Source organism: Tachyglossus aculeatus, chromosome 22 (genome assembly GCF_015852505.1).
Source record: "Tachyglossus aculeatus isolate mTacAcu1 chromosome 22, mTacAcu1.pri, whole genome shotgun sequence".
Taxonomy (NCBI): domain Eukaryota; kingdom Metazoa; phylum Chordata; class Mammalia; order Monotremata; family Tachyglossidae; genus Tachyglossus; species Tachyglossus aculeatus.
Window position 1 is genome coordinate 27201387 of NC_052087.1, and position 72089 is coordinate 27273475.

Consider the following 72089-nt stretch of genomic DNA (forward strand, 5'->3'; position numbering starts at 1 on the left):
AAAAATGTTTCCAAAGAGTTTTGCAAAGGGGGGAATACATTTCTGTCACATGGACTGATGATATTTGATTTGGTAGAAAAAAAAAGAAGACTCAAACAATCTCTTCCTCCCACTTCATCCCGTAGGAAAGGTGCAACACCGTTGGCGTTCCCGTGGCAACAGTGATGTCAAAGCAATGATTGGTGACCTCACTCCCTGGAGCCATCAGCAGACCAGACTAAATATTTCCTCTGCAGCCCAAGGCTTGTCACTGGCCTTAAAACCCAGGGGACCAGAGCAAATTGCCATCAAAGGAAATTGCCTTATCTAAAAATAGATTTTTTTTGCCTATTTGTTCTCTGATGGTAATCTGAAGGAAATATCATAGTATACTTCACTGATGTGGAGGCAGAAGAGCCAAGGGCAGCACATTGGAAAGGAAGGTATAGATGAAGTGAAGGGATCATCCTTGGTGCATTTTAAAGCATTCATTGTGGTCATTTTAGAATAGCAAGAGGAGCTAAAGAAGACAGGACAGGGGAATAAACCTTCTCCCATCCTCCTCTGGCCTCAGTCACTGGCTGTAACATATCACTCTCTCCTCTCTAGGCCTCACTGTCCCCATTTTGCAGCTAGGACCATTGACACAGAGCTCCCATGCATATATTGTTCAGCTCTGGGAGATGCCAGGTGCTAGATAGGGTTGAGCAGCAACCTGATTTTCCATGCTTGAGATGGTGCCTTCTACAGGGTTCCTCTCATCTTCAGAGGAAGCCAGAACTAAAAGCCCCATGGGCTTGCCCATCCCGCTGATTCCCATAATGATGTGGAAAACTGCATGAAAAATGGGCCTTTGAGGAGAGCGATTTTTCGGTGTGGCCAAAGAGAAAGCCAAGGTCCAGTCTTGGGGACGGATCCAGACCTGGAAGCTTTTCTCTAACCCACTACCTTTCCTTTCCCTTCTAGGAGGCATAACCAGGAATATCCACTATGTTTATGAGCACCCACATGATCTCCTCCTTTTGACACTCCAGGCCCTAAGGTGTCCACCAAAAAAGGTTTGAGGTCCACTACTGGTAGAGAATGGGTTTTCCATGGCCCAGTGGAAAGAGCATGGTCCTGGGAGTCGGAAGGACCTGGGTTCCAATCATAGCTCTGCCACTTCTTTGCTGTGTGACCTGGGCAAGTCACTTAACTTCTCTGGGCCTCAATCACCTCATCTGTAGAATGAGGATTAAGACTGTGAGCCCCTTGTGGGACATGAGCTGTGTCCAACCTGATTACCTACCCCAGCACTTAGAACAGTGCCTGGCACATATTAAGAGCTTAACGAGTACCATGAAAACGGGTGATGACTGACTGCTCTCCATCTCACCTTCCAGAGATGGGAACAGGAACAAATGGACCACACTTGTGGAAGGAGCAATTAGATATTGAGAACTGACTGACAGAGGCTGGCTGAAACCTGCAATGGACAATTGAAAAAGGCTGAGCATTCATTCTCCTCAGGAGATCCCAGTGAGAAGATTCAGGTGAGATCTCATCCTTGGAGTCAAGCTCTTCTGGGTGAGAGAGGGAGGGAGGGGAAGGAGTGAAAAGAGAAGCATTGTGGCTTAGTGGAAAGTGTACGGGCCTGAGATTCAGAAGGACCAGGTTTCTAACTCCTGCTCTGGCACTTGTCTGCTGCATGACCTTGGGCAAGTCACTTATCTTCTCTGAACCTCATCTGTAAAATGGGGATTAAGACTGTGAGCCCCATGTGGGGCATAAACTGGGTTTAATCTGATCAGCTTGAATTTACCCAGCACTTAGTACGGCGTCTGGCACATTCATTCATTCTTTCAATCATATTTATTGAGCACTTACTGTGTGCAGAGCACTGTACTAAGTGCTTGGGAAGTACAAGTTGGCAACATATAGAGACAGTCCCTACACAACAGCGGGCTCACAGTTTAGAAGGGGGGGGAGCACATGTTAAAGCACATAACAAGTACCATTTTTAAAAAAACGAGAGGGAGAGGAATGATGGGGAGAAGGAGGGAAGGAGGTAAAGGCAAAAGGGAGGGATGGAAACCAAAGTGCAGCGACCCATCATTTCCAATCCAGTGGCCAGCAGCCCTGAGAGCCAGAGGTCTGAGAGTGCAATCGTGATGACGCCTTTGAGCTACACCCAGCTTCTTCACAGCCGAGCGGCTCCGCTTTTTGAAGTCCATCAGAAATGCCAACATCTTGAGGAAACACAAAGCAAGAGCAATGTGAGAGCCCCAAGCCACCAGCCTCCCAGTGGGAGCTACGTTAAAATTTCCTTGATGGGGAATGAGCGTGTGGCTTTGTCTGGCTATTAAAAAATGAAACTGGAGCTCTTAGGGCTGCTTCTGCAGTCCTGGCCTTTCATCTTCAAAGGGGAAAAGCTACCCGGCCAAAAGACCTAGACAATGGTGGCTTGCTTAGAGGTGGGCCTCCTGTGGCCACCGTCTGCAGTCTGGGGCAGACGAAGAATGGCACATAGTTAATCCGGTCGGCTCCCAGCCTTCCCTCCTTGCAGCCTGGCACCAGACTCTGGACACGGGCTCACTCTGGCCCACTACATTCCACTGCCTGACAGTTAGAAAGAGCACATAAGCCGTGGAGAAGAGCTAAAGGCCACTGGGGGAAATGTGACATGGCTCAACAGAAGAAAGGGAGAGGAGGGGAGGAGGCAGAATCTTGTTATTTCTCTCCAGGGAGTGAAATGGCCCCTGAAATGGGCTTGGCAGGGTGAGTCAGGATTCCCAATTGCAGCATTTACTGAGGGCTGAATGTGTGCAGAACACTGTACTAAGAGCTTGGGAGAGTAACAATACAACAATAAAGAGACACATTCCCTGCCCACAGAGGGCTGTTCCTCTCTGGACCCAGTGAGATTAAAGTTCTCTGAGGGCAGGATTCATGTCTACCAACTCTAATTGTGGTACTTGTTAAGCTTTTACTATGTTCTAAGTACTGTACTAAGTGCTGGGATACATACAAGATAATCAGGTCTCACATGGGGCTCATAGTCTAAGTAGGAGGGAGAACTGGTATTGAATCCCCATTATGCATGTGATGGAACTGAGGCACAGAGACCTTAAGTGACATGCCCGAGGTTATACTGCAGGTAAGTGGTGGAGCCAAGATTAAAACACAGGTCCTCTGACTCCGAGGCCTGTGCTCTTTCTACTAGGCTACACTACTTATAATAATAATAACAATTGCAATGTTTGTTCAGTGCTTACTATGTACAAGGCATTGTTCTAAGTGCTGGGGTAGATACAAGGTAATCAGGTTCGACACAGTCCGTGTCCCACATGGGGCTCGCAATCTTAAACCCCATTTTACAGATGAGGTAACTAAGGCCCAGAGAAGTGAAGTTACTTGCCCAAGGTCACACAGACTTGTGGCAGAGCTGGGATTAGAACCCACATCCTCTGACTCCCAGGCTCATGCTCTTTTCACTAGGCCATGCTGCTTCCCTATTGTATTGTACTTTCCCAAGCACTTAGTACACTGCTCTGCACATGGTAAGTGCTCACTGGATACTATGGATTGATTTATTGATCTGTTGATTCAGAGCTCACTTCTGGACCCAGCTGGGCCAGGCCAGCTCCACCCTTCTTGGAACTGTATGGTCATTCCCACTTCTCCCAGCTCAGTCTCATGGTTTATGGGATAGAGAGATATCCCTGAGAGTCCCGGAGAAATCGATACAGCTGAATGGAAAGATCACAGGCCTGGAAGTCCAGAGACCTAGATTTTAATCCATTTATTTTGTTTGTTTATTAAGCAGTATTTGTTAAGCTCTTACTGTGTGCCAGGCACTGTACTAAGGGCTGGGCTACATATAACATCATCAGGTTGGACATAGTCCATGTCTTACATGGAGCTCACAGTCAGAATCCCCATTTTACAGATGAGGTAAATGAGGCCCAGAGAAGTTAAGTGACTTACCCAAGGTCACACAGCAGGCAAATTGCAGATCTGGAATTAGAACCCAGGCCCTTCTGACTCCCTAGCCCATGCTCTATTCAATAGGCCATGTTACTTCTCTCTTCTACCATTTGCGGGCTGTGAGACCTTGGGCAAGTCACTTAACTTCTCTGGGCCTCAGTTACCTCATCTATAAAATGGGGATTAAATACCTGTTCTCTCACCCTCTTAGACTGTAAGCCCCCTTTGGAACAGGGACTCTGTCTGCTCTAACTTCTTCCTATCTACTCCAATGTTTAGTACAGGGCTTGGCTTGTAGCAAGCATTCAGCAAGTACATTTATTATTATTACTGCCCAAATTTTGTCTAAGCTGATAGCAGCTGCTCTGAGTATAGCAACATTCACTCTGGGACTGAGAAGAAATGATGTTAGAAGAAGAAGGTAGGAATCTTTCTTGACAGATTGCCACCCTCCATTTCCCCAGGTAATCAGAGGAAATTACATTAGTAACTTCCTTCATTACTCAGCAGTAGTTGCGGAGTACCTTCTCCTACCTAGTAGGAGTAGCACTTATTTTAATAAAAATAATATTTGTAATATTTATTAAGCACTAGCTCCGTACTAAACTGTAGACAAAGATGATTCAGTAGGACGTAACCCCTTGTCCCACTTGGGGCTCCCAGTCTAAATGGGAGGGAGGACAGGTATTTAATCTACAATTTGCAGATGAGGAAACAGATGCACAGAGACGTTAAGTGAGTTGCCCAAGGTCATGCAGTAGGTGAGTGGTGGAGCCGGGGTTAGAACCCAGATCTCCGACTCCTAGGCCCGTGCTCTTTCCACTAGGCCACTTTCCACTATGAGAAGCAGCGTGGCTCAGTGGAAAGAGCATGGGCTTTGGAGTCAGAGGTCGTGGGTTCGAATCCCCGCTCTGCCACATGTCTGCTGTGTGAGCTTGGGCTAGTCACTTAACTTCTCTGAGCCTCAGTTACCTCATCTGTAAAATGGGGATTAAGACTGTGAGCCCCACGTGGGACAACCTGATCACCTTGTATCCCCCCCAGCGCTTAAAACAGTGCTTTACACGTAGTAAATGCTTAACAAATGCCAGCATTATTATTATTATCATTATTTGGCCACACTGTTTCTGCTTTGCATGAGCACCCCCTCAAACTGCTGAGCCTTGCTTATCAAGGGATCTAGTCACTTTACACCCCTGGCAGTATCCTTCCAGGCAGCCAATACTCCTCACCACTCCCCTCCCTTCTCTTCCTTCGTCCCCCCAGCGGGCCATCTGCTGTCCCCTTACACGCCTGGATGCCACCCACACTCCTACGCTCTTCTCACTGTGCCGCTGCTGCTGCCTACAGCCTTCCCCTGAATCCCCGCCAGCAACACTGTTTGGGGGGTGGTGGGGTGTAACATATTTTAAGGTGTTTTTAAAGACTGATTTCTTTTGGAGCAAGCCCGCTCTTTTGAGCGGGATTTGTATTTGTAATATGCACATTTGGAGGATGGATTCTGAGGCATTCTTACCTCTCTGTGATCATTAGCATCGATCAGAATAAGGACTCCATCTATCCACAGAACATGGTGTTTGTTCACCCCACTTTTCCAATATATCCTTCTCTCCTCCTCCTGTTTTGTATTTATAAAAAAATGTCTCCTCACAAGGCCTTACTGACCCAGAGATAGGAGCATTCTTCTTAATTTGCCCATTGGAGAAAAGAGGACTCCTGGGTTCATCTCTACCCAACTTCCTGAATCATCTCAAAAAAGTTCCCTCCCCATTTTCATGTCTGTCTCCCCCACTAAGCTCCTTGATGGCTGGCATCTTGTCAACTAACTGTATTGAATTCTACTTCCCCAAGCAGCATGGCATAGTGGATAGAGCACAGGCGTGGGAGTCAGAAGGTCAGGAGTTATAATTCCGGCTCTGCCACTTGTCTGCGGTGTGACCTTGGGCAAGTCATTTTTACTTCTCTGTGCCTCAGTGACCTCATCTGTAAAATGGGGATTATAACTATGAGTCCCATGTGGGACAAGGACTATGTCCAACCCGATTTCCTTGTATCCACCCCAGCACTTAGTACTGTCTAAATTTATTATATTATTAATATTAATATTATTCTGCCCACAGTAAGGGCCAATAAATATCATTGATTATTGACTCCTAGCCAGAGCTGCCTCTGTCCATGGGGAAAGTGGCAGAGCAAGCTACCCAGCCTGGTGGTCACTTTGACCTTGCCAGTTCACTGAACAAAGCATGGAGAGGTGAAACATTAGGAAATCAGGGGAATGAAAGCTTACACACTGAATCTGCTCTGGAACAAAGCTGTTCACTGTGCCTCCTCCCCCAAATTCATTGTTTCTTTCCACTCACCTTCTATTCTTCCTCTCCACATGGCTATCCTTCAAATACCCCCCCTCCCACTCTCCTCCCCTCTTCTTCTCATCACCCTCCAAATCCCTCCTCCCCATCTCATGGCACATTCCCATTCACTTTTCCTCATCTCCCATTCCCACCTGTGTTGCTCTGACTTACTCCCTTTGCTCTCTGCCACCTCCCAGTCCCACAGTACTGATGTTTATATCTGTAATTTTATTTATTTGTATTGATGTGTGTCTCCCCTTTTTGAGTCTGTGAGCTCATTGTGGGCAGGGAATGTGACTGTTTATTGTTGTATTGTACTTTCCCAAGTGCTTAGTACAGTGCTCTGCACATAGTAAGCACTTAATAAATGTGAATGAATGAATGAATGAATGAATATCTGTCAAAGTAGCAAAATACTGCATCAGTATTTTATTGGAAATGGAAGATTCTGTCTCACCAACACATGCAAAAACGCACAATGCAGGGAGCAGTAAGGGAAGCTAATTCTTGTTTGTTTAATGGTATTTGTTAAACGCTTACTATGTGCCAAGCTCTATACCACAGTACAGAGACACTGGGATAAAAAGAGGTAATCAGGTTGGACACTGTCCATGTCCCACATGGGGCTCACAGTCGTAATCCCCATTGTACAAATGAGGTAACTGAAATACAGAGAAGTTATGTGACTTGCCCAAGGTCATATAGAGAAGCAGTGTTGCTCAGTGGAAAGAACACGGGCTTTGGAGTCAGAGGTCATGGGTTCAAATTCCGACTCCACCACTTGTCAGCAGTGTGACCTTGGGCAAGTCACTTAACTTCTCTGGGCCTCAGTTACCTCATCTGTAAACTGGGGATTAAGACTGGGAGCCCCCCGTGGGACAACCTGATCACCTTGTAACCTCCCCAGCGCTTAAAACAGTGCTTTGCACATAGTAAGTGCTTAATAAATGCCATTATCATTATTATTATTATTATTAAGAGGCAGAACTGGATTATACCTCAGGTCCTTCTAGGCTAAACAAAAGGTGACTTCAAGTGCTGTAGAACATTCAGGTTAGGGCTTATGCCCTGACCTCTAGCCACAACTCACAATGCACCGGAAAGGGACATAATGGAGGCTTGTCCATCATTTTTTCCATGAGACTCCATCACTGTGTTTTTCTTTCACATAGCATTAGTAGAAATAGTAGTTATACTAGCAGAAATAGTAGTAGTAGTAATAATGATAATAAGGATGGTATTTGTTAAGCGCTTACTATGTGCAGAGCACTGTTCTAAGTGCTGGGGAGGTTACAAGGTGATCAGGTTGTCCCATGTGGGGTTCATAGTTTTAATCCCCATTTTACAGATGAGGTAACAGGCATGGAGAAGTTAAGTGACTTGCCCAAAGTCACACAGCTGACAGTTGGCGGAGCCAGGATTTGAACCCATGACCTCTGACTCCAAAGCCCCTGCTCTTTACACTGAGCCACGCTGCTTCTCTACTACTACTAGTAGTAGTTGTAGTAGTAATTGTAGTAATAGGGAGAACCAGCATGGCCTAGTAGAAAGAGCACAGGCCTGGGACTCAGAGGACCTAGGTTCTAATTCCAACTCCTAGGTTCTAATTCCATCTCTGCCACTTGTCTGCTGTGTGACCTTGGGTAAGACACTTAATTTATCTGTGCCTCAGTTTCCTCATCTATAAAATGGGAATTAAATCCTACTTAGACTGTGAGCCCCATGTGGACAGGGACTGCTTAGTATAGTGCTCTGCACACAGGAAGCACTCAATAAATACGTTTGAGTGAATGACTGTGTCCAGCCTAATTACCTTGTATCTGCCCCAGTGCTTGTACAGTGCTTGGCACACAATAAGCACTTAACAAATGCTACGATTATCATTATTTCAGTAGCAGTAATAGTAGTAGTAGTAATATTAGTAGTGTCAGCAGTAGTAATAGTAGTAATAGCAATAGTAGTGGTAATAGTAGTAGTAGTAGTAATAATAGTAGTAGTTGTAAAGGTATTTATTGAGTGCCCATTGCATTGCATTGCACTTCATTAAGCCCTTGGGAAAATCCAACAGAATCACGAGACCCAGTCCCTGTCCACAAGGAACTTGTATTCTAACATTGTGATGGACAGACATACAAAGGTTTACACAAGGTGTAATAAGAATAGATAATTGATTGTACAATTGAATATACGTTTACCCCCAAGTCCTGGGGAAGGGTATAAATAAACATGCAAATGCTCGAGGTAGCTGTTGGACTGAATCAGCTCAGGGTGCTGGGAATTGGTAGGAGAAGGCTTGTGGGAGGAGGTAGGAGTCCCAAGGACTCTTCTTAATGAACCCAGTTCTACCTACCAGTGAGAAGCCCTGAAACAAACATTCCCCCCATCTACTGGAAACAGTCACTCCATTAAAGGTATTTATTGTCCGCTTACTGTGTGCAAAGCACTGTACTGAGAGCTTGAGAGCGGACAATGCAACAGTGCTGATAGACATATTCCCTGCCCAAAATGAGCTAATGGTTTAGAAGAATAACTTCAAGTCTAGAGGGAACAGATGAGGATTTCGGGCTTCACTTCGTGCTTGGCACCTTCGATGATTCTATTCCTTATCACAGTTTGTGCTCACAAAGCCAGAAATCATAAATGAGTTTCATTGTCATTCTTTGAGGGAGGATTATGCCTTTCATACGCAAGCCGGGTTTGAGAGAAGCAGAGTTGGACAAACTCTGGAATAGCTTAAAACCAGGAAAACAGTAATAAATACATCTGTTTTCCCAGCTTTTACAGTTTGCCATGTTTTCTAATGGAAAACATGGACACTTCTAATAAACCAGATAATAAACAGCCTTTTTTTACCTAATAAGAGAACTGTGGGAATGTGACTAAAATACACTCTTAGACTTCAAAGATACCCTCACATCTTAAAAGCCAAAAGCAAAATAAATCTGGGATTTTAGGAGTCCTTGGCCCAAGATCACTCCACTTGGAGGAATGATTGAATGTGAGGATTCCACTTGGGGTCAGACCAACTCAACCTAGAAGGCTGGGAGAATTGGAGAGTGCTCTGTCCTCTCTCTCTGCACAGGCCACTTGGAAGATGCAGGAATCCCCTTAACTTCAGCTTTTTGAAGCCACGCATTCAAGGGGTGGCAGAGAGAAGGCAGCAGGGGAAGAACTAACATAGAGAAGCAACGTGGCCTAGTAGATGCAGCACAGGCCTAACCATCAGAAAGACCTGGGTTCAAACTCCAGTTCCACCACTTGTCTGCTGTGTAACCTTGGGCAAGTCACTTAACTTCGCTATGCCTCATGTACCTCATCTGTAAAATGTAGATTGAGACTACAGGCCCCATTTAGGACAGAGACTGTGTCCAACCTGATAACTTTGTTATCTACTCCAGTGCTTAGAGCAGTGCCTGTCACATAGTAAGTGCTTAACAAATACCATTAAAAAAGAAGTGAATCGAGACACCCGAACCATTGTCTTCCCCTTCCAAGAAAGTCTGGCAAAAATGCTACAAACTTTCCCTACCTCCGCTGGGATGTGACTAGGAAAGCCATACCCATAAATAACCCACAAAGGAAGAAAAATATCTCCCACCAGAGTTTGTTCTTGATGCTGCTGATGATCTGCAGTGAGATGTGAATGTATTTCAGATTACTCTGTAGGGTGCTGAACACCTGTAACCAGTACCACATCAGGCACATTTATAGCAATTTTCCTTTTGATGTAACGAGCTGGACAAGTAACAGAGATAGGGAACATAGATGTCCTTGGCAGTAAGTTCTTGATTTGCCCATAAAATCCAAGCTTGTTCTTTTCCAAGAACACTGCTTAGAAATTTCATGACTCTACAATTATTTGATTGTACGTAAACCATTTCCTGGTTCTATATCCCTGAAATTGGTCTTTAGAGTCTTTGGAAGAGTAATGTATCCAAAAACTTTGATCAACCGTCCCTAGGCAAGTTTGAATTCACAGTGTCCTAATCTTGTATCTGGTACCAAAAGAAAGGCATTTTGTGGTGGTGCATTTTGTGAAGTGAGGGAGAGTTTTAGGCAAAAAGGAGGGTGTGAACAAGAGGCCAGCATTGAGAGTGATGAGAACAAGGCACAGTGAGTAGGTGGGGTTGTGCGAAATGAAGTATGTGAGCTGGGATGTAGTAGGATTGGAGCTAAAATAAGCCGGGGTTAGAGAGCTGATCGAGAGCCTTAAATCTGTCTCCCCCGACTCAGCCCCATAGCACTCTTGTACATATCCATAGTTTATTTTAATGTCTGTCTACTACTCTAGACTGTAAGTTCCTTGTAGGCAGGGAAATGAGTCTACCAACTCTATTATATTGTACTTTCCCAAGTACGTAGTACAGTGCTCTGCATATAGTAAGTGCTCAATAAATACAATTGATTGATTGACTGAAGGAAGGGAATGTATTTACTAATTCTAGTGTACTCTTTCTCAAGTGCTTGTCTGCACATAGCAGGCTTAACAAGTGCTATTCACTGATTGTTTGAAATCTCAACACTAGTCTCAACTCTCTTACTAATTTTAGCCTTGACTTTAATCTTAAGAATGTTGGTCTACAATTGAAAGTATTGGGAGGTTGATTTCAATCTTTAATAAAGTTAGTGCCTGGATTTGGCCAACTGCTGAACTTATGTAGTTCAAAACCAAATTTCTGGTTATTCTCCAAGGCTCATTCCTCTAAGGCCTCGGCTGTTTTTTATTTTAATAGCATTTAGTAAGCACTTACTACATTCATTCATTCAATCATATTTATTGAGCACTTACTGTGTGCAGAGCACTGTACTAAGCGTTTGGGAAGTACAAGTTGGTAACATATAGAGATGGTCCCTACCCAATAGTGGGCTCACAGTCTAGAAGGGGGAGACAGACAACAAAACAACACATATTAACAAAATAAAATAAATAGAATAGTAAATATGTACAAGTAAAATAGAGTAATAAATCTCTACAGACATATATACAAGTGCTGTGGGGAGGGGAAGGAGGTAGGGCAGGGGAGATGGGGAGGGGGAGGAGGGGGAGAGGAAGGGGCTCAGTCTGGAAAGGCCTCCTGGAGGAGGTGAGCTCTCAGTAGGGCTTTGAAGGGAGGAAGAGAGCTAGCTTGGCAGATGTGCGGAGGGAGGGCATTCCAGGCCAGGGGGAGGATGTGGGCCGGGGGTCGACAGTGGGACAGGCGAGAACGAGGCACAGTGAGGAGGTTAGCGGCAGAGGAGCGGAGGGTGCGGGCTGGGCTGTAGAAGGAGAGAAGGGAGGTGAGGTAGGAGGGGGCGAGGTGATGGAGAGCCTTGAAGCCGAGAGTGAAGAGTTTTTGCCTGATGCGTAGGTTGATTGGTAGCCACTGGAGATTTTTGAGGAGGGGCGTAACATGCCCAGAGCGTTTCTGCACAAAGATGATCTGGGCAGCGGCGTGAAGTATGGATTGAAGTGGGGAGAGACAGGAGGATGGGAGATCAGAGAGGAGGCTGATGCAGTAATCCAGTCGGATAGGATGAGAGATTGAACCAGCAGGGTAGCGGTACTATATGTCAAGCAGTGTTGTAAGCACTGGGATAGATATAAGTTGATCAGGTTGGGCACAGTCTCTGTATCACATGGGGTTCACAGTCTAAGTAGAAGGAGGAACAGGTCTTGAATCCCCACTTTGTAGGTGAGGAAACTAAGGCACAGAGAAGTTAAATGGCTTGCCCGAGGTTGCACAGCAGACGAGGTGGAGCTGGATTTAGGACCCAGTTCTCTGACTCCTATGCCCATGGTTTATCTCCTAGACCTTTAAACTGTGAGCTCTTTTGGGCAGGGAATGTGTCTGTTTATTGTTATATCACACTCTTCCAAGCACTTAGTACAGTGCTTTGCACACAGTAGGTACGATTGAATAAACAAATAGGCCTTGTTGCTCCTTCTTTGTGCCTGATGTGACTGAAGTCTGTTCCACAGGTGCTAATCAAGAACTTCTCTCCTTTCTTGGTAGGGTGTGTGTCTTCTCTTTGACTCAGTGAGAGGAATATCAGTAGGAAAGGATTATAGGCTATTTAAAGAAGGTTCCTTAAGGAAACCAAGTGTTTATCAATGGCCATATTGTTTCTCCAATGACAGAGTCTTTAATAGTATGTGCTAAATCATCACCCTATAAAATGACTCTAAAAATGTGACATGAGTGTCTTCTGATCCACTCAGAATTCCTACTGCTACCTGATTTCTGGGATGAGTGCTACAACCTTGCCAGAACAATGTTTTCTTTAAACATGATACCAATCCATGGAATGGTCCTTTCATGTCTGAGGCTTCAGCAGTTGAGCATCCTATACTGTTTTCCATAGAAATATGATTTGGAAGCATCTGCAACAGTATGGAACATAATATTTGTAGGACTAAACTTTAAATATCAGACACAGAGATTCAGTGATAATGAGCAGAGTCAACTCGAATTGAAAATTTGCTAGCTTTATTACACCATTTTCTGACAATTGGTAATAGTCAATGGATGATTTCACTGATTAGAAATGTTCTATAAGAATCTCATTTATTACTTCTCCTCTTAGAAGCAACTTTAGAGAGCACTTTCAAGTCTTCTTTATTTGGAATTTTATTCTAACTGGATAGACAGTCTAGTCACAAAGGTGAGATAAACTCCAATAGGTTCTGAAGGCAAGATTACTTGTCTGGAGGTTTGTGCTCCAGGCCACTGACTCTCTTTGAACACAGTTCTATAGTTTCCTTGTATGCGAAGTGAGAATAATATCACCCACTCCTCGCTTTCTTATTTTGACTTTATTATGCTCAGGGAGGTCGCCAGTGTGAAAAGTGCTCTAGAAATCCAAAGTCCTTAATTGTAAGGGATTCAGGATACAGAAAGTAGAGTCATAATCTTTGTGCTCTTCTATTCATAGATAAATGAACATGAAAAGCATTTGGTGTATATGTGTGTGCATGTGTGAAATTTTTCCATTAAAATGAAAATCCTTCATTTCATAGTTGGAAATATTTAAGTACCACAATACTCAGTTAATTCCATAAGGGGAGCTTAAAATCCAGTAGATGTCTGTAAGAATGCTGAACTCAGTAATATTTCCTCCCTTAAGTAGTTCATCTATTTTAGTTATAGTACTGCCTTATTGTTATGCTATTGTCAGTTAAGGATGGCCTCGTACTTGCTGACATATTTTCTGTATTGGATCTTGCATGAAATGTTGATAGTTTCCTACACTTTTAAGCAGCAACTTGGCCATCTCTTCTCATTCCCTTGTAGCCTTGCCATGTTATTTTTTTGGAGCCTTTCTCTGCCTGTCCTAAAAATTCTTTCCTTGAGAAAGGATCATTTTAATAGAAGGAAAAGCACCTCTGTATCTTGAACAAGAAATGAGTTGCCATGTCATGCTCTGACCTACTCTTCCAGAAAACTTCTGGAAAGGTTTTCAATAAATCAATAAATACCATTGTTTGATGAACTGAATAGGCGAAAACTTTTCCAGTGATTATTTTTGTTAATAAGTTTTTTTTTGTATTGTTAAGGCTAATTTTTGTGAAATTATGTGAAGAATGCCACTCAGTAGTTTCCATTGGTGGGGCAGTCTTGGTCAGGTGTCATCTATGTCCACTGCCATTCTCTGACTTTGTGCTGAAGCACCTTTGTGATGTGAATCTTTTCCAGGACTAGGTCCTGGTTTGTATTCATTCTGAAATAATGATCCTATCCTCCTCTGACACACCACATCAACTCCTTAAAAAAAACAGTATTTGTCTTCCATCCAACACTTTCCAGAAGAAGAGGCCAAGATCCTAAGTAAGAAAGAGTTCTACCTATTTGTTTCCATATTGGGATATTTTAAAATATTCAGTTTTTAGCTAAGTCACAGTCCTGAGCACCTCCTGCCTGCTCTCCTTCACTTGTGGCCTCTCCCACCCATCCAGTCTGGACTTAACTGGTGGTCCAGCATCTTGTAGTCTCCATGTCCACAGGCTACCACTTCATGGCCCCTGAACTGTTTTCCTGCTGCTGCCTTTGGGTCCCTTCTCAAATCAAATCCCTGATTCTGCTCTGCTGACCCTTTCCTGGATGCCTGACTTCCTCCAGGATAGGGCCAGGGGTCATGACCCAATGAATGATGTCACCAAAGAGCCTGGCTCGGTATCGAGAACCATCCACACCATAAAGCTCTGTCTGGAAGCAGCTGAATAATATGGCAACGGAGGCCACTGCCCCGTATTGCCATTGGCAGAGCAAGAGCCACCACTCCCTTGACGAGTCCAGTGTGGCGTAGTGGAAAGAGCAGGAGCCTGGGAGTCAAGAGACCTGGGTTCCAATTCCACTCATTGTTAGGTGACCTTGGGTAAATCACTTCTCTGGCCCTAAATTTTTTCATCTGTAAAATGCTCATTACCTGTTCTCCTTCCCCTTTAGATTGTGTGGGAAAGGGATTGTGTCCGACCTGATTATCTTTTATCTACCTGAGCATCTAGTACAGGGTTTGGCACATAATAAGCGCTTAACAAATACCTCTATTATCATTTTTATGGGGAAGGTTCAACCAGCATTCTAGTTCCAGTAGATTGATGAGCAGCTCACCAATTTACCAGAATGAAACAACATTTGAATAAACACACCCCTTTGCCAAAATCTCAAACCAGAAAACGCTAATTCAAAACCAGTGGGCGATGAAAGTTGCCTTTAACAGCTCCTAATATGCAGCTTCCCTTAGAAGGGAATTATGAATGTGGGAACGTTTTAATTCTGACCCACTTCTAGCACAATTGTCTTAGTTCTAGGGACAATGATCCTGAGGCTAGGCACTGCATTAGTGTGTCTGGAACTATCATCTGACTAAGTGTGTCTGTCACAGAGTTGCTCCTTCTGAAGTCTGAAATAGCTCTAAAGTGAATTCCCAACTGGTGATCCGAAACAGATTCCTCCCAAGGAGTAAAACACATGTACGGCTGCTGTCCACACACACCCCTAGACCCCTGGAGTCTCTGTGTAGAGATTCACCCATCTGAAAATAAATCGGCTTCTGTATTCCCCTAGCTCCAAGATACAACGCTCCCTTGGGTGAATCATGGCACTATGTCACTGCTTTCTCTTGCATCTGAGGCTCCTAGGGACAGTCTTTGAAGGCTCAAATAGTTGCTTGCTTTCAGAGTCCAGCAGGAGCCTGTAGCTACACTGTTTTTGCTACTTATGAGTCATTTTAGAGCAAACATGATGAAACTGCTGGAATTAACAATAACTCCTCCGAATCCTGAAACATCACTACTGGTTTCCAAATTATTGCCACTTTTACCTGTACATAGCTTTTCCCTCTATTTCTACCAGGCAGAGAAGGAGCGTGGAATTTATTTATAATGTTTACATAAGGATATGTCTTTGCCTGCCTACCTGACTTCAGTTTTAACTCTAGCTGGGAGGAGGGGAAATAGAGAAGCATTGTTGCCCAGTGAACAGAGCATGGGCCTGAAAGTCAAAAGGACCTGGTTCTAATCACAGCTCCACCACTTGTCTGCTGTGTGACCTTGGGCAAGTCACGTCATTTCTCTGTGTTCCAATTACCCCATTTGTAAAATGGGGATTAAAAATGTGTGACGAACAGGTGGGCCAGAGACTGTGTCCAATTTGACAACCTTTTATCCACCCCCACACTTAGTATAGTGCCTGGTGCATAGTAAGTGCTTAATGAATACCGGTTTTAAAAAAATGCAGCCTGGATTTCCATTTCTTCTCAGGCCCAGAGAGAGGAGAGGGCAATGGCTCATGACCAAAAGATTTCAAATGATAGAAAGTTCTCAAAGGGTAAAACCATTGCTTATTTGGAAATCAACAAAATCCCAACTGCATGTTTCTGACAAACAAGGAAACTGCCTAATTTCTGACTGATCTACATGGAAGCAGCATGGCTCAGTGGAAAGAGCCCGGGCTTTGGAGTCAGAGGTCAGAGGTCAGGGGTTCAAAACCCGGCTCTGCTAATTGTCAGCTGTGTGACTTTGGGCAAGTCACTTAACTTCTCTGGGCCTCAGTTAGCTCATCTGTAAAATGGGGATTAAGACTGTGAGCCCCCCGTGGGTCAACCAGATCATTTTGTAACTTCCCCAGTGCTTAGAACAGTGCTTTGCATATAGTAAGTGCTTAATAAATGCCATAAAAAAGCAGCCTTACATACAAATTCTTTTGTCGTAATTTTTACAGTTCAGTGGTGGTAATTTTTACAGATCAGTGGAGCTCCATCCTTTTGGGGTACTAAAGTCTAGCTTTTGTCTCCTGGAAGATGCATTCATGAGTACTGATTGGCCAGGAAATCTCTGTGATGGGAGGAACTGATGAATGTTTCTGAATAATTCTGATTTCTTATCGTCAAAATGCCCTATTTATTGTTATGTGAACTTTTGTTTTCCCTTATCCCTTGTGAACAACCAGAAAGATTCAAGTTTTACTAAAACTGGAAGGAAAAACATTTTTAAAACTGAAGTCAAGCAATCATAAGATTGTAACCAAACAAATATTTTACACTGGACTCATTTATTTATTTTATTTGTACATATTTATTCTATTCATTTTATTTTGTTAATATGTTTTGTTTTGTTCTCTGTCTTCCCCTTCTAGACTGTGAGCCCACTGTTGAGTAGGGACCGTCTCTATATGTTGCCAACTTGTACTTCCCAAGCACTTAGTACAGTGCTCTGCACACAGTAAGTGCTCAATAAATACAATTGAATGAATGAATGAACAATAACAATGATAATAATACTTGCTAAGTGCTTGCTATGTGCCAAGCACTGCTCTAAGCTTTGAAATAGATATAAGTTAATCAGGTTGGACACAGTCCCTGTCCTCCATGGGACTCACACTGTCAATCCCCATTTTACAGAGGAGGTAACTGAGGCCCAGAGAAGTTAAGTGATTTGCACACAGTGGACATGTGGCAGAGCTGAGATCAGAACCCAGGTCCTTCTGACTTCCAGACTCATGCCGTATCTACTAAGCCATGCTGCTCCTCTTTCATAAGTCATATAATGGGTCTTTTGTTTTCTCAGAGTTTCCCAAGACTGAGGGGTCCCCAGGGGAGCAGATTGCTGGTGGGGGGCTGGGGGTGGGGGTGAGTGAGGGGAGCAGGTAGAAAGCCTGAGAGGTTGTCGGGTAGGGTGATTCCCGTAGATTATACAATCGTTGTGGTCAGGGAACACTTCTGCCAACTCTGTCGTAATGTATTCTCCTAAGAGCTTAGTACAGTGCTCTGCATACAAAAAGTGCTCAATAAATATGATGATGATGGTGATAATGATGATGAAGTGCCTCCAAGGCTTCACTAGCGAAGTACCAAGTTGCTCTTCCCCAGGGGAGTACCCTGTTCAGACTGTAGGTTGTTTTGTCTCATACAGAAGCTAGTCCAAAATGATGATTTCTTCTGGGAAAATTACCTCAGAAAATACACTAGTCCTAGGAAAAGGATTGGCCTCTAGGAAGTTTGTTCAGCTTTAGGCACGGAAACATCAAACTAACAAGATTGTTTAAAGGAAGGAGCCATATAGGATGTAGCTGAATTCACCAATAATTCACATCTAAGCCTCTGAAATCCCTTTCTTTGTCCTTCTGTCTACGCCAACCAGTGTGCCTTTCCAAATGAATGGAAAACAGCGATCTGAGCTGATAGTGTACGTAACCAATTGTGCACCTCCAACCCAGCTATTCCAGAATCTGGCTCCTTTTTAAGGACAGAAAAGAGTCCAGCACCTTGGGGAATAGACAATTTAAGTCAGAATGCTATTTTTACTGAATGTAAATGCACTTCCAAGGCCCTTGTGCTAACCCAGTTATTTGCCTCATCCTCCGAGAGTTATATAAAGGCTGATAGGTGGTGCCCAGACTCTGAACCAACTGAGCACCAGAAAAACATTAGAAGCAGAATGATTGCTTACAGAGAAGTGGGGTCTGCTGGCTATCTTCCTGAAACCACAGGAGGAAGAAAAAACACTGTGCGGGGAGAGTGGACTCCCAGCAGGTCAGTCATGTTGCAGCCAAACCTCTCCAGGACCTGGTCTTCCAAACTGTTATTCCTAATGACCCCTACTGCACTTGCTGTGTTTGCAAATGCTGTGGCAATACTGAGAGCAGCAATACCTCCACCCCACCCTCTAACCTCATCTTATTCTCACAACAGTCCGGAATCAAGACAGAGGGTCAGTCAAGACACCCAGCGTAGACAAGATGGAGTCCACTGAGACCCCAGCAGGGTGCTGCTTCCAGTGGTGAGTTTCAGGGGCATCACGGCCCCCTCCCTGTCTTCACATCCACTGGTGAAACCACATGAGACCTTAACATGGATGACCTTGGGTCCTAACTCCCATTAGCTCATTGTGGGCTAGGAACATGTCTATAAGAGGCCTTCCTTGACTAAGACGTGCTTTCCTCTTCTCCCTCTCCCTTCTGCGTCACCCTGACTTGCTTCCTTTATTCATCCCCACCTCCCAGTCCCACAGCACTTATGTACATATTTCTAACTTATTTATGTTAATGTCTATCTCCCCCTCTAAACTGTAAGCTCATGTGGGCAGAGGATTTTGTCTGTTTACTGTCATATTTTACTCTCCCAAGTGCTTAGTATGGTGCACTGCACATAGTAAGTGCTCAGTAAATGTAACTGACTGGCTGACTGACTCTGTTGTATTGTACTCTCCCAAGTGCTTAGTATGGTGCTCGGCACACAGTGAGCACTCAATAAATACCATTGATGATGATGATCATGACGGGCTGCAGGGGACTGACTCCCTTTGGATTTGGGGGGTCTAAACAAGGATTTCTCAAACTAGCACTAAGGGGAAGAAGAATGGTACTGAGGCCTGCTAAGCCAGAGGTAAGAAAGGCAGATTGGAAGTTCATTCCTTCATTGATCCCATGCAATCAATAATGGCACAGCTGAGCCCAATCAGATTAAGTGTCTTCTATAAAGGACAATGCAGTGCACTTAATCTAGGGAATTGGTTAAGTGGGAATTGTATTCCCTGACCTTTTGGTCTCCGTAGGGAGGAGTGCAGAGGGATGCCAGGGGTCAGGCTACCAACAATGGCACTTGGGTGGAGGATACTGCACCTGTTAAGGGGGTGTTGAAAATATTAATCAATCAATCCATTATATTTTTGAGTATTTACTGGGTACAGACCACTGTACTAAGCACTTGGAGAGTACAGGGTAAAAGAGTTGGTTGTCAGATTTGAGATGCAGCATGGCCTAGTCGATAGAGCATGGGCTTGAGAGTCAGAAGTACTTGGGGTTCTAATCCCAGATCTGCCACCCATCTGATGTGTGGCCTTGGGCAAGTCATTTAACTTCTCTGCACCTCAGCTACCAAATCTGTAAAATGGGGATTATGATTGTGAACCCCATGTGGGACATGGACTATGTCCAACCTGATTAGCTTGTGTCTACCTCAGCGCTTATTACAGTGTCTGGCACATAATCAGTGCTCAACAAATACCATTGAAAAATGTTCCCTACCTACAAGAGTAAGGGCAGAAATTGGTGAAGAAATAGGAGAAGTGAGAATCCTCACCCAACCCTCCCTATTGTAGGCTCCCAGTTTAATGACTGCTTCATAGCTGTGATGATGATGATGGTATTTGTTAAGCGCTTACTATGTGACAAGCACTGTTCAAAGCGCTGGGGTAGATACAAGGTAATCAGATTGTTCCACGTAGGGCTCACAGTTTTAATCCCCATTTTACAGATGAGGTAACTGAGGCACAGAGAAATTAAGTGACTTGACCAAATTCAAAGAGCTGACAAGTGGTGGAGCCGGAATTAGAAATCATGACCTCTGACTCCCAAGCCCGTGCCCTTTCCACTAAGCCATGCTGCTTTTCTAACTCAGCAGCCTGTCAGAGATGGGTGGCTGGACTTCCCCACTAACTCATGGAGGGCATGTTTAGGGGACCGTGGACAAGCTCTACCTTATAGAGAAGCAGCATGGCTCAGTGGAAAGAGCACAAGCTTTGGAGTCAGCAATCATGGGTTCAAATCCCGGCTCTGCCAATTGTCAGCTGTGTGACTTTGGACAAGTCACATAACTTCTCTGTGCCTGTTACCTCATCTGTAAAATGGGGATTAAGACTGTAAGCCCCCCATGGGATAACCTGATCACCTTGTAACCTCCCCAGTGCTTAGAACAGTGCTTTGCACATAGTAAATGCTTACTAAATATTATTATTATTATTATTATAGCCAACAAGGCAGTCCCATAGGACAGCATGGAAGTTGTGGGGAAGAGGGAGGGGGAGGGGCAGCCTGGACTAGTGGAAAGAACATCGCCCTGGGAATCAGGAGATCCAAGTTCTATTCCTAGCTCCTCCACTTACCTGTTTTGTGACCTTGGGCAAGTCATTTAACATCTCTGTGCTTCTGATTCCTCATCTGTAAAATGGTAATAATAAAATACCCATTCTTCATTTTATACTGTGAGCCCCGTGTGGGACAAGAACTGTATCTACTCTGCTTAGCACAATGCCTGGCACATGGTAAGCGCTTAATAAATACCATTATGATGATAATGATGATAGGGAGCTGTTCAGCCAGGGGTACCTCGATTCTCTTTCTGACTTCTGCTTAGAGATCCTTGACTCCTCTCTTTCATTCAACTCACATACTCAATCTGTCACCGAATCCTGTTGGTCCCACTTTCACAACATCGCTAAAATCCACTCTTTCCTCTCCATCCAAACTGCTACCACATTAATACAATCACTCATCCTATCCCGCCTAGATAACTGCATCAGCTTCCTTGCTGACCTCCCAACCTCCTCTCTCTCCCCACTCCAGGCCATACTTCATGCCGCTGCCTGGATTTTCTTTCTACAAAAACATTCAGGACATGTCACCCCCCTCCTCAAAAATCTCCAGGGTTGCCTATCTACCTCCATATCAAACAAAAACTTCTCACCATTGGCTTTAAAGCAGTCCATCACCTCGCCCCCTCCTACCTCACCTTGCTTCTCTCCATCTACATCCCAGCCTGCACACCTCACTCCTCTGGTGATAACCTTCTCATGGTGCATCGATCTCGCCTGTCTCGCCACCAACCCCTAGCCCACATCCTGCCTCTGGCCTGGAACGCTCTCCCTCCTCAAATCTTCTGGATAATTACTCTCCCCCTCTTCAAAACCTTGCTGAAGGCACATCTCTTCTAAGAGGACTTCCCAGACTAAGCCCCACTTTTCTTCACCTCCAGCTCCCTTCAGCATCACCCTGACTTGCTCCTTTTGCTCTTCTCCAGCTCCCACAAGCCTCACAGCACGTATGTATATATCTGTAATTAGATTTATTTGTATTGTTGTCCCCCACCCCTAGACTGTGAGCTTGTTGTAGGCAGGGAATGTGTTTAGTACCAAGTGTTTAGTACAGTGCTCTGCATACAGTAAGTGCTTAATAAATATGATTGAATGAATGAATGAATGAATTGCCTTATGCATCCCTAGCCTTTTTCTGAGGCATCTGGCCCCATGCGCACACAGAGCAAGAGGATGCTGACTTTACCCTCCTCTCTCCTTTCTCTACAGCCTTCTCTCCCCCCTCTTCCCCCCACCAGGATTGTTTATCCTGAACCATCAGAATTGGCAAGATGAGATGGCAGAGCCCGCTGCTCCTTGAGAAAATCTTGTGTGCTAAACCAGGCGTCTAGGAACATTTGGTTTGTTGGGTATATTAATCTCCCCTGCCTGTGTCACTCCTCCCTCCTCCCACCCTCCCTCCTTCTCTCCTTCCCTGTGCCATATGCCTTTGTTTGACTGCTGGGCAGAAGGGACTCTGCTCTACTTTAGTTAGTCTCTTATGCATTTCTCCAGCATATCTGAGGCCTGAGAAGCTTCTTCTGATCTCTGAAAAGCTCATTCTCCTAAAATATTTTTCTGATATAACTCACTTTTAGCCCCTGGTTCACCTTAGCTGGCTGGCTAGCCAATTCCCATCTTGCTGGGTTCCTCTGTGCCTTTTTTTTTCATTCCATTGAAGCCCTTTGGTAATTATATATAATTTAAAATGCATCTTTGCTATTTCCCTTTGAATTTTCTGCTGCAGCTCTTGTTATCCATAAGCCCCATCAAGTTGAATAGGCTAGAAAAGGCCTTTTACAGCATCTTTTATTCTCATGGTTCATATGGGTCTAAGCTTTGAGTGAAAAGGAGAAGGAGAATAACGGCACATCACTTGGGATAAAGAGGCCCTATGAATGCAGAGGCAGCCCCTTTCAGTCACTTAACTTGACCCTGCCGGTGAGTTAGGGATTCACTGCTCCTGTTCGAGATCAGCATAGACTTTTGCGGGACCACTAGAAAAGCCGAAAACATAGCTTTCCAAAAGTCACAAAAATTCCACCTTTCCAGTGCAGTTGCAGTGGCTCTGTCTGGCCCACCTCTTATGCTGGTTTTCTCAGACTGACCTGTAGATACACTGGTTTTCATTGGGAATGGTAGTGTTGCTCAGTGGATACAACACGGGTCTGGGTGTCAAAACGACTTAGGTTCTAGCTCACTCTGCCACTTGTATGCTGTGTTACCCTGGGCAAGTCACTTCATTTCTCTGGGCCTCAGTTACCTCATCTATAAAATAGGGATTAAGATGGTGAGCCCCATGTGGGTCATGGACTGTGTCCAACCTGATTACTATGCAACTATCCCAGTGCTTAGAATAGTGCCTGGCACATAGCAAGCACTTATCAAATACCATTTAAAAAAACTGCAAAGCAGAGGCCAAACATGCTAGTCTTCTCATAGGGCTGCAAAACTGTTGCTCATTACCGCTACTTCCTGAGGAGCACTAAACCTTCCCTCAATTCTTTTGGGCCCTACACATGCTTATTTCCCTGGCTGCATTAGACAGACCCCCATTCACTAAGCAGTTGAATTCCATTTCACTGCTAGTCTTGGGCTGACTCATCTTACGTTTACAAAAAAAATGGCCACAGCAGATTGCTACTTTTTCAAGTAAGGAGAGTTCAGATGGAGGGAATCAGGGGAGGATCTAGGACTAAAACTTATGTCTCCAAGGGTTCCATCTGGACCACTGGGCAGAAGTGTGTGTGTACTTATGTATGCATATATATATTAATCCTTCATATTTCAAAATAGCACTAACAGCGAAGCTCACCTATAAGTATCTGCATGGCTGAAAAGGCCAATGTGGGTCCCAATTTTTCCCTAAAAAGATCATCCCTTGTTGTGCTGTCATGTTTAACATTTGAAACACCTAGCATCATTTTTTTTTTTGCCTCTTTGTCTCTTGTTCTTCACAGGGGTTTTGCCTGAAGACAGCCACTCTTTTCTTGAGTAGTGATCCTCTTTGGTCTCTTCTCAGCAATTGATTTCTGATTTTCAGCTGGGCTGCAGCATTGCCTGAGATTCTTTTTTATCATGTGCCAAAAATGCTTACCCCTCGTTTTGCTTTTCCAAACACAGGGCAAATTAGCAACTCAAGCTCTGCCCCATGGGTCCAACCTTGAGTCCCAGGGATCTGAGCCTGAGGTGCTGGGTCTGGCCCAGATAAATCCAAACCCAGGCCAGTTTGGCCAAGCCCAGACCACCCTTCCATTGTTTTTTTTTTCCTTTAATGGTGTTTATTAAGTGCTTACTTATGTGCCAGGCACTGAACTAAGCACTGGGGTAGATACAAGCTAATCACATTGGACACAGTCCCTAGCCCACATGGGGCTCACAGTCTTAATCCCTATTTTACAAGTTGAGGTAACTGAGGCACAGAGAAGTTAAGTGACTTGCCCTCTCCTGTTCTACAGCGGCACTTGGGGCCGGGGTAAGCCCCCTTCCACCACTTGCCGATGGTGGAGCCGGGATTAGAACCCAGGTCTTCCTGGCCCCGAGGTCCATGCTCTATCCACTCCCTTCTTTTCAATTCCTGTTTCCTGGGGCCCATAGCACGGGAAAGAGGAAGAAGGTGGCTAATTGCTATTTGCTTGAGTTTAATTGCTCAGCAGACCAGGAAGCCAAAGTAAAGGAGTGCCCTCACCTAGTACCTCCATACATGTGAGTCCTGGCTTCAGGCAAGTTTTTGAAAGTTTGAATTTGGGCAGAATTAGGTGGGGAGAAGCTGAACCAAAGTCAAAGAAGTCAAAGCACTGCCCATAGACCTCCTCACCACCCCTGGTCAGAGCTGTGCCTCTATCTCATGTATCTCTCCACCAACCTCTCACCCGCATCCTACCTCTGGCCTGGAAAGCCCTCCCTCGTAGGGGACAGATAATTACTCTCCCTCTTCCAGAGGCCTACCCTGACTAAGCCCTCCTTTCTTCTTCTCCCTCTTCCTTCTGCTTCACCCTGACTTTCTTCCTTCATTCATCACCCCCTCCCTCTCCCACAGTACTTATATACATATCTATAATTTATTTATTTATTCATATTAGTGTCTGTCTCCCCCTCTAAACTGTAAGCTCATATTGGGCAGGGAATGTATTTGTTTAATATAGTATTATACTCTCAAGCGCGTAGTACCATGGTCTTTACACAGTAAGCACTCAATAAATATGATCAAATGAATAAACAAATGAATGAAAGCTGTGCCCACAGCCTCCTCCCTCACCCCTCAAGGAAGCCCAATGTAAGAAGCCCTGGAGCAGCAAAGGAGTGATTTCCTTTGAGTGTCTAATCAGTCACATCTCATTTCTGAAGCAGTAAAAGCTTCTGTAAATGTGTAGAAGCTGTTTTGGGGCTTGGGTCAACAGTGTAATCTTTGCAGTGTAAATGTGTGTGCCAGTGCTAACTTAAGTCCTCCAGTCACCGGCCAGGGCAGTACTCCTTGGTGTAGAGAGTTGTCAGAGCCACTGCACCCTGTTGAGACAACAGACTCGGCCCCTAGACAAACCATAGTCACACACCCCACACTGGATTGACACCCCCTCTTATTAATATCTCTGGGAGGACATTCTGTTTGTGCTGACCTATATGTGTGGAGTACTGGTGCCCTGCCCTCTCCTGTTCTCCAGCAGCACTTGGGGTCAAGGGTCAGCCCCCTTCCACCCTCCAGGACCATCACCCCAAGGAATTGCTCTCAAATTGGACTCATTCATCTTTCCCTAAGTCCTATTCTAAGAGGTGAGAGAGAAAGATCCATTTGCAGAATTGCTTTTAAAATACACATCGATTTCCCCGGGAAGGCCATCCCCATTTACACTCTAGACCTTCTAACACCACGGGACACAATGCCATAAACATTATAAAATAGCCTTTCCTGACCCACTGAGAAGGAGGGTTAAGATAATTGTATACAAAGCCCTAGTTGACAAGTAAGGGGCAGTGGCATGCTGATTCTGAAATTTAATGTTTCTAGCATTATTCATCTAGATTCAGTCCTCTTGCTCTCCCATCATTCCATCTTTGTTTTTTCCAGGCTGAACAAATAGGCTCTAGTGTTCATCTTTTCACTGTGCCTCAATCTCTGCCTTGCCGCCATCCCTAGCCTACATCTTGCCTCTGGCCTGGAAAGTCCTCTCTCCTCAAATCCGTCAGGCAATTACTCTCCCCCTCCTTCAAAGGCTTACTGAAGGCACATCTCCTCCAAGAGACATTCCCAAACTAAAATCCACTTTTCCTCATCTCCCACTCCTTTCTGCTGTTGCCCTGACATACTCCCATTGCTCTTCCCCTCTCCCAGCCCAACAGCACATATGTACATATATGTAATTTTATTTATTTGTATTGATGTCTGTCTCCTCCCTTCTAAACCTTAATTAAGCTTATTGTGGGTAGGGAATGTTACATCTATTGCTGTATTGTACTTTCCCAAATGCTTAGTACAGTGCTCTGCACACAGTAAGTGCTCAATAAATGAATGAATGAATAAGCAAAGGCAACTTTAGCCTGAAGGGAGACACATCCATTTGGGAACTACAGATTTGGTCCAGTCCTGGGAGCACCAGGATCCTGAGATGGATTTTATGGGGGCTTCCAAGGGATCAAAGAAGACCAGAGTGCCAATCAGCTGTTTATTCCCTAAACTCTCTTTCTTTCCCAAAGGGCAAGCCAGCTTTCTCCAGCTCTTGGGCTCCCACAAATACTCCTCTTCTCCACCTCCACTTCAAGCTCTATTGCAAAGTCAAGTGGGAGACAAAATGGGGGTTTATTTTATTAGGGAGAGAGAAAACTCGGAAACCACTGGGCAAGGGAGAGCCCATATTCATTCATTCAATCGTATTTATTGAGTGCTTTCTTTGTGCAGAGCACTGTACTAAGCGCATAGGAAGTACAAGTTGGCAACATATAGAGACAGTCCCTACCCAACAGCGACCTCCATATCTTTGTTCCTCCTGTCAAAACCAAAAGACTGATGCCCAGGCTCCACCCTGGCCAGTGGAAAATCCTGGGTGTTTACCTCTGATGGGCTGATGGGTTGTCTCTTGCAGTTGATGTTTCCCAGTCAGAGTCCAGGCCACTAGGTTCAGGAAAGGCCTAGCTCTTTGAGAATATGTACTCTGCCCGCAATTAGGAGGCCAGCAGTTTGGAATGAAAAATACCCAAAGGAACAAAGGGGTTTTGTTGTCTTTCCTGGATGGCCCTTTTGTAATCACAAAGCTTGCCCCTTTGATCTGTTGAAAGACACAGAGTCCTACCCACTGCTGGGCAATGAGTAGGGAGAGGCTTGTGCTTGTGAAACTCAGATTAGATACCCTCTCCCCTACGGCCCCCATTGGGGGTTGTTTTTTGTTTTTCTGGTTATAGTTCAAGACATCATTCCCCATGGAGATCAGACTCTAGGAAGGAGAACAATGATGCAGACTGGTTAGTCTATAAAACTTGGTGGGAATGTATTAACCCAGAGGACTGGGGGCATCTTTTCATCTTCTCCAGCTCCATCTGTGCTATCTCGATCAGTGATCAGTGATAGTTACTCATTCATTCAATCGTATTTATTATTTGTTTTGATATCTGTCTCCCCCCTTCTAGACTGTGAGCCCAATGTGGCAGGGATTGTCTCTTTTTGTTGCTGAACTGCGCTTCCCAAGTGCTTAGTACAGTGCTCTGCACACAGTAAGTGTTCAATAAATATGATTGAATGAATGAAGGAGTGAATTGCACACTTACTATGTGCAGAACACTGTACTAAGCACTTAAAAGAGTACAATACAGTAGAATTGCTAGATTCAATTCCTGTCCACAAGGAGCTTACAGACTAGAGCAGGAGACAGGCACTAAAATAAATTACAGGTATGTATGTACATAAGTTCTATGGGGCTGGGGGTAGGGTGAATATCAAAGTGCTTAAAGGGTACAGATTCAAGTGCATAGTCGATGCAGAAGGGAGGGTGGATAGGGGAAATGAAGGTTTAATCAGTGAAAGCCTCTTAAAGGAGATATGATTTAATTAGGGCTTTGAAGACTGGAAGATTGGTGTACTGTTATGTTTAAAGGGGGAGGGAGTTCTAGGATAGAGGGAGGATGTGGACAAGGGTTTCAGGGAGGAGATAGACAAGATCGAGGTGCAGTTAGTAGAGAGGCACTACAGAAGTGAAGTGTGTGATCTAGTTGGTAATAGAAGTTCAGCAAAGTGAAGTAGGAGGTAAGGAGTTTCTGTTATGGAGATGGAAGGGCAAACATTGGGAGTTTTGGAGGAGTGGGAAGATGTGGACTGAAGAGTTTGTTTTTGTTTTAATTGATCCAGGCAGCATAGTGAAAAATGGACTGGAAAAGGGAGAGACAGGAGGCAGAGAAGTCAGTGAGAAGGCTGACATAGTTGTCAAGGTGGGATGTGTGATAAGTGCTTCAGTCAGCATGGTAGCAGTTTGAATGGAGAGGAAATGGTGGTTTCTAGAGATGTGAATATTGAACCAACTGGATGGACTTGTGAGACAGGGAGGATGGTGATGTTGTCTACAGTGATAGGAAAGTCTGGGAGAGGATAGGGTTTGGGTGGGAAATAAGGAGTTCCATTTTGAACATGTTAAGTTTGAGGTGTTGGTAAACATCTGTGTAGCGGTGTCCTGAAGGCAGTAGGAAATGAGGAACTGCAGAGAAGGAGAGGATAGGACTGGAGAACTGGAGAGGTAGATTAGGGAACTGTTGGCACAGAGATGGTAGTTGAAGCCTTGGGAGTGAACGAGGTCTCCCAAAGAATGGGTATAGATGGAAAATAGAAGGGGCCCAGGAACTGAGCTTTGAGGGATCCCCACATTAGCAAGTGGGAGTCACAGGAGGATCTAGCAAAAGACACTGAGGAGGAGTGGCCAAAGAGATAAACAGGAAAGAACAGTCTGAAGGAAGCCAATGATGGGGACTCCATGCACCATGGAAAGGTTGCAGATACTGATTGAATGTATGCGGTTGAATGACTGTATGTATGAATGAATGACTGTATGTATGAATGTATGACTGATTGAATAAATACGATTGATGATGATGATGCGGTCGTGTTGCCATATTTGGTATGGGCCTTAGACCCTGCAGCCCACTAGCTGGGTCCGGGAACAAAACCAAATAAGGAGATAGACTCCGCCCACCTCTGCACCAAATCTGCACCAATCCAGTCCCCGCTGTTTTCAAATCTACCAATCACTGTGATCAGCATCAGCAGTATATAAGCTCGTTGCATCGGGCACTCGGGGCCTTTTCCCTTAAGGAAATGAGCCCGGTGGGTGTGTTACCCCCTTTCGGTCTTCGGCCTTACATACGAAACTTTATTAAAACTTTCGGTAGTCACATACTGTCTGACTAATTCTTTAGTCACCCAGCGACCTTGGTGGCCATCCAGAACAACTGCCGCCATCACCAATGTTAGTGTTTCCAAGAGATGGGAGTGACCCACAGTGTGGAAGGCTGCTAAGAGGCTGAAGAAGATTAGGATGGAGTAGAAGCCACTGGATTTGGTAAGAAGAAGATCACTGGTGACCCTAGGGAGAGCTGTTTTCATGGGGTCAAGGGGGGCAGAAGCCAGATTGCAGTGGGCCAAGGAGAGAACTGGAAGAGAGGAAGTGGAGGCAGTGGGTGTAAACAACTCACTTAAGGATGTTGGAAAGGAATGGTGGTAGTAGGGACAAGGGACAATAACTGGACAGAGCCATGGGGTCAAGGGAGGGGTTTTTTTTAGGATAGAGGGTACATGGAGTTGTTTGAAATCAATAAGGAAGGAGCCATTGGAAAGTGAGAGTTAGAAGCTGGCAGTCAGGGAGGGCAGAATGGAAGGGGGCAAGTGTTTTAATAAGGTGTGAAGGGAGGGGCCAGAGGCCTGGATGGATAATTAGTATTCAAAATTGTTATGCTATTTATTAAGCACTACTATATGCTAAACTCTGGATAGACAAAAGATTAGCAATTCGGACACAATATCTGTGCCATAAGGGGCTCAGAGTCTATTTTATCCCCATTATATAGAAGAGGAGCCTGAGGCCCAGTGAGATTAAGTGACTAGCCCAAGGTCTCCCAGCAGGTCAGTGGCAGAGTTAGGCCCAGAATATAGGTCTTCTAACTCTGGGTCTTATGCTCTTTCCCCTAGGTCACACTCATGATTGGCAAATATCCCACAGCCAGTACTTCTTGTTCTGCTTTTCCCAGTACCTTATTTCTTTTCCTTTTCTTAGAAGAGAGAGTACACCAGGATCTGCCTTGAAACTTTTTCAAATAGAACTCAACCAATTTACAGTAATGCTGGGGGCAGGATGTGTGCAGAATAAACTTAGACAAAATCATTATCTTCCCTAGCCACTGGGAGAGAGCCAGGCACTGTAACCTCCACCACTATGTCATAAAGAAAGGCACATATTGTACCACAAAACTTCCAATTAAGTCCTTAGAATGGAAGCTCTGGGAGGACAGGGAGATACAGTTCTGACTCTCACTGTCTTGCATGGGAGCTTAATAAGTGATGGATGATATTAGTGTCTCACCAAATAACATCCTTTCTTTCTCTCCCCAAAAAACCTTCTTGTTTCCTGGGAAACATTATAAAGATATTTCATCATAATAGACCTCCAGCCAAGAGCATTATTACAGCTCTGAGCAATTGTGTGTGTGTGTGCATGGACGTGTGTGTATCTGGAAGGCATTGTCCTGTGGATGATACACCCAGCTGTTCCCAAAGTATTTGGCTGATGAGTAAGTACTGTTTGCTGGCATTTTTGAAGAGGCTCACAAGCTGCAAAAAACGTGGAAAGGGTTGGGTTTATAGCCACTCTTCCTGGCTTCTTTGTTGCTTCACGGAGCCACCTGGGTCCTGAAGTGTCCATTCCTCCAGGCCCAGAGGTGAGCATGAGTGAGCCTAGTGCCTAATGGAGCAAGAGACCCTCTAGCTTGCCCTGGAGTGACTGTGAATGCTAAAAAAAACAAAATCATCTGCATGTGGTGTGTGTATGTGTGTGTGAGAGAGAGAGAAAGAGACCCTGCCTCCTGAATGAAACAAGCCAAATGTGCAGATACCCACATCCTGTATTCATATGCAAGATTCTTCTGCCTTGCTTTTTCTACTCCTCCTATAATCTGTAAATAATGTGTGTCTGCATAATGTGAAGACCATTTTCTCCATCAGCTTAAAACTGGCTAGTTTGTGCATAGCCCTGAATTAAGCATTTGGGAAAGTACTACAGAGTTGGAGCTGGAGAAGCGGTGTGGCTTAGTGGAAGGAGCACAGTGTTGGGAGTCAGAGGACCTGGATTCTCATCCCACCTCCACCACCTGTCTGCTGTATGACTTTGGGCAAGTCACTTAACTTCTCTGGGCCTCAGTTACCTCATCTGTAAAATGGGGATTAAAAGTGTGAGCCCCTGTATCTATCCCAGCACTTAGAACAGTGCTTGGCACATACTGTTTTACAAATACCATAATTTTAACTATTATTGGTAGTAGTAGTAGTTATAGACAAGATCCCTGCCCTTGAGGAATATGCAAAGTAAGCGCTTGTTTAATACTATTCATTGAGTGGTTAATTATAAGTTCCCCAGGGGCAGGGATCAAGTCTGTCTCTACTCTTCCAAGCGCTTAGCATAGTGCTCTATAATCAGTAGGTCCTCAATCAATATTGATAGATGCTTAGATAGAATAGGACATTTTGTCTCTAGGAGTCAGATTTCTTCCACACTCCACCTTAGTAATACTATCACTAATGATAGTGGTATTAGTTAAATGCTTATTGTGTGCAAGCACTGTACTAAGCATTTTTAAGTGGTAATTGTTAAGTACTTACTATGTATCAGGCACTGTATTAAGTACTGAAATAGATAGAAGATAACCAGGTTGGACACAGTTCTCAGCCCACATGGGACTCACAATCCCGATTCATAGATGAAGCGACTGAAGCATTTGATTTGCCCAAGGTCACATAGCAGACAAGTGGCAGAACCAGAATTAGAACACAGATCCCTGTGGCTCCCAGGCCCATGCTCCTTCCACTAAGCTGCACCGCTGAACTCTTGACCCCGGTGATGAAGCTGACCTGCAGTCTTCCTGCCTCCTATCAATACATTTTTATGTGGATAAGACCAGGAGGAAGAATCAATATCAAATTCCCAACGATTCTAAAGGAGGCAAAGATTTACAAACTTCTTACATGTTGGTAAGTGTGCACAGGACAGGGTGAGTTTTACTAAAGTTTCTTCTTCCTTCCCAAGACCCCTCTTTGCCCCTCGTACTTTAGTTAGATCAAGGTTGACCAAGCTTACGGAGCCTCAGAGTCTCCAAATAGTCTTCAGGAATTCCAAAGCCACCAGGTAAGACATAGCAATGCAAGATGCCTTAGTTCCGGATTGAATGGGTTTGTGTGAACTATATTGTGTCACACACACAACTGAACTCACTTGGAAGTGGAAAAAATAGGTTTCAAGCTTCTCTGGGTTTTTAGTCTTGCAAATTATATTCAAGTTGAGCATCCAAGTTGAAAGTTTAAATTTATTTGTAAGCTTCACTTTAACTGGAAAAGAATGGCATCCACTTCAGAAGTTGGGCACTTCTGGTTTATATAAAGCTGAATTAAACTTTCTACCCTTCTCCTGGGAAAGCTCTGAAATTACATTACCTATCTGTCTCCTTTATTGACAAGTTCTTTTTGGAGAATTAAGAGTAAAACTGTTCTGTTTTCCCTAGAAAACACCTAGTGGTGGAATCCACTGAATGTTGGAAGCATCAGGTATTAATGGGAAGTGACGGGGTTTCAGGGGGGCCGGTATTGGAAGGGAGAGAGGAGAGAGAGGGGGAAGGATATCAGATCCATTTTGAATTAACTGGAGTTGACCAGGGCCCCTTCCTCTATGGTCTAATTTTGTTCTGGCCAGAACCTGCCTCTTCCTCTTCCCCTGATTGTATGGAGGTCCTGGAATGAACTTGGCTGGGAAGTATTTCCGCTGGAATGACCCAAATTCACCATGTGGTGCTTTCCGCAGGGCTTCACGCATCTTTCATCGTGGGCTCGGCCTCTCTCTTATACCCTAACCAGTCCCGTAAGCCAATGGCGTTCTAAGAGAGTTCAATGTTAATGATAATAATTGTGGTATTTTTAAGTGCTTACTGTTTGCCAGGCACTGTACTAAGCATTGGGGTGGATACAAGCAAATCAGGTTGGACACAGTCCCTGTCCCACACGGGGCTCTCAGTCTCAATCCCCATTTTGTTGTTGTTGTTGTCTTATGCTGTCAAGTCGTGTCCGATGTCATGGACACATCTCTCCCTGAATGCCCCACCTCCATCTGTAATCATTCCGGTAGTGTATCCATATAATTTTCTTGGAATAGAAAAGAAGCGATTTACCATTGCCTCCTTCTGCACAGTAAACCTGAGTCTCCACCCTCGACTCTCTCCCATGCTTCTGCTGCCCAGCACAGGAGAGTTTTGACTTGTAGCAGATTGCCTTCCACTCTCTAGCCACTGCCCAAGCTAGGAATGGAATGGATATGCCTCTGCTTGACTCTCCCTCCCATAGTCAAGACTGGTAGAGTACTGGAAACTCTCCAGGTGCGACACTGAGAGGTGGATCCCCATTTTCCAGATGAGGTAACTGAGGCACAGAGAAGTGAAGTGACTTGCCCAAGGTCACACAGCAGACAAGTGGAGAGAGCACAGTATTCTGTGCTACCCTGCCCCCCCAACCCAGCCCCTTGGTGTTGTCTCTCCCTTGCCACTGTGGGCACACTTCTCATGCCAGATCACCCCAAGAGCAGTCCAGCATACACTGGGGGAGCCCGAACTGAAAGAGAATGCCCTTCTGTCGATGAAGCTGAGAAAGTGGAGCCCAAGAAAGACCAGAGACCTGGAACCACTAGGCAAAGGTCAAATTGCAGGTAGCCCATTTGGGTGGGCGTCTGAAGAACCAGTGGGGGATTGTGAGTCTCCCATGGGAGAGAGAACATCAGGTTTCTGGAACTTTCTACCTTAAACCTCAGTTCAGTCACAGCCACATCTTCATTGGTTTTTTCCCATCTTCCAGTCCCCAACGTGATTCTGACGGTGTCAGTGGCTGGTTTTTTGTACTCCCCGTACTCCCCAGGGGAGTTTTCAGGATTTCCTGCCGGCTGCTACTTTGAAAATCAAAAGAAAAGTAAAAAAACCTTCTAGCAACCCCCAAACAACCAAGGTCACTTCAGACAGAATTGTTTTTTGCATTTTTCTTTCTTCCCCCAACCTTGGCAGCCTCTTTCTACCTCCCTGCATAGCCCCTCGCTGATAGAGCATGGGCCTGCGAGTCAGAAGGACATGGATTCTAATCAATCGTATTTATTGAGCGCTTACTATGTGCAGAGCACTGTACTAAGCGCTTCCTGGCTCTAACACATGTCTTCTGGGAAACCTTGGGAAAGTCACTTAATTTTTCTGTACCTCAGTTACTTCATCTGGAAAATGGGGATTAAGACTGTGATATGGGACAGGGACTATGTCCTAGCTGATTAGCTTGTATCTACCCCAGTGCTTAGAACAGTGCTTGACACAGACTAAGAGCTTAACAAATACAATCATTTCTCTCTACTTCTCTTCCATGGGCAGTTAACTTCAGTGGCTGTGGGACTAGCATTGATCCCTGCTCCCTTCCTCGTAAGACTTTGAGGTTCCAATGAACATCCCATATCCTGCCCCAGATTCTTAATCCTGCACTGAAACCAAGACCAGCAGGTCCACAGGAACAAGGACAGAAATGTAGACTCTCTGCACCCAAGACTATCAACCAAAGTGCCACCGAAGAAACTGTTCTTACCTCCCTGATTGCCCTGATTCTCAAACCTAATCAGGTTTGATTGCCCTATTCCTCCAACTACTGTTACATCAGCCCTTCTTTCCTGAATTCACAGCCCAGGAGATTATTTATTACCTTCTGACTTCCTCCACCCAAAAGCCATTGCAGACCTCAGTGGAGGAAATTTCTCTCTTCTTGGGGAGTGTGGTTTCCATGGCTACTCACAGCTTGACTCACAAGACAAAGGAGTCCAGCCTCATCCTTCCCCTTCTCACTCCTGCCTCTTCCCCTGGCATCAAATGGACCACTGGTGGGATAAGGAGAAGGGAAGAGAAAAATGAATGAGTGGTGGACTTTGTACAGTTGGTTTTATTGGTTGAGTGTCACTCCTAAGTCCCAGGAGTCCACTGTCTCTCAATCGATCAGTCAATTGAATCAACCAAGCTGGGAAGCAGGATGGCCTAGTAGAAATAGCATGGGCCTGGGAGTCAGAGGATCTGGATTCAAATCCCAGCTCCACGACTTGTCTGCTGTGTGACTTTGGGCAAGTCACATAACTTCTCTGTGCCTCGTTACTTCAACTGTAAAATGGGGATTAAGGCTGTGATCCCCATGTGGGACATGAACTGTGTCCAATCGAGTTAGCTTGCATCTACCTCAGTGCTTTGTGCAGTAGCTGGCACATAGTAAACACTTAACAAATACCATAAGAAAAATCAATCATTCAATCACATTTATGGAGTACTTCACTGTGTGCAGAACACTGTACTCTTTGGGAGAGTTCAGTATAACAGACTTAGTAGATCTGCCCACAAGTAGCTCACAGTCTAGAGGGGAAGACAGACATTAAAATAAATTATGGAATGTACTTAAGTGCTGTGGAACTGCGGGTGGGGTGAATGAAGGATACAAATCCCAGTGCAAGGGTGATGCAGAAGGCATGGGGGGGGATAAAGGGAAAAGAGGGTTTAGTCAGGGAAGGCCTATTGGAGGAATTGTGACTTTAATAGGGCTCTCTACTGCTCTCTCCGTATTTATTTGTCAAACTATATCTTCCTTTTGGTGCCTTTTTTTCTCTGTCTTCTCAGGACCGAATTTTAGCTCCAGGGTCTTCCACTGAGTTCAGTGAGCCTCACCTGCCCCAGGAGAGATGTTTCACTTTCTGTCTTCTGTCCCAGAGGGGTGTCAGAGGATCCAGGAGAAGCAGAGCATTTAGAACCCTTGGAGAGCACTAATCAGCCAGTGTCATGAGCAGGCTGAGCAACTGCAACTCATAAAACATGGAGGAAGGAACCCTGGATGGGGAGCGACTTGTTGGGCACTCAAATGGTGGTTCAAGACCCATTTTTTCTCAACTTTCAGTTTGCTAGTTTTTAAAAAAGATCTAAAGGTGTCAGTCAATGTCCAGAGTAGGCTCTGCAGGGCATGGGTCAGCGTCTAGATCTGGATCTAAAGGGCACAGAGCTCATTTGAGAGAGGGGAAACTGCCATCATGCTTGCTGGCTCAGATGAGGAGATCAAAATCCCTGTTTCCCCTATATAAGCTCTGCCAGCTTTGGTTGAGCGAATGATGGAGCAGTGCTTCTGCCTGACTACTGAGGATGGAAAAGAAAAGGAAAAAATTAGGCCAAACACCTCTAAGACTTCATAGTGGTCTGGAATGATTATTGCTCAGATTGTTAGCTCTGGGTTTCACCTCAGCATTCTCTTTTTAATAGCCCATCTTCAGAGAAGAAACTTTTCAAAGTATCAGTGGGATCTGTGGACAGAAACCCTGGAAGGAACCTGACAGGGAAGTCCTGAGGGACAGTGATAGCCACAGTGGAGGATTTCCCAATAATCCATAAAGTAGAGCAGCACATTTTTTTTCTTTTCTCGAGGGGGCAGAGGGGAGAGAAGGGGCTGGGAGAAGACAGCAATTTTTCAGGAAAAATTAGAAAGATGAAAAACTCAGAGTTTGTAGGGCAGATTCTGCCATCAAAGAAAAAATTATAAAAATATTGCACCCCATTATAAACCTTCTGCAGTGCAGTGCCTCAGAGTTCATCGTGTGAGTACAGGGACTTGGAAGAGAACTTGGTCCAAGAGTAGCCCAATCATACAGGTAAGAGAATATTTTTCTATTTGAATTAATAAAAAGGAGCACCAAGAAGTTGAATGCTTTCATGGGGAGGAGCACATGGTACCTTCTCTATATGCTTTCAACTTGTACTTCCCAAGCGCTTAGTACACTGCTCTGCACACGGTAAGTGCTCAATAAATATGACTGACTGAATGAATATCTGTCCTAGTAAATCATTTTTTTGCCCTACACAAACAGAGTTTTGCCCTTGGCTTTCTGACTGACAATTAAGGACTCTACTGCCTTTACACCCAATGTGTTTATGGATAAACTCTTCTAATCTGACTTCATCTGTGGATGGGCAAGTTCTCTAGACTATAAACTCCTTGTGGGCAGGGAATGAGTCTACAAACTCTGCTATATTGTACTTTCCGAGTGCTTAGTACAGGACTCTGCAAAAAGTGAATGTTCAATAAATACCGTTGATGGACTGATGGTTGGGGAAACTAAGGCACGTTGGTTCATTGATTAGTCCCAGGATTTGAGAGCATGATTCTCTTATTTTGAAAGGTGGGTCCATGGGAGGGAGGAGGCAGGTGACACTGTCTAGACTATAATGATTATGTGATCAAAATTCTTCTGACCTAAATTCGATCAAGTTTCTTATATGGGTTATTAGTGCCCACTTTCTCGTGTCCCTCTAGGACTGGTGAGCAGCAGCTGGGCCTTCCTTGTCAAGAAAGAACACTTCCAAATTGCTTCTCCCCACAGCAGCCCTGGACCCTTGTACCTAAAGGCCACATGCTCTCCCAGGCCACCCCAAGTCTATTTCTCAGACCCATCCTTTATGCTATACTTAGGTTCTTTCTGATTAAGGTTTATCTCATCAGAACACTCCATGTCAGCATGAGAATGCCAGCACCGTAACTAGGGGTCTGAGAACAATGGCTATATAACAAGCTCCATAATTATGCCAAGCACAAACAATCAAATCGAAGCACACTATTAGCATAAACAATTAGCCCTAAATTACAAAGGGTTTAAGAACCAGTGACAGGTGCAGACACTTGAAATCCTGGTTACTCCCTCCCTGCCTGTTCCCCTCCCCGCCTGAGAGAGCTGACTGTCTTAGTGCTAGGAACCTAGAAAACTGGGTTACCCTCAGCAGATCCCTGCTCATTCACTACCAGCAATTCAAGGGGTTGGGGTCTTTGCATGGTTGGTGGTCCTTGTTGGAGGGGCTCCAGCTGGCTGGTCCTCAGACAGAGGACTCCCAGCTGGGTGGACCCCAGTTGGGGGAACCCCAGCTAGCCATTCCTCGGTTATGGGAGATGGGTCTGGCAGAGAAGCTTCTTTTCCTGGGTAGTTTCAGCTGGTTGATCAGTAGAAAGTCCCCTGCTTGCATTATTAGCCTCACTGCAGATCAGTGTGATTCCAAAACCAGGCACAAATGAAGGAGATTATTGCATCTCCCTGTCTTCTTTCCAGTTACAAGCTGATGGCTCCATTAAAGATAGAATTGATTGAAATCACGAATGCTCTTCTCTGACTGCTTAAGAAAGAAGACTAGAGGAGTGAGGGACCGGAGTAAATGAAATCCCCAGAGAATCCCAAAGCCTCCTTCCTTGGTGCTAGCCATTCTTTTCACCCTCCTCTCTCAATTTTGCTACATTTAGCAACTCTCATATAAGTCTAAGTGTGAGAATGAGCATGGGCCTGGGAGTCAGAAGGTCATGGGTTCTAATCCCAGCTCTGCCACTTGCCTGTTGTATGACCTTGGACAAGTCACTTCACTTCTCTGTGCCTCAGTTCCCTCATCTGTAAAATGAGGATTGAGACTGTGAGTCCCTCAGGGGACACGGACTGTTTCCAACTCAATTTGTTTGTAACATAATAATAATAATAATGGCATTTATTAAGCGCTTACTATGTGCAAAGCACTGTTCTAAGCGCTGGGGTAGATACAAGGTAATCAAGTTGTCCCACGTGGGGCTCACAGACTTAATCCCCATTTTCCAGATGAGAGAACTGAGGCCCAGAGAAGTTAAATGACTTGCCCAAAGTCACACAGCTGACAAGTGGCAGAGCTGGGATTTGAACCCATGACCTCTGACTCCAAAGCCCGAGCTCTTTCCACTGAGCCACACTGCTTCTCTAACCACCCCACTCTTAGTATAGTGCCTGCCACACAGTAAGCATTTAACAAATAGTATTATTATTATCAAGTCTGGACTCCGGTAAAGCATTTTACTAAACACGAGTACAGTAGAGTTTGAAAACACAATCCCTAGCCAGAGAGATATGCTGCATTTACAGTCTAGCAGTAGAGACACACTGGAATAAATTACCGGTAGGAACTTTAAGGGAGGGACATACCAATAGATACTGAACTCTTGGCTTCCTGAAATTCAATCTAGCCCAGAGACAGGGGAAAAAGTCAATCACATTCAGTGGGTGCTTTAAAGAGCTAGTCTGCAAACCTCCAAGGTTAGACTCTGCCTGCAAATCAGGAAACCAGAAACTCTTGAAATCAGCCTCAGAGGAGAGAGAGGCAGAAGGAGAAACTTGTGCTATTTCCTGACATTATAGACATATGCCCTTTCCTCCTCTGCCCAGATGGTCAAACTTCTTCTCCCTCTGCTCCACTGGCCACACCCAGCCCCTGAATCATTCTCTTGTTCCCCTGTCCTTATGGAGAAGTCAGAGGCTTGTGTGGGAGGCAAACAAAAGACTACCCATGTTGGTCCCCCAAACTCAAAGGGAAGATTGGTGCCTGCCAAAACGAAGGAAAAATAGTTGGCAGAAATAAATGCTATTTCCCAGCTTCTCCTAGGGTTTTACAGGGAGCGGAGGAGGAGAAAACAAAAATTAAATGATAAAAATGTTGCTGACACTGTCCCTTTAGAAGAAAAGAAATGTGTAACAGCCTCAGCCTGAGTAAATGGATTGTAATAATTCAGCTGGGCAAAATCCAAAGAGAGGAGCAGTTGAGGTGTATTTGCATTCTCCGGGTGAAGTTACTGAAGTGTTCCACAGCAGTTAGGGGCAGATTTCTCAAGGCCTAGAAAGTTGAGTGGCAGGCAGGAATCAGAGAAACCAGGGTTAGGCTATGGAAAGGAGAGGGGATGAGCTAAACTGGGAAGAAAGAATGGCTCAGAGGAGTGAGGATAAAACAATTGGGGTTGAAGAGGTTTCAGGTGGATAATAGGGAACAGACTGGCCTAGGGTTTTATTGCTATACTCTCCACCTTTAAACACAAAGGATTTTAAATCCAGTTCTTAGGAGCACTTTAATGCTCAGTAACTGCAGAAAAGAACTCTTCTGATGTAGGCTGAACTGGGGGTACAAGTTGGGGAGATGGAAGCAAGTGATGTAGCAGAAAGGGAAGGAAGTCAGTGGCCTTAGAGTTTTTTAATTTTTCTTTCAAAATAGGGAACCTAATAGAAGAGGAGAATTCAGGTGGCTCCAAAATATGTTTTAAGTTATGCAATTGTTATTTTAGCCTTTATATTTTCAGTCAATCATTCACAAATAGTGTTGCTCACTTGCTCAGTCCTCCCAAGAATAAGGTGAAGCAGTATGGCTCAGTGGAAAGGACACAGTCTTGGGATTCAGGGGTCGTGGGTTCTAATCCTTGCTCTGGCACTTGTCAGCTGTGTAACGTTGGGCAAATCACTTAACTTCTCTGTGCCTCATTTACCTCATCTGTAAAATGGGAATTAAGAATGTGAGCCCCATGTGGGACAACCTGATTACTTTGTATCTCCCCCAGCTCTTAGAACAGTGCTTGGCACATAGTAAGTGCTTAACAAATGCCATCATCATCATCAATAAGGTAAGCATCTTGAAGTTTGTTCCAGGTGCTCATCCGGATCAAAGAGATTCCAGATCCCAAAAGCCCAGAAAAGCTGGGCTCTTCCACATTGGTGCCACTGGAAAATGTGGTGTTCTTCTGAGGGTAAGTCTCTTTGACAAGGGAAACATTACCCTCATAGAAGGAATACCCTCACAGAAGGAATCCGGGACATTATGGAAGAGAACAAAGTTTCATGTTTTCTTTCCATGTTGACGACCTCTAAGTCTTGGGGACATTTCTAGACAACCCTTCTTGGGTACAGAATTTGGCTTGGAAGAACCTGGGAAGGAAGGATAGAACAAGAGGGAATGTGTTTAAGCCAACATGAGAGAAGTTGGGGCAGAATCTCCTTTTCTGGGAGTCTTTATAAAGTTGAGATTCTCAACTGCCTGGAATGGCCTAGGTGTAGTTCTGCCTAGTCTTCTTCACCCCAGGAGGCTTATAAACATGCTGCTTCCCACCCAAACTGCCCCTTTCACCTGCCATCTTGCGACACTCGGGAACTGGGCAGGATAATACTAATGGGTCAACACAAGCTACCACTGCAGCCACAGGATCAAATCAAGCACTCTTCTAGAGAAGAAAAGTCCTAACAAGTGATTTATTGTTTAATACACAACAACACTTTGGTGACTGAGCAGTCCTATTCAGTGATATATGGCTCATCCTAATTAATTAAGGTACCTGTTTAGTGCTTACTTGGTGCCAAGCCCTCCACTAAGTGCTGGGGTAGATATAAACTAATCAGGTTGGACACAGGCCCTGTCCTATATGGGGCTCGCAGTCTAAGTAGGAGGAAATGAGATGAGGAAATTGAAGCATAGAGAAGTTAAGCAACTTGCCTAAGGTCACCTAACAGACAAGTGGCAGAGGCAGAATTAGAATCCAGGTCCTCTAATTCTTGAGCCCACTGTTGGGTAGGGACTGTCTCTATATGTTGCCAACTTGTACTTCCCAAGCGCTTAGTACAGTGCTCTGCACACAGTAAGCGCTCAATAAATACAATTGATTGATTGATTGATTAGCCCTGTGCTCTTTCCACTGTTCTCTGAATAAGGGGCTAGAAAAGATATCCAAAAATTTGTCTGCCTCACTCACAAGAGATTTGGAGTACCACTGCCCCCGGGCTCTAAAGAGTCGCTCTGTACTCGTTAGTGTATTACAAACTCAAATAAAATCAGTGTGAATCGTAGAACAAGTTGACTAAATAAAAGGAAGTCATTTAGCAGCACGATATTGCATATGGTCTGAGGAGCTCAGAAGTCGATAAATGAAACTAGACTACATGAAAGACAAGCTCATCGAGACAGGTGCTTCTGGAGAGGTCTCCCCTCTTCAGAGTAATGTCATTCAGGCAACGAATTTGCAATCAGACAGAGGCAGAAGCAAGCAACTGTTGAGCTTACAGCCAGCTCTAGTGTAAAGCCACTTTGCTATATCATCGCATCTGCACCAATTCTGATGTATACTGATGAGGGGAAAGAAAGGTTATTTTAGGGTTATGACACCCTTTTCAAGGTCGCTGAGAACTGACAAATGGATGGGTAATCATGAGCAATTTCAATGAACAGGTCACTCATTCAGTCACTCATCACGAGTCACGACAAGCAGCATGGTTTAGTGGAAAGAGCACAGGCTTGGGAACCCGAGGTCATGGGTTCTAATCCTGGCTCTGCCACTTGTTTCCTATGTGACCTTGGGAAAGCCACTTCACTTCTCTGTGCCTCAGTTCTCTCATCTGTCAAATGGGACTAATACTGTGAGACCCACCTGAGACGACTTGATTACCTTGTGTCTACCCTAGTGCTTAGAACAGTGCTTGGCACATAGTAAGTGCTTAAAAATACCATTAACATTATTATTATTATTATTTATTGAGCACTTCCTGTATGCAGTGCACTTTACTAAGTGTTTGGATGAGTACAATATAACAGACACATTTCCTGTCCACGATGAGTTCATAGTCTAAAATCTGGCTAATGATGCCATATTATGGAAAAGAGACGACGGACCACATGGAATAGAAAAGCTAAATGGCAATGCTCTTCTCCTGCTTGCTGAATCTCTCAGTTGTCAGACTGTGATTACAAATGCATCCTCTGCCTCCCAAATAGGAAAGAGATTGGAGGAATCTCAGTGTCTAAACAAGGGTTGTTCAATTTAAGTAAGATTCTGGGATCCAGCCCAGCACAAGATGGTGGAATTATTGTAATAAGTTCTTTGGGGGCAAGGAATGTTTCTACCAACTCTGTTGTATTGCATAGTATTAGTAGTAAGCAATCAATAAATATCATTGTTTGATTAACTGATTTGTTGAGCACTTACTACATGTCAATTACTTTTCTAAGCATCGAGATGGATGCAAGATAATCAATTGGACACAGTCCCTGTCCCACATGAGGCCTTATAGTATATGAACTCAGTGTTATATAACCATTCAAGCATATGTTTTCAATCAAGCATGCATGGATAGGATAACCCAATCTACAGCTTCTTCATTGACTATAAAGAGCATCTCTCTCTCTCAATCCCTCCTCTCTCTCTCTCTCTTCCCCCTCTTTCTCCCTCCCTCCTCCTCCTTCTTATTCTTTCTCTCCCTCTCTCTCTCTTTCGTTCTCTCTCTCATACTCGCATACCTCAATGGAGGAATTTAGAAATGAGGTCCATTTATACTTCAATCAATCAATCATATTTATTGAGCACTTACTATGTGCAGAGCACTGTACTGAGCTTGTGGTAGAGTACAATACAACAGAATTAGCAAACACATTCCCTGCCCATAACAAGCTTACAGTATAGAGGGGGAGATAGACACTAATATGAATAAATAATTTATGATATAATTTAAAAATATGTACATAAGTGCTGAGGGGTTGGGGATGGGACGAATATCAAATACACAAATTGAAGTGCATAGAAGACATAGAAGGGCAAACAAGCTGGGGAAAGAGGGCTTAACCTGAGGAGGCCTCTTGGAGGAGATGTGACCTTAATAATGCTTTGAAGGTGGAGGGAGTGCTGGTCTGGTGTATATGGAAGGGGAGAAAGTTCCAGATTAGGAGGAGGACTTGGGAAAGGGGTCAGTGATAAGATGAGAAGGGGGCACAGTGAGTAAGCTAGCGCTAGAGGAGCAGAATATGCAGGTTGGGCTGTAGTAGTAGATTAATGAGGTAAGCTAGGATGGGGCAAGCTGATTGAGTGCTTTAAAGCCAGTGTTAAGGAGTTTCTCTTTGATGTGGCGGTGTATGGGCAGCCTTAGGAGGTTTTTGAGGAGTGGAGAGACATGGACGTTTTTGTATGGTCCCGAGTTCATTCCCCAGCATCTCCAGTTTAGGTTTTGGGAAGCAATGTGGTCTAGTGGATAGAACACAGCCTGGAAGTCAGCCTGGGTTCTAAACCTGGATGTGTCCCATCTGCTTTGTGATCTTAGGCAAGTCACTTCACTTTTCTGTGCCTCAGTCATCTCATCTGTAAAGTGGGGATTAAGATTGTGAGCCATATGTGGGACAAAGACTGTGTGCAACCTCATTATCTTGTATCTACTCCAGCACTTAGAACAGTCCTTGACACATATTAGGCAAATACCACCATTATTGAATGATTCATGCAGCAGAGTGAAGTATGGTCCAGTGCTTAGAACAGTGCTTGGCACATAATAAGCACTTAACATACCATCATTATTATTATAAGATTGGGGAGACAGAGGAGGCCAGAAGTCAGTGAGGAGGCAGATGCAGTAGTCAAGGTAGGATAGGATAAGCGCTTGGATCAGCATGGTAGCAATTTGGATGAAGAGGAAAGGGTGGATTTTAGCAATGTTGTGAAGGTGGAACTGACAGAATTTGATGACAGATTGAAAATGTGGGTGGAATGAGAGAGATGAGTCTAGGACAATGCCAGGGTTACAGGCTTGTGAGATAGGGAGGATAGTGGTGTTGTCTACAATGTGGCTTAGTGGAAAGAGCACGGGCTTGGGAGTAATAATAATGATGGCATTTGTTAAGCGCTTACTATGTGCAAAACACTGTTCTAAGCGCTGGGGGGGATATGCTGTCCCATGTGGGGTTCACAGTCTTCATCCCCATTTTACAGATGAAGTAACTGAGGTTCAGAGAAGTCAAGTGACTTGCCCAAGGTCACACAGCAGACATGTGGGGGAGCCAGGATTAGAACCCATGACCTCTGACTCCCAAGCCCATGCTCTTTCCACTGAGCCACATGGGTTCTAATCCAGGCTCTGCCACTTAGCTGTGTGACTTTGTGCAAGTCACTAAACTTCTCTGTACCTCAGTTCCCTCATTTACAAAATGGGGATTAAGACTATGAGTCCCACGTGGGACAATCTGATTACCTTGTATCCCCCCCCAGTGCTTAGAACAGTGCTTGGCACATAGTAAGTGCTTAACAAATACCATTATTATTATCATTACTAAAATATGGGGCAGATAGGGTGTGGGTGGGAAGGTAAGAAGTTCAGTTTTGGACATGTTTAATATGAGGTATCAGCAGGACATCCAAGTAGATATGTCTTGAAGGCAGGAGGAAATGCGAGGTTGCTGGGAAGGAGAGAGACCAGGGCTGGAGTTGTAAATTTGGCCTAGAGGTGGTAGTTGAAGTCATGTGAGCCAATGAGTTCTCTAAAGGAGTGGGTATAGAGGGAGAATAAAAGAGGACCTAGAATGGGGGTTTGAGGGACCCCCACTCTCAGAGTGTGGGAAGCAGAGGAGGAATCAGCAAAAGAGAAAGAAGGAATGGTCAGAGAGATAGGAGGAGAACCAAGAGAGGACAGTGTCAGTGAATCCAAGATTGGATTCAAGGAGAAGCAGGTGTTCTACAATGTCAAAGATGGCTGAGTAGTATAGGAGGATTAGATTGGAGTAGAGGCTGTCAGAATTGGCTAGAAGAAAGTCATTGGTTACTTTAGAGAGAGACGTTTCTTGTGGAGTGAAGTGGACAGAAGCCAGATTGGAGGAGAGGAAATGGAGACTGCGGATGTGTACAACTCTCTCAAGAAGTTTGGAGAGAACTCGTAGGAGACTGATGGGGAGAAAATTGGAGGGAGCCATGAGGACAAGGGAGGGGGTTTTTGAGGGTAGGGGATAGAAAAGCATGTTTGATAGAAGTGGGGAAGAAGCCATTGGAAAGTGAACAGTTGAAGAAGGCAATCAAGGAGTGGGGACGGGAGGGAGTGAGTGTTTCTCATACTTCTTTCTCATGAGCTTGCTTTAGAGTTTCCTTTGGGGGAGTTTAGAGCAGGATGCTTTGGACTTGGACTCCTGCCTCACCTGTGGTTTTCAGGAGCAGGTTGGAGCAGGTGGTCATCTAGGGGCTGGCTTTGTAACCTGGAGATGCTAGGGTCAAGGATTAAACAGGGTCTCACATGCTCAGTCTCCTATCTGAGCATTAACTCTAATCACAAGTCTTCCAGTTATAGTATCCGTTCCCATTTTATGGTGGGTAGTGGCTTGTTGGAAATAGATAAATCCTGAGGGCTTCGGTCTAGGACTCTGTCCTCTCCCTTAACTTACCCTGATTTGGGTAAAATTGGGGGTGAAACTGTGCCCACATACTTTGTATTCCAGACTGGGAGAGACTTTTGAAAAGAGTCCTGGCTGTTTGCATTTGAGACTTGAAAACAACTATCCTAAAATGGACCACAGGCTGCCATTTAAAGACGTGTTACATATAGGTCTAACGGCACAAGTGGGCTGTAATCCAAGTTGCTAAACAAAGACATTCTAGAAGTACAAAGATTATGAATGTAGTGTTCTTTCTCTGTGCTAATCACCCCTGCTTCTTCAGTACTCGGAGTGCTGCATTGCAATTTTGTCCACCTAATTGTTTGAAAATTAGAAATAAAATGAAGCTCTGTCTGTTGAACACCACCCCAATTACCTCTAATAGGAAGAGATGGGGAGGGAAGCACATTGCATGGATACCAAGCACTGAACACATTGCCATTCCCTGATGGCAATCTGCCAGCTCTCGTGGCATACCATGAGAATGGATCCACCTGGAGCACCCACAATGTCACACTGCCAGTGATGCTAGGCCTCTGTTTCTAGGATGCATCAGAGCTGGTCACAACTATAAGACTTTCACCCTTGATTTCTGACAATGTCGCTCTGCTTTTCCCGGTGCTTGTCCTTGTCTTGTATAGTTGGAAGTCCGGGAAGCCTGGAGCAGCTAAAAGACCCAGGAGAGAGAATGAAAATGTCACCGGGACAGAACAAACCCGACTGAGCAAACCCTATGGGCTTTCCTCACAAGTTTCTAGTAGGTTTACAAGGGAACCAGTGTTAGAGAGGAACTCTTATAAACACTGCTGACAAGCATCTGGGTTCCCTTGACCGTTTGTAAAACTAGTCATTTCAAACTGGTCACTCAGGCACAGAGAGGCTCAGTGGCTGCTCCCAATCAATTAATCAATAGCAGAGTGGGTCTGTTGGCAGTTGGGGCTGACTCAATGCTAAGAGCTTGGAGGATAATAGGATTAATAGACAAGATCAAGATCTCTGTTTTCTAGGAGCTTACAGTCTAGCAGTGACTCATGGAAATGAACTTGATTGTATGAAAAGAGTCTCACCTCTTCCCAGATCAGAATCTTCAGAGTCTCTGGGTGGCTGGCTGGGGTTCCTCATTAGACAGAAGCATTACTGGGATCAGAATTAGTCTCCCCACTTCCAGTGCAATCAATCAATTAATCAATCAGTGGTATTTATTCAGTGCATATTGTGTGCAGAACAGTGTACTAAACATTGGGAGAATACAATACAACAGAGTTAGTAGGCACTTTCCTTGCCTAAAGTGAGCTTACATTCTAATAATAATAATAATGGAATTTATTAAGTGCTTACTACATGCAAAGTACTGTTCTAAGTGCTGGGGAAGGTACAAGGTGCTCAGTTTGCCCCACAGGGGGCTCACAGTCCTAATCCCCATTTTACAAATGAGGGAATTGAGGCACAGAGAAGTTAAGTGACTTGCCCAAAGTCACACAGCTGACAATTGGCAGAGCCAGGATTTGAACCCATGACCTCTGACTCTAAAGCCCGTGCTCTTTTCCACTGAGCCATACTGCTTCTCTGATTCTAGAGGGGGAGAGCTCAATGCTCCAACTCAGAAGAGGCTCCCCCAGGAAACAGTTAATTTCTGGAATTAGTCTTTCATCATTATTATTATTTTTGTTAAGCACTTACTATGTGACAAGCTCTCTACTAAGAGCTGGGATAGATACAAGATAATCAGGTAAGATACAGTCCCTGACCCACATGGGCTCACAAACACATTAGGAGGGAGAACAGCTATTGACTCCCCATTTAACAGCTGAAGAAACTGAAACACAAAACAGTTATGTGACTTGCCCAGGGTCACACAGCAGACAAGTATCAGATTAGAACCCAGGTCCCCTGACTTCTGGGCCCTTGTTCTTACTAGTAGGCTACACTTCCTCCCTAAAAACTAATTCAGAGTTTCCTCTTCAAAATGCCTGCAACTCAGTGGTTAAAGGGAAAAGGAGGACAGCCTAACCAATGCACTTGTCTCGAATTATCCTGAAAGTCACATGAAGGCTCAGATAGAACATTAGCATGTAAACTCCTTTTGGGAATTCATTCATTCCTTCAATCATATTTATTGAGCGCTTACTGTGTGCAGAGCACTGTACTAAGAGCTCAGGAAGTACAAATCACTTGCTTAGTTTTCAACTTCCTAAGTGCTTCCCAGGTCATCCAATGGGTACACAACAAATACTATTATTACCCCTAGAGAGAGGCCATCAGATATTCAGCCACCTAGAGAAAGTTTTAGAACTGTTAGGCCATTTAAGAGAATACTCCAAAGGATATTTACCCATTTACCCCTTGGCTTTTGGCAGAAAAAATAATTTGGTAAACACTGTAGTTTTCCCGGAGATAGAGGAGATGGAGTAGTAGTTTCTGGGCCATGATGTCTCTCCCATGGGCCTCTTGTTTTATAAACAAAATAGCCTGTTTTCATGATATCGAGCTGATGCTTTCCAGCTGGACTGCATTTCGTTAGGGTATGTACCAGGTTCACATCACTCCAGTGGTCAGTGACAGCCACATTTATTGAATGCCCATTTGGTTCAGGGTGCTGTACTAGGCTCTTGGGAAGTGCAGAATAACCAGGTGGCGTTGTTCCTGTCCACAAGGAGCTGATGGTCTAATGGGTGAGACAAACGTAATTACCACTGGAGGTCAGAAATATAAATAGAATGGACATCTGAACTTATTTACTCCCTCCCCAGGTCTCACGGTGCTGGTAAATCAAGCAGGAAAGATTTATTAGAGGAGGTGAGATTTTAGAGGTGTTTAAGTCGTAGTATGATTAGGGGAGGGAGGAGATTCCAAGTTGGGGAAACAGCCTGAGAAATGAGAATGAGGTATAGCTATAAGGTTGGGTTGGGAGGAATGAAGAGATTGAGTAGGGTTATGAGCCCCATGATTAGTGGATTTCAATCGCATCCAATTTGCTTTTCGATGTTTCCGATGTTGTCAAAGCTGTAGACTTAAGGCTAGTAGCACACCTAGCGCAGCTCCTGGATTCAGGGTGGGAGCATACCTGGGCCATCCTCACAGGCTTTTGTTATTTTCTTCAGAAAGACAGCCCACAGTGGCATGGCTTCTCTCCATAACCAACACTTAATAGCTCTAACAGCAGGAAAGTCTAAGGTTTAAGTTTCTGTTGCCACAGTTTAAGCCCATTTTCTCCTGGACCACCCAATGAAATTAAGTGACCATATGTTGTTGGTGTTCAAGAGGTTCTAAAGGAAGGGAGGGGAAGAGGAGGACTTCAATATTTGTTCATCAGGTATTTAATCTTATTGAGTAAAGGTTATGCTATGCAAGGGTGACTTTTATTTGGGTTCTGACATGAGGCTGAAGTGTTATCAAGCAGTAAATTCTCTGCCTTGAGACAGTGATTTTTATTTGGGTTCTGGAGGTGAGGCCAACATTGTTTTCAAGCAGTTGACCACTCAAAAAGAGATAGCAACAACAGAAAATCAAACAGGCTCATCTAATGATGGGGAGAGTAATAACTCAGACTTATTCTTATGAAGCATGTCTCCAAAGTTCTCAAATGCCAAGCAGGGCAATATTAAATCTAGTTAATCCTTGCCTCATCCTTGTCGAAAGGTAGGACTAGCAGCAATTAGATATCTCCTCTGCTACAGAGAGTGGTGACTTGTCTAAGGTCTCAGAGAAAGTAACCCTAGAACCGTCGTTCCAATGCTACTGCTACCTCTTTATCTGCTACTCTTGACCTATTTCTTGGGATTCTACTGTCTGCAAGTTCCCAAGTGGCTACTGGACCGTGAGGAAGAGCAGAAGGCATCCAAAGTCGTAGATTGTTGGGAAACACACCAATGGCCCTGGAGGGCAGCCCTCAAAGTTGGAGGAGTTCAAGGGGGAAGCATGGTTTAAGGAAAGGTGCCAACAGGAATGGACCCCACAAGCTACAACTCCTGTCCCCAGAGTCAGGTCAAGGCTCTGATGAGTCCAGGGCAGTGGAATTCCCAAAGTCACTTAAGGCAAAGTTCAGCCTCTCCCCATCCTTTCTGGATCTCATATGCCCAACACTGAAAGCATGTTGGGAGCAGTGGCAAGACCAAAGGGAGAATACTTTTTCACCAGCCAGGATGGGACTCTTTGCCATCCTGAGCAACTATCCTGAGCTGTCGCTATGGGTTGGAGATGACTTGAAAGCCAACAAGACATAGTAACTCTGACTTCCATAAACTAAAGGCCAATCTTCCATGTCCGGCTAGTAGAGAGCCCTGTTCATGGCAATGATGCAGAACAGACACTTCCCTATGCAAGGTCAGAAGGCTGTAAATACAGCCCAGATGCCTTGTTTTTGAACACAGGTCATTTTCCAATTGATCCAAAAGAGAAGCAAAAGTTTCCACAGCTCACGGTTGCTGGTACACTTTCCCCACTGATAATTGTTAGAGAGAACACCTGCTCTCCAGTTCTGTAATTAAATTCTGGGTGAGTGCTCTAATTAAAACATTACTCAGGTTTTTATTTACCCAGCATCCTCTTCAGCCTGAGGATTTAATTTCAACCATTTATACCATCCCAGCTTTTCTGAGACCCCTGAGATGGGCGTTCTGACCCCTGTCTGTGCACCAGGCCTGTCCCCAGTGGGGCTGCACATGCTCAGACAGAATTCGTGTGTATTCATAGCAAGCATGTGTGAATTTTTAATAAGTTTTCTAATCCTACGTAGGGCTTGCCAGATGCCGAGGTCAAACCCTGACAGTTTGGGTTCAGAGGGTTTTGAAGGGTGGAACCAGATACAACAAAGAAACTTCTAGAGGAATATACAGTTATACTGGCCTTTGGAAATCTGTGCTGTCACTAAATGTGCTGGGAAAATGGGTACTGACCTGGTGATCAGATCTTAAGGGAAGTAAGGATGGGCTAGAGACTTAAGCCATGGCCTATGGAGAAATTCAATATTTTCTCCTGTGCCCCTTTTCTCTTTGGTTTTAATGGAAATCTGTCGTGGGGAGAGGAAGGGACTGGGAATAGATCTGGCAGTTGCTTTTGTTCTTAATTTATCACAGTTTAAGCATGAGAGAAGGTAAGACTAGGTTAGTTAGGATAGAATGGAGTATCACAGTTATGAAAAGGTCTCATGTCTATTTTTTGTAGGCTAAAAAAGAGTATTTTGCAGGTTCACATATCTTTGAGAAGGCTGAATGAAATATGTTTCCTGGTTGTTGTTTTTAATGGCATTTGTTAAACACTTACTACTGTACTAAGCACTGGGGTAGGTACAAGTTAATCAGGTTGGACTCAGTTCATGTCCCACATTTGGATCACAGTCTTAATTCCCATTTTTCAAATGAGGTAACTGAGGCACAGAGAGTTAAATGACTTACCTAAGGTCACACAGCAGGTAGGTGGGAGAGCTGGAAGTCGTACCCAGGTCCTCTGATACCCAGGCCAGTGCTCTATCCATTAGGCCACACCGTTTCTCATTCGCACTTTTAAGCCTGACTCTACACCCAAAATGCTGTCCAGGTGAAAGGAGATTGATTAGCAAGCTGATTGTTGAGCTCCACAGAGTACAGAATGGTCACTTTGCCTCGGAGCGAGTTCCTCCCCACTTCAGTAATTTTCTTCCCATGTGGAAAGAGCAGGATCAACCCTGTAGCACCTCATTGCAGGATGTAAGAGGAAGCCAGGACACCTCCCTGATTCTGCCCTGAAATCAAAGCCAGTAACACTCCAGAGAGAGGCCAGAGGTGGGGTAGAATTCCAACAGACACATCCATCTCTCAAATCATTTCCTAAATCAAGAGCTCACCAACTCTGGTTGAGCAGTTCAGAACCCTAGAAACAAGGGGCTGAACCCGACCTTGAATAGAGTCTCCTTTACTGTAAGGATATGGGAAGGACAGGTCAGGGGACAAGTCAGAGTTCTCATTCCCAATTATGGTGGCAAGGAGTGCCGGGATGCCTGATTTTCCTTGAATTTTGGAAAAGTTGGGAAAAGAGAGGCTACTGGCTTTGTCAATGACTTCTTCTCTAGACCAGAGGAAAATTCAAGGGGTAGACTCCCACTCAGCTGCACTGTGTTCTTTCTTCTCTCTTCATCCCTTTTCACCTCCTCTATGAAGTTCATCACCTCCTTCCCCTTTTCTTCCTCCCCCTATGTCTCCCCCTCAGACTTCCAGCCATGGTTGGGTTTTCCCATTTCCTCCCATTCTCCTCTCTCATTTTATGCTGCACGGGCTCACTGTGTGGCTGATTCCTGTTCTTCTAAGGGTTTGACTCAAAATACACTCATTCTCTACTTCCAACAGTGGTTAGGAGTTAGAGGGTGGAGGATGCTACCCCTAGGCCTTAGTCTTAACCAAAAGTCAGTAGAAAACATGACCAGATAGCAAAACCCAAGTAGCAATGACGATTCAACCGAACCGCTAGGATTTGCTGGCTGTGGGTAGGGGGAAAGGATTCCCTTTACAGGTAGGGTAGTACCATTGCCCACAGCCTGCAGACTCTCTCGACTAGCCAGTTGAAGTAGGAGGGAGGGGAGGCAAGGGGGTAGGGAGGTCTTCTCCTGTACATGAAAGGGAGAATCAGGCTCCATGGCCCTAATTAGCAACAAGTCCTGGAAGCCAGGGAGAGGTCAGATGATGGGTTCGTGGAGGGATGGCGGGGGGAATGATAGTCAGCTGTCAGATCTGGGCATTCTCTCCATGACCCACCAGACCCTGTGAGGATGGGGACAGGCCGATCAGCTTGTGAACAGAAAATGGGAGATGGCATCTGACGAATGTCAAGATCCGAATGGCCTGGCGAACTGTGTTATTTTTAAACCTCTGGGTGAGAAGATGGCCACGGAGAGCCAACTCAAAATTAAAAGCAATAAAAAAGTACTTGAGTGTCCCTTTCAGGCGATAAAGACAATTTGCAATAAATGGACTTCCCATTTCCAAGGCTGCTCGGGGCCAGCACCCTAGCTACTGTTTCCAAGAAGATGAGCTCATCAAACACCCTCACAGCCCCTGGGTGCCTTCTCTTTGATGATAGAGCTGGTACTGAGTGTGGAAACTTTTGTTAGGGTGAAATTTGCTGTGATGAGATCATCAAACCCAAGAGTGGAGAAGAACTCACAGCCTCTTATTCCCTCTGGCCACCATGCCCAGGGAATTCCAACTCTTATGGAAAAGCCTAACCTATGGCCCTGTTGCAGCCTGCCTGACTAAAGACCTGTGGCCTAGTAGAATGAACACAGGCCTGAGAGTTGGGACCCTTGGATTCTAATGCTAACTCTGCCACTTTGCTGTGTGACCTTGTGTAATTCACTTCTCTGTGCCTCAGTTTTCTCACCTATAAACTGGGGATTCAATACCTGTCCTCCCTTCCCCCTAGGCTGTGAGCCCCATGCAGAACAGGGACTGTGTCTGGCCTGATTATCTTGTATCTTCCCAGCACTTAATTCAGTCCTTGATGCATAGTAACCACTTGACAAATACCACAAATGTTGTTATTATTAGGTTGGGTGAGCTGTACTCAGCTGGCTTTGGGCAGTGATGTTTGATCCCAAAGCAGGCGAAAAGTGGAAGTCTTAGAGTTTCTTCAACAGTTGCTAGGTAGGTAGCAGCTGTCCCAAAAGTGTCCCTTTCCCTTCTTACCAAACTGTCCCACTGACATAACAGAGCCCAGGGACTCAGAACTGACCACCTTTGCCCACTGGTGGGCAGCTCATTTTCCTCCAATTTTATTTTTCCTTTTGTGGAACAAAAATAAATGAGATACTGTGCACAAAGTCCTAGCAAACAAACCAGAAATAGCCAGTAACTCACAACAGAGAACATTCCCAGAAGCCAGAGACTAGTTTCAAGCTGAGACCTCCTCCAGCTGGCTACATACTTCAGATCTGACGGGAGGAAGGGTGGGGGTGGGGAGGAAAACAGAAGGGAGGGCTCCAGGAGAAGCCAGTGTGTGCTCAGTTCACTCCTGTAGAGACACTTCACCTGCCTAGCTTAGTAGGGCTGGTAAACCACCTCCTGTGTTCCTAGGCCGGAGCCAAGACTCCACCCCATACTAAGACAGGACAGGATGAGGGAGAGTAAAGACCTTGGTATAGCCAGGAAGGTCCCTGGCTCCCACAGCAAGACTGAAGAAACCCTCTTCCTTGCCCTCCCCATCACACACGGGCACACAGAGCCCCTCCTGGCCAATCATCTATTTCCCAGTGACCAGACTAGCCTGGACACAACATTGAGACCATCTACTACCAGTTTGGATAGGCCTTTTGGAAAGAAAGAATGACTTATTACAAAGAACTGATGACCTTCTCTTGCTACTTGGGAAGCAGTGTGGCTTAATGGAAAGAGCTCAGAGGACCTGGGTTCTAATGCTACTTGTAATCTTGGACAAGTCTCTTAACTTTTCTCTGCCTCATTTGCCTTACCTGCAAAATGGAGATTCAATATCTGTTCCTCCTCCTACTTAGACTGTGAGCCCCATGTAGTAGCTGATGACTTTTTATCTACCCCAGCACTTAGTACATTGCTTAGCACATAGTAAGCACTTAGCAAATGCTTCTTGTCCTCCAGGAGGCCCTGGGCTGACAGCAAAGTTTGACAATGGCTACATCCACTGTCCTGTGGTCAGGAACCCCATGGATAGCTGAAATTCATCAATAATCCAAAGCCTCATTTTAGCCTCACTTCTGCTACCACACCTTTATAGCCACTGTTTGGCCCTCCAGGATGATTGACAGATTTGAGTTTCACCCGTCTTCTGGTTCATGGAGGTGGCAAGGAGCAAGGAGATGGCCAGAAGACTGACAAGTGGGAGGAAATAAGAGAAGCAAGGGTAAACCTGATTAAGTCACAGCCTAGAGAAACAGGTCAGGGAACAGCAGAGAGTTGAATGTATGTGGAATATCATGCTTATTTGTGATGTGGGTCAGGGTAGCATCTTATCTAGAATAAATGAATGTAAGCTTGTTGTGGGAAGGGAAAGTGTCTGTTATATTGTTATATTGTAATAATAATTATTATGGTACTTGCTTAGCACTTACTATGTGCCAAGCACTGTTTTAAGCACTGGGGTAGATACAAGTTAATCAGGTTGGACACAGTTCCTCTCTCACATGGGGCTCACACTCTTATCCCCATTTTACAGATGAGGGAACAGAGGTCCAGAGAAGTTAAGTGACTTGCCCAAGGCCACACAGCAGACATGTGGCAGAGCTGGGATTAGAACCTAGATCCTTTTGACTCCCAGGCCTGTGCCCTAGCTAGTAAACCATGTTGCTTTCCTGTACTTTTCCAAGTGCTTAGTACAGTGCTCTGCACACAGTAAGCACTCAGTAAATACTATTGATTTATCGACCAACTGGCAGTGTGACCTTGGGCAAATTACTCACTTCTCTGTGTCTCGGTTACCTCATCTATAAAATGGGGATTAAGACTGAGAGCCCCATGTGGGACATGGACTGTGTCCAACCTGATTAGCTGATTATCTATCCTAGAGCTTAGAACACTGCTTGACACATAGGAAGAGGTTAACAAATACCATCATCACAATCTATTTTCTGGGGGTTCCTGAAATTGGGAACAAGATCAATGGGCCTTCAGAACTCCCTACTTCCCAGCTAGATTCCACCTCAACCATTCCCAGCAGATGGCTGATGAACCTATAAATAAGCAGTGTGGCCTAGTAGAAAAAAGCATAAGCCTGGGAGCCAGAGAACCTGGGTTCTAATCCCAGTTTAGCCACTGTCCTTCTGAGTTACCATGGGCAAGTGACTTAACCTCTCTGTGCTTCAGTTTCCTCATCTGGAAAGTGAGGATTAATGATCAGTTCTCTGTTCTCCTTAGCCTCTGAGCTCCACGAAGGACATAGACTGTTTCTGATCTGAAGATCTTGTATCTACCTCAGAGCTTAGTACAGTGTTTGGCAAATAGGAAGTGCTTAATAGATATTATTATTATTATTATTATTATTATTGATATTTCCTGAAACAAGAGTCCTTTGCCTCACCTTCTAAATCCCTTCCTTATATCTTCCCTAAATCTCTCCTGCTGTAATTTAGGTCCATTTTCTTTTGCTCTGTCCCCAGAGGCCTAAGGCCAGATGGGCACCCAGGTCTCCTGATGACCCAATTGGGGGCCGACCCCCTTCTTTCTACCCTCTAGCCAACTTCCTGCACCTGGCGTTGTTTACCCATCACTGTGGCAGTGTTTGGAAGCATTTCTTTAATTTTTTCCCAAATCATCTAGTTAGGCGTAATAACTTAATAGAGCTGCTGCCTCAACCCTCTGTTGTAGCAGATTCTTACTGTGTGGGAAATGAATTCTCCACAGGCCCACTCAGATCTCTTCCAATTAGATGCCCTCTCCCCTGCCTAAGGAGAGAATTGCAACAATACAAGGTCCCAGCAGGGCTCAGGCAGTTGATAATGAGGAGCAGTCAAGTGCAAGCAGGGCCTGGGCAGCCCTTCATCTTGAGGGGGTACCGGGGTAGTTAGGGCAGGCAAAGCAAGCTCTCGAGCTGCTGGACAGCCATTAAAATATGCCACCTCCCCCAGCTGCCGGGAAACCAGATGCCAGAATCAGGGGAACTGGACCCCACCCTTGCCTCTCTGCATCCCAACCAGGAAAGGCAGACTTCCTTCCTCAAGCCCAGTGGAAGAATCTTCCTCTGCTGTGGCACTCTGCTGCATGCTTGCCAACACGAGTCTCGAAGTGCCTAGGAAAGAGAAGCAAAAAAGAGTCCGGTCCTGGAAAGATCTAGGTTTTCCAGGGCCCAGTTGGGGAGAGGGAATCCTTCCTGGGAACAAGGTGGAGGGGGGGTGAGGGAGGATGAGGGGGGAGGGAGAGAGAGAGAGAGAAGAGACAAGAAAGAGGGAGAAGAAAGAAGAGAGAGAGGAGAGATGATGAAGATGGCATTTGTTAAGCGCGTACTATGTGCAAAGTACTGTTCTAAGCGCTGGGGAGGATACAAGTTGATCAGATTGTTCCACATGGGGATCCCAGGCAGATAGAGAAAAGACAGAAAGAAGAGAAAGAGAGAAAGTAGATCACAAATAGAGCTAGGATTCCTTCATTCGAATCCCAGTTGCACCTTGGGAATATACTGGGTAAGTTTGGAGCAAGCTCCCTGGCTTCTTGGGGCCTCAGTTTCCCCTTTGGTAAATTTTCACTCATCTGGATTACTGGGGAGGTAGGTCCTTGTTCCACTCACAAGCAGAGTCATTGAAATACCCAGTCTGATGCTACAACATCATTAGGAATGAAGTCTTAGATTTTACAGTTGGGATCTCCAGGGATCAACAGATATAGTTGGCCATAATAGCATTGCCATTCCATATTGAGAAGAATTTGTTGGGACAGAGAAGGGAAAGGCCAATCTTGGATCAGAAGGGGATCTATCAATCAATCGTATTTATTGAGAGCTTCCTGTGCACAGAACACTGTACTAAGTGCTTGGGCGAGTACAACACAACAATATAATGAACATATTCCCTGCCTTTGGATAAGCCTAGAACCCCAAATTCTGAGAGAAATGCTTCCTTCTCTGACTTGCATTAGCTTGATCATCCTTTGCTTTGAAGCAGGACCTCAAGAGTCAAATCCCAGTTGTGCTTTAAAGAGAAAGAAGGCAATTTCCAACTTCCACCTAACACCCTCAACCTGGGTTGCAAGACAGTACCATGAATAGAAAGGAGTATGGTCTTGTGGAAAGAGCCCAAGCCTGGGAATCAGAGGACCTGAGTTCTAATCCTAGCTCTGCCATTTGTCTGTTCTGTGATCTTGGGCAAATCACTTCACTTCTCTGTGCCTCGGTCCCGTCATCTGAAAAATGGGGATTAAATTCTCCTCTCTCTAGCTTAGACTGTGAGTCCCATGTGGAACAAGGACTGTGTTTAACCTGATTTTCTTGTACCTACTCCAGGGCTTATTATAGTGCCTGGCACACAGTAAGCATTTAATGAATACCATAAAAAAATAGGAGGTCAAAGTGCCAGTTTGACAGTTTGACAAGTCCCCAATGGTGCTGGCCCAAAAGACCATAGAATGGAATAAATGAGAAGAAAGAAAGCCAAGTATAATGTCATATTTATCCAAGCCTCCTCATGTGAAGCAAGAAAATAAGAGAAATGGTTGTTCTTGTGGAAAGGAAAATTCCTGAGGGGATGAGATGCTGAACTGGGAGCCTAGGTTCCTAGGCTACGGTCCCAGTTCCTTCTCCTGGTTTCCTGAGGAACCAAGTCCCACCCTCCAGGCATCCCCAGCTTTCAGCACAACACGACTCACCTGCCTGGGGTGTACTTGTGCAGTGTAAATTCAATATTTCCAAAGCTGGGAGCAGGGAGGGGCTCTACCAGAACTAAGTTGGATAGTTGTTATTGCCCCATCTGGCCCATGTAAAATAATAATAATAATGGTATTTGTTAAGCAGTTCTTCTGTTCCAAGCACCATTCTAAACTCTAGGGTGGATACAAGATAATCAGGTCAGACACAGTCCCTGCCCCACAGGGGCTTAAATTGTTGGTGGGGAGAGAATAGGTATCTATTGAGCCCTTGGCATTTCCACTATTTCATACAGCAACAATTCCTTATCATAACCAGGGAGAGGGCAGATATTGCAGCCCCACATATTGCCCACTGGACCATGCTGCTCCCTGCCCACCCACTGTATTACTGAGTGGGAGAATCAATCAGGGGAGAAGTTACACTTTCCATGTGACTTAATGGATGACAGGGAGGAATTGATCAAGGTAAATAGATCAGCTTGGGCTCCGGAACTCTGAACTGCTTCGGAGCAAAATGTGAAGTGGTTTTCTAGGCAGATGGCTGTTGGCAAAGGCATTAGCCTGTAAATGAGCAAATCTTTGAAGGAATTAGTGCTGAAATATGAATAGAGTGAAGTATTAAGTCTACTGGTATATTAATCCCTTGGAGTATCCCAAGGGAGAAATAGTAAACAAAAATAATCAAAACACGGAATAAAAAACAGAAAACAAAAACAAAACACTCCTCATAGATTCATGAAAGACCTATTCAGAGATTAAGGGTAATAAAGAATCATCTTTATTGTGTGTTTTAGGAAGGGAAGGGAGACCAATAAGAATGAACAGCGTCTCTTAAACTTCTCTGTGTCTCAGTTTCCTCATCTGTAAAATAGGGAGTCAATACCTGTCCTCCCTCCTACTTAGACTGTGAGCTCCATGGGAGACTGTGTCCTACCTAATTAACTTATATGTATCCTGGCACATAGAACAGTGTTTGCCGCATAGTAAGTGCTTAGCAAATATTATAATAAAAATAATAATAATAATAATGATCTGTAAAAGTCTTTTAAGTGTTCAAGCAAATACACTGCCTTGTAATTGGATTGAAGTTCTCTTCCTTTAAATTATAAATTCTGAGAGGTCAGAATACCCTCTGGACACCTGCCTGGTGGATATTCCCCATATCCCTCTGGCTCCCCAATAAACAATGCTCACGGTGAAAGAGAAGAAGGGAGGAAAATAATATTTGATATTTTGAAGAAAGGCTCTATAGAAGTTTTTGTTGTTGTTGTTGTTGTTTCAAGTGAATTAGTGGGAGAAAAGAATCCAGAGGCAAAAATAAACTCTGGCAGCATGGAAATTAATTCAGAATCTAAAATGGCCAAGATCACAAAACTCATCCTTCAGATCTGTCTTTTGGAAGACGAACCAAAAATCAGAACCTCTGCTCTTAAAATGAAATAACAACCTAGCAGAAGCTATTGCCAAAAATAGACGTAGAAATATTCAAAAATAAATTTATAGAAACAATTAAGTTATGTCTATACAGACACACACACATACACACACCAGCAGCAGCAGCAGCACACAAGCCCTGAGATGCAGAGTAAATTGAATAACCCAGTTAGCTGCAATTATTCCTGAAAACTCAGTGCATGAGGAAAAACTGAAGAGTGGAAGAGAAAAATTTCATCAAGAAAATGAAAAGAATCCTGAAATGACTTGCCAGATGGAAATCACTATTAAAGCTGTTGGCTCCCTTGAGCATGATGTCACTGTGAGCCATTTGGTGCGTAAGGGAAGGGATTATAAAGAACAATTCCTCCCCAGGCTGATTTTGTGATCGTGTTTCAACAAAATTAGAAAATTAGAGATGGGAAGACCGGAGCAGATCTGAAACGGATTGTGCGTATAACCGCTACGTCAGTGTCCTGATATTTGGCTTTCACAATGGGTGATGATTGTTCGTGTCATGCAACAACTTGGCTGCCAGGATTCATGTTCCTGCCCAAACCAGGTGCTGAAGGAGGCAGGGCCGGGGGGAGGGGATGGTAGAGGGGGCTTCCAGTGATCAGCATGATTGTGGATGACTTTCCCAATTAACTTCAATAACCCAGGGGTGACCGAGGTGGCACCCCCCCCTAATAATGATAATAATTATTATTATGGTACTTGTTAAGCACTTATTATGTACCAAGCGCCGTTCTAAATCCAGAGTTAGATACAAGTTAATCAGGTTGGACACAGTCCCTGTCCCACTTGAGGGCTCACAATCTCAATCCCTAATTTACAGATTAGATAACTGAGGCCCGGGGAAGTGAAGTGACTTACACAAGTCACTTCACAGCAGACATGTGGCAGAGTCAATATTAGAACCCAACTCCTTCTGACTCCCAGGCCTGTGCTGTATCCACTAATTCACGCTGCTTTTCAGTCCATGGGACCATACTAATGATGGTATTTGTGAAGCACTTACTATGTGCCAAGCACTGTTCTAAGCACTGGGGGGGATACAAGGTCATCAGGTTGTCCCACGTGGGGGTCACAGTCTTAAGCCCCATTTTACAGATGAGGGAACTGAGGCACAGAGAAGTGAAGTGACTTGCCCAAAGTCAAACAGCTGACAAGTGGCGCGATGAAATCGGTCCATGAGATGGAACTAAGTGGTTAGAAGGGTATACAGGAAAGAACTGAGGAGGAACCTCCTGTTCAGAAGCAGACCCGTTAACATGTGAGTATCTGGAGTTATTTTCCTCAAAGCTGGGAGACTAGATACCATCCAGAAAAGACTACGGTACCACTGCGCAACCTGGGTCTGAGTTTCATTAACTGGGTGGGAATAGCAGAGCCCTCTTGAGGGGGAAACATGAATAAATTACTTCAGAGTTTCAATTACATGTTATGAATCTTTGTATCAGTCAATCAGTGGTATTTGTTGAGCTATTACTGTGTCCAGAGTACAGTTCTCCTGATGGGGCTGTCTATTTCTTCTGCCAAGCAATCTGCCACCAGCAGGACTTGGGCATGTGCTTTGTCTATTGCAGGTGTCTTGGCCTGTCATAGTCTCAGTCCCATCTACAGCCCTAGAGCCCAGATGGTCCACCCTGACCACTGCCTATTGATCCAGCTCCCTGTGAGGCTGTTCTGTTCATTGGCACTGGAAGCATTTCCATGGTTCCAAACTCCTGTCCCCTCCCCTGTCAACAACACCACCGCTACCACTATCATACTACAACAACAAGGATATTGGCTGCTTTCTCAGATACTAGAACCCAAAAGGATTCATCAGTGCTCCAGGCACACGGGAGAAAAGATAGAGGACCTCACCAATGGGGAAGATGCATGTTGTAGAGGTGAAAGAGGATGAGGTATTCATTCATTCATTCAATCATAGTTTCTGAGCACTTACTGTGTGCAGAGCACTGTACTAAGTGCTTGGGAAGTACAAGTTGGCAACATATAGAGGCGGTCCCTACCCAACAACGGGCTCACAGTCTAGAATGGGGAGACAGACAACAAAACAAAACATGTAGACAAGTGTCAAGTCATCAGAATAAATAGAAGTAAAGCTAGATGCACATCATTAACAAAATAAATAGAATAGTAAATATGTACAAGTAAAATGGAGTAATAAATCAGTACAAACATATACAGGTGCAGTGGGGAGGGGAAGGAAGTAGGGCGGGGGGGATGGGGAGGAAGAGAGGAAAAAGGGGGCACAGTCTGAGAAGGCCTCCTGGAGGAGATGAGCTCTCAGTAGGGCTTTGAAGGAGGAAGAGAGCTAGCTGATGTGTGGAGGGAGGGCAGTCCAGGCCAGGGGGAGGACGTGGGCCGGAGGTCGACTGCGGGATAGGCGAGAACGAGGTACAGTGCAGAGATTAGCGGCAGAGGAGTGGAGGGTGCAGACTGGGCTGTAGAAGGAGAGAAGGGAGGCGAGGTAGGAGGGGGCAAGGGGCAAAGTGATGGAGAGCCTTGAAGCCAAGAGTGAGGAGTTTTTGCTTGATGTATAGGTTGACTGGTAGTCACTGGAGACTTTTGTGGAGGGGAGTAACATGTCTAGAGCATTTCTGCACAAAGATGATCCGGGCAGCAGCGTGAAGTATAGACTGAAGTGGGGAGAGACAGGAGGATGGGAGATCAGAGAGGAGCCTGATGCAGTAATCCAGTGGGGATAGGATGAGAGATTGAACCAGCAAGGTAGCGGTTTGGATGGAGAGGAAAGCGTGGATCTTGGTGATGTTGCGGAGGTGAGACGGGCAGGTTTTGGTGACAGATTGGATGTGAGGGGTGAATGAGAGAGCAGAGTCGAGGATGACACCAAGTTTGTGGGCTTGTGAGACGGGAAGGATGGTAGTGCCGTCTACGGTGATGGGAAAGTCAGGGAGAGGGCAGGGTTTGGGAGGGAAGATAAGGAGTTCAGTCTTGGACATATTGAGTTTTAGATGGCAGGCAGACATCCAGATGGAGATGTCCTGAAGGCAGGAGGAGACCCGAGACTGAAGGGAGGGAGAGAGAGCAGGGGCAGAGATGTAGATTTGGGTGTCCTCAGTGTAGAGATGATAGTTGAAGCCGTGGGAGCAAATGAGTTCACCAAGGGAGTGAGTGTAGATAGAGAACAGAAGGTAGAAAATGTAATCTCATGGCAGGGAAAGTGTTTACCAACTCTGTTATTTTGTACTCTCCCTAGCACTTAGTACAGTGTTCTGCACACAGTAAGGACTCAATAAATGTGATTGACTGATTGATTGACGTGAGCCCTAAGAGATTGGGTTAACTTCCTCTTCCTGTTGTGCCTAAGAAACAGACCCCTCCCCGACACCAGCTCCACCCCACTTCACCAAGAACATGCCAGGCCACTGAACTGTGGGACTGGGAAACTGATGAGAAGGAAGGATGAGAAGAGTTAGCCATTAAAAGGTGACATTACAACAGCTAATAAATATTTGAAAAGTGTCAACACCAAGGAGAAAGGGAAATTAATCATTTAGCTTAGTCAGAGGGGAGTAATCAGATGAAATTAAGGAATGTACAATCAAAGCTGAAGGTTTGGATTAAGAAAACTACCTGAAAGATTGACTAACTAGGGAAGCAGCTGCCAGCAGGACCTGGCCACCGTGTAAGATGGACATTTAAAGTTCAACTAGCCAGAGAAAGCAGGTAGGAATTCCCAGCTGAGAAGGAGCTAGGAAGCCTTTTCTCTGGGTTCTGGAAAATCAGAGTTGATGTCTGTGTCCGACCCCCACCCACTCACCCACTAGATGGTAAGCTCCTTGTGGGCAAGGATCATGTCTACAACTCTATTACACCCTCACAAGAATTTAGTACAGTACTCTGCATACAGTAAGCCTTCAATAAGTACCATTAATGGATTGATTTAGTGCAAACTGGAAAATCAATTGCTGCCTTTTTTTAAGCAAGTTGCAAGGTGGAAGGGTCTCGTAAGACATGCCATTCTTTAGGAAGAGGAAATGGACTCCCAGTCAATTGTAGTTCAGAGGTGGGGGCTGATAAGTAACATTGGTTTTCTTCAGACATATTGCCAGTTCATAATGGGGCTCTGCAATCAGTTTATGTTTTGTTTTGCTTTGTTTTTATGGTATTTGTTAGGTGCTTACTATGTGTCAAGAACAGTTCTAAGTGCTGGGGTAGATACAAGGTAATGAGGTTGGACACAGTCCCTGACCCACATAGGGCTCATAGTCTAAGTTGTAGAGTGGAGGGTTTAACAGATGAGGTAAATGAAGCACAGAGAAGCAACTCGCCCAAGGTCACACACAGTAAACAGATGGCAGAGCTGGGATTAGAACCCAGGTCTTCTGACTCCAAGCCCCTAAGCCATACTTTCCACTAAGCCACACTGCTTTCCAGCTGTATTCCTTCTTGGATGTGAACCTCGAAAACGGTCAGGTAAACAGAGCAGTTACTGAACTGTCTCACAGACTTCGATGATGTTCGTAATCTACTGAGGTAGGAGAGTTGCCCTTTGGTTTGATTTCTTACTCCAGCTTCCAGATCTCTTATTGAGTCCTCAGCATGAAGAAACTGAACAGTATTGTAGTAGCATATTCCGAGAGACCACTTGGTGCTGAACTGGACTAAATGCCTGGGAAATTCAAAACAAAGAAATGAAAGTGACCATTACTTGCCTCTACCAAAATTACACTCATAGGGGAGACAGACTTTAAAATATTTACAAATAGAGAAGTCAAGATCAATAATCAAATGTACAACTGAATGATTGTGTACGCAAAGGTACTAAAGGTGGGTAGAAAGAAGTTCATAAGTGCTAGAGATTGGTGATGGGTTAATATGACAGGGTTCTGGAAAATAATAGGGGAGGAATAATAGGAGGTGGTGAGATGTAAGGAAAGCTTTGAATTTGGGAACACTGTGGTCTGTCAGATTTCAGGTGGCTGAGGAAGTAGTTCCATGCCAGGAAAAGAGCATGAGCAAGGGGAAGGAGGGAGAAGAATTGAGAGTGAGGTGCCATTAGAAGATTGGCTGGGGAGGAATAAAGTAAGGACATTGGGAAATAATGGGTGAAGAGAGCAGAAAGGTAAAAGGGAGTGAATTGGTGAAGAGCCCTGAAGCCAATTCTGAGGAGTTCTGAACACAGGAAGCCAGAGGAGGATTTTGAGGAAAGAAGAGATGCAGCAGCACCTAGTAGAGTTTGGACTTCAGACAGTAAGCTTGTTGTGGGCAGGGAATGTGTCTACCAACTCTGTTGTACTGTCCTAAGCTACTAATACAGTGCTCTGCACTTTCTAGACTGTGAGCCCGCTGTTGGGTAGGGACTGTCTCTATATGTTGCCGACTTGTACTTCCCAAGCTCTTAGTACAGTGCTCTGCACACAGTAAGTGCTCAATAAATACGATTGATTGATAGTAAGTGCCAAGCTCATTGTGGGCAGGGAATATGTCTACTGTTATATTGTACTCTTCCAAGTGCTTAGTACGGTTCTCTGCACACAGTAACTGCTCAATAAAAATGATTGACTGACTGGCTTACTAAATACTATTAGTTAATTGGAGATGGGAGGGGCTGAAGGCAGTAGACCAGTGAGGGGGTTAATTTTATACCAAAAGGCTAGCTTATTTGGGTGGAGAGGGAGACCCTCAAGGGCAGGGAATGTGTCTATCAATCTTGTTTTATTGTACTCTCTAAAGTGCTTAGTACAGTGCTCTGCACAAAGTGCTCAGTAAATATCAGTAATTGATTATTGATTGAGATATTGGTAAGAAAAACTAGCAGGATTTGGCAGTAGATTAAATGTGAGAACAGGAACTACTATATAGCCCTGTTTCACTCCAATATTCATGTGGGAAGGGGGGAAGGCTAGGCAGGACACCTTCAACTTGGATTTGCCTACAACTTTCCTCATTGATCAAAGTCCTTTTAAAATCCCACCTCCTCCAAAAAATCTTCCCCAATTCATTCCAACAACCTTGTCATATCAATTCACTGGTTTCCTCTAAAATTGTTGTATTACAAAACATCCATCCATTACACATGTGTAAATAGATGTTTCACTTTATGTTCAATTATTTTTTTCTATTTGTAACCATTTTCATATATCTGTCTCCTTTATTTAGAGTCTAAGCTCCAGGTGGACTGGAAATGCACCTCTTCTACTTTCACAAACATTTTATTATTATCATTATCAAGTGCCATCGAGTCGTTTCTTATTCATAACAACTCTATGGATGTATTTTCTCCAGAACGTCTTATTTTCTGCCATAATCTGTAAACTTGTTAACAGTTGTTCCATTATCATTGTTATAGCTTCCATCCATCTAGTTGGTGGTCTGCCTCTTCTGTGTTTTCCTTGGGCTTTTCCTAGCATTAGTGTCTTCCACAGATAATTAATCCTCCTGATGGTGTGTCCAAAATATGCTAATCTAGGTCAAGTCACTAGGTCATTTAGTCCTGTACTATTTTTTATGGTATTTATTAAGTACTTTCTCTGTGCCAGGCACTGTACTAAGCACGAGGTAGATACAAGCTGATCAAGTTAGACACAGTTCAGACCCCAAGTGGGGCTCACAGTCTCAATCCTCATTTTACAGATGAGATAACTGAGGCACAGAAGAGTTAAGTGACTTGCCCAAAGCCACACAGCAAAGTAGCAGAGCTGTGATTACAAACCAAGGTCCTACTGACCCCCAGGCCTATGCTCTATCCACTAGGTCATGCTGGTTTTCATGCTGCTAGTATTAAGGCCCAATATATTTTCAAGGAATAGCCTGAGGGTCTTGGGGAATTTCTCATGGCACTCATATTTGTTTAGTAATTGCCAAAGCCCTATTCCGTTAACGGAGCCTATTGCTTGATTTTAAGGCCTATGAATCCAGCAAAGGGTTGGTGATGTCTTTTCTGCCCTTTTCCCATCTTGCAGCAAAGAGCACATTTGAGTTGCTGCGTTCCGGCCTGAAGCCACACTGCAATTCTCTTCGGATTTCTAAAACGCCTTTCTTCCTCACTGGCCCAGCGAGTTAGGGAGGGGGTGTTGGCATCTTAGGTCTTTTCAGAAAAGACAGTCTGACACCCAGAAAGGTTCAGGACATCCCTTTGGCTGCCCCAGAAATCAGGTGTGGAATGAGCTGAGCAAGGGAGTGGTGTGGGGAATGGGTTGGGGGATCCCAAGTCAACTGACTCTAGTCTGGAGCTTTGATACTCAGGCTTCCCTGCCCTCCTCTGAAGGACAGCAGAGCCCCAATCCCCAAGTCCAGTCAGGCAGGATGCTGCTCAGGGAATGCCTGTCAACAAGGACGACAGTCATTGGCCCAGCTCTGAGTGGCAGAAGCCATCCAGACCCACTCTGGACTGCTCTTTTCCAAGCAATTCATTTACATGTTTCTCATCTGCATTCCCTCCTCTTGTCTCCCTGCTCCCCTATTATCCACACCCAGCTATTTAAGACCGTCAATTGAGTGCCGAATGGAGAGGCAGCTAATCAATTCTGTCCTCTTTAAGACAACTAGACAAAGATGTCTAAATTTCTATTATTTAATCAGAAATACCAAGTGGGGGGCTGGGAAGGGGTCACCCAGTGTTCATTCCCCACACCAGAGTCCTTCTCAGCCCCCTGCATCAAATATCTCAGGCCAAGAGGGGAGCAGAGAATCTTTCCTATTAGACCAAAAACAAAGAACCGCTTCTAGTTAGCTCTCCAGCATCCCCTACCCCCATCTTGATCTCTAAGAATGAAAATGCGAAGTGAGGCCAGCTGTCACTGACTCGGCTCCTTCATTAGAGGAATGGCAAGCCGCATCCATCAGAGCCTTAATGAGCTGCCCAGTGCAGTCAGGAAGCCTGGACTGATAAAGGCTACAAAACCCTCTCTGATCCCCTCTGCTTTTTGCACCCGTAGCCTGAGTGAGGTGAACAAAGCCTCCTCACCTCTGGCTAGCTGCCAAGAAAGGCCACCCTGCCTGTCCCCTTTGGGCACCAGAACCAGCTGCCTTTGCTCCCCCACGCTTTCATTACTAAGGGTGTTGCCCCACCCCCAAATCACTGTTTCAGCCATTCATTATAGTGACCTGCCTTAATGAGGCTTCCAGAGCGGGAGCAGCTGTTCTTCAGGTTCAGGGTTATTTTCCCCAGACAACAGGCAGAGAACAACAGAGAGGAATTACCCTCTGCTTATTGAGTTACCATAATTACATGGCTATAACATGTCCTCCTCCATATAAGTTGCACTCTCTAAAACTGTGTTTCACCAACTTCCTATCCCCACATAGAAACACATTCATTCAATCATATTTTTTGAGCACTTACTAAGCACTTGCAAGAGTATAACAACAGACACATTTCTGCCCACATGAGCTCACAGTCTAGCATCCTACAGAATGCTTAAACTCAAAAGCTCCCCTCACCCCACCCCCTGAGGAAGCACAGTAATCTCTGAGTTCACTTTAGATTGATTAAAAATGGCCCATTATATTATCACTTATTTATAGTATTTGTTAAGTGCTTACTACACATCAAGCATTCTTCTAAGCACTGGGATAAATACAAGTGAATCAGGTTGGACACAGTCCCTGGCCCACGTAGGGCTTACAGTCTAAATAAGAAGGAGAACAGGGATTGAATCTCCTTTTTTACAGTTGAGGAAACTGAGGCCCAGAGAAGTGAAGTGACTTGCCCAAGGTCACACAGAGCTGGGATTAGAACCCAGGTCTTCTGACCCCCAGATCTGTGTTCTTTCCACTAGGCCATGCTGATCTCTGCCTCCCTCCCTCTTTCTCTCCCTCTCCCTCCTCTCTCTCTCCTTCCCTTCAGGCTCTTGTCTCCACCTGCCTTCAGGACATCTCCATCTGGATGTCTGCCCGCCATCTAAAACACAATATGTCCAAGACTGAACTCCTTATCTTCCCTCCCAAACCCTGCCCTCTCCCTGACTTTCCCATTACTGTAGACAGCACTACTATCCTTCCCATCTCGCAAGCCCACAACCTTGGTGTCATCCTCGACTCTGCTCTCTCGTTCACCCCTCACATCCAATCCATCACCAAAACCTGCCGGTCTCACCTCTGCAACATCACCAAAATCCGCCCTTTCCTTTCCATCCAAACCGCTACCTTGCTGGTTCAATCTCTCATCCTATCCCGACTGGATTACTGCATCAGCCTCCTCTCTGATCTCCCATCCTCCTCTCTCTCCCCACTTCACTCTATACTTCACTCTGTTGCCCAGATCATCTCTGTGCAGAAACGCTCTGGGCATGTCTCTCCCCTCCTCAAAAATCTCCAGTGGCTGCCTGTCAACCTATGAATCAAGCAAAAACTCCTCACTCTTGGCTTCAAGGTTCTCCATCACCTCGCCCCCTTTGTTTTGTTTTGTTGTCTGTCTCCCCCCTTCTAAACTGTGAGCCCGTTACTGGGTAGGGACTGTCTCTATATGTTGCCAACTTGTACTTCCCAAGTGCTTAGTACAGTGCTCTGCACACAGTAAGCGCTCAATAAATACGATTGAATGAATGAATGAATGAATGAATTATTATTATCATTACTATTATTATTATTACTACTAACAATACAATTATATATGATAATTAATATCATTACCATCATTATAATGATAATAATGATGGTATTTGTTAAGCACTTACTATGTGCCAAGCACTGTTCTAAGCACTGGGGTAGATACAAGGTAATCAGGTTGTCCCATGTGAGGCTCACAGTCTTAATCCCCATTTTACAGATGAGGTAACTGAGGCACATAGGAGTTAAGTGACTTGCCCAGTATCACACACCTGATAAGTAGAGGAGCCAGGATTAGAAGCCACAAGCATGGGCTCTTTCCACTAAGCCAAGCTGATTCTCTATTATTATTATTATTGTTATTATTATTATCATATCATTATTATCATCATGGTATTTGTTAAGCATTTACTATGTGTCAGGCACTGTACTAAGCACTGGGGGAGAATCAAACTAGCTACAAGTGTCTAATGGAGCAAGATCATGAGCAAGACCTTTTGATGGCTTTCAGTTTGGGAAGGCAAAAAAGAGTTAGGGAAGGCCTCACTCTATACCCTCCCACATGTCTTAGATCTGAGAAGGGCAGGATAATCCAAATAATATTTCTTGAAAACATCAGCATTCCCCAAGACACCTCCCCTAGAGGTATCAGTCTTTAACAGGGAGTGGAAAACTGGGCGGAATCTGGGGACCAGCCAAACAAAGCCAACCATTTTACCAGAAAAGAAAGGGAAGAGGTTGAAAGGAATTTCAGTTTTCCTTACTGTTGTCAAACATGTCTGATCCTTTATAGTGTAAGAGAATCTCAGGGTTTGGAAAGGGTATTCTAGCCATCCATGAGGAGCAGCATGGACTAGTAGAAAGAACACGAGCAGACCTTGCAGTCTGAGGTCCTGGGTTCTAATCCCAGCTCTGCCAGTTGCTTTCTGTGTGACTTAACATATCACATCTCTGGGCCTCAATTTCCTTATTTGTAAAGTGGGGGTGTAATATTTGTCCTCCCAAGCCCCATGTGGGACAGGGGCTGTGTCAAACCTAATTTACTTGTATCTACCCCAGAGCTTAGAACAGTGCTTGTCACATAATAAATGCTCAGCAAATACAATAATTAATAATTATAATTATAATAATAATGCCCTGATCCCCAAGCAATGCTGTGCCTAGTCTTTCCAGAAAAGTAATGGTCTTTCAACCACTTCAACAGTTCAGAGAAAATTTTGTGAGGTCATTTAGTAACCTGTTTCATGCCCTCATATCCTTGATGACCCGCCAACTCCATTCTTTATTTCTGCTAAGGAGAGAATGAAAGAACAGTTGCTCACTCCCATCCATTCAGGATTTCTACAAGTCCCTGGATGTGTCCACACAAGGTGAGTATTTTTCTTTGAAGGTTATCACTGGAGTAAAGAAATTTGTTTTGTTTTGTTTTGCTTTGGTTTTTGGTAGTTGTTAAGTACTTACTGTGTGCCAGGCACTGTGCAAAGCAGTAGGGTAGATACAAGATAATCTGGTTGGACACAGTCCCTGGCCCACATAGAGCTCACAATCTTAATCCCTATTTTATGAAGTAACTGATGCACAGAGAAGTTAAATGACTTCCTTAAGGCCACACAGCAGACAGGTGGCAGAATGGGACTCACAGGTCCATGCTCTTTCCACTAGGCCACACTGCCTCTTGGTTTGTTATTGAACTAACAAGCATAAAACACCCACCTAGCACACCATTAATAGAATGTGAGCCAGACAGACAGGAGCATTTTTTTCTGAAGTCCCACACCATTAGTGCCATTTTGAATCCTGTCTCTTGAGTAGTCTGTCTTGTCTACCAACATTCCAACCTTTTCTCCCATGAGGTCCCAGCTCTTGACTATAGGGAAGACCCAGAGATCCGGGAGCATAAGATAGAGGCAGTCTGGGTTGAGGGGTCAGCAGAGTGTCGGAAGGGCACCATCAGGATGGATATTCAAGGTCCAAACCAAACACTAGAATTGATCTGTCTGCATGACCCTAATCTAACAATTTTGCAGCTCAACCAGACTGAGTTGTGCCCCCTCCAATCCCCCCCAAAATATCCTACTAACAGCAAATCCTCCCTTCATATCAAACAGCCAAGTCAAATACCATAAGCATCTCCAAGGACTACTTTCATCCCATCCAGTTAGTCAAGCATGGGCTGAACACACAGTCAGTACTAGGAGTTTGAAGGATAGGTTGAAGTATTGGCTGGGTCCCCACCTTCAAGAAGCTCACAGTCCACTAGGGAAAATCGATTGATCAATAAATGGTATTTGTTGAGCACTTAGTATTTTGACCCAGGGCGCTAAGCTCTTGGGAAAGCATAATACAACAGAATTAACAGATACCTTCCCTGCCCATAATGAGCTTACAGTCTAGATGAATCAGACAAATATACAATCAATCAATGAATCAATCATATTTATTGAGCGCTTACTGTGTGCAGAGCACTGTACTAAGCGCTTGGGAAGTACAAGTTGGCAACATATAGAGACAGTTCCTACCCAACAGTGGGCTCACAGTCTTGAAGGGAGAGACAGAGAACAAAACTAAACATATTAACAAAATAAAATAAATAGAATAGATATGTACAAGTAAAATAAATAAATGAATAAATAGAGTAATAAATATGTACAAACATATATACATATACACAGGTGCTGTGGGGAAGGGAAGGAGGTAATACGGGGGGATGGAGAGGGGGACGAGGGGGAGAGGAAGGAGGGGGCTCAGTCTGGAAAGGTCTCCTGGAGGAGGTGAGCTCTCAGTAGGGCCTTGAAAGGAGGAAGAGAGCTAGCTTGGCGGATGGGCAGAGGGAGGGCATTCCAGGCCCAGGGGATGACGTGGGCCAGGGGTCGACGGCGGGACAGGAGAAAATGAGGCACGGTGAGGAGATTAGCGGCCGAGAAGCAGAGGGTGCGGGCTGGGCTGTAGAAGGAG

General features: G+C 44.7%; 1 long non-coding RNA gene and 1 other non-coding gene across 2 annotated transcripts; one reads left to right on the forward strand and one right to left on the reverse strand.

Moving 5' to 3' along the window:
- Positions 1-334: 334 nt before the first annotated feature.
- LOC119943278 lies at positions 335-18553 on the forward strand. The gene is made up of 3 exons (XR_005455658.1): positions 335-422; positions 1362-1511; positions 18468-18553. It is a non-coding gene; the product is annotated as an uncharacterized LOC119943278 (long non-coding RNA).
- A 14555-nt stretch (positions 18554-33108) lies between these two features.
- LOC119944190 lies at positions 33109-33246 on the reverse strand. The gene has a single exon (XR_005455691.1). It is a non-coding gene; the product is annotated as a small nucleolar RNA SNORA7 (small nucleolar RNA).
- Between the last annotated feature and the right edge of the window lie 38843 nt (positions 33247-72089).